The 60,948-nt window shown below is 48.0% G+C and overlaps 1 protein-coding gene across 2 annotated transcripts; it reads right to left on the bottom strand.

The window, feature by feature from the left end:
• Window positions 1-9,371: 9,371 nt before the first annotated feature.
• On the bottom strand, window positions 9,372-45,986 carry LOC140428383 (V-set and immunoglobulin domain-containing protein 1-like). 2 transcript variants are annotated; one of them, XM_072514796.1, is made up of 8 exons: window positions 45,644-45,986; window positions 39,922-40,266; window positions 30,649-30,799; window positions 26,519-26,562; window positions 24,820-24,872; window positions 14,551-14,592; window positions 14,300-14,342; window positions 9,372-12,761 (listed from the first exon to the last, which is right to left on the bottom strand). In XM_072514796.1, exons 1-8 carry the CDS (start codon window positions 45,906-45,908, stop codon window positions 12,736-12,738), a joined length of 969 nt encoding a protein of 322 aa, XP_072370897.1. In that variant the 5' UTR covers window positions 45,909-45,986; the 3' UTR covers window positions 9,372-12,735. The 2 variants fall into 2 exon arrangements, with proteins under 2 accessions (XP_072370897.1, XP_072370889.1); XM_072514788.1 differs by lacking the exons at window positions 9,372-12,761; window positions 14,300-14,342; window positions 14,551-14,592 and adding an exon at window positions 20,885-21,500.
• Between the last annotated feature and the right edge of the window lie 14,962 nt (window positions 45,987-60,948).

The following is a 60,948-nucleotide window of genomic DNA, read 5'->3' as shown; positions in this document are numbered from 1 at the left end:
CTGCTGAACACACTGCTCATTACTGAGACTGTATTTCAGGGGGAAATACAACAGGACAGACTGATGTTACTGCTGAACACACTGCTCATTACTGAGACTGTATTTCAGGGGGAAATACAACAGGACAGACTGGTGTTGCTGCTGAACAGACTGCTCATTACTGAGACTGTATTTCAGGGGGAAATACAACAGGACAGACTGATGTTACTGCAGAACGCACTGCTCATTACTGAGACTGTATATCAGGGGGAAATACAACAGGACAGACTGATGTTACTGCAGAACACACTGCTCATTACTGAGACTGTATTTCAGGGGGAAATACAACAGGACAGACTGATGTTACTGCAGAACGCACTGCTCATTACTGAGACTGTATTTCAGGGGGGGATATACAACAGGACAGACTGATGTTACTGCTGAACACACTGCTCATTACTGAGACTGTATTTCAGGGGGAAATACAACAGGACAGACTGATGTTACTGCTGAACACACTGCTCATTACTGAGACTGTATTTCAGGGGGAAATACAACAGGACAGACTGATGTTACTGCAGAACTTCCTGCTCATTACTGAGACTGTATTTCAGGGGGAAATACAACAGGACAGACTGATGTTACTTCTGAACACACTGCTCATTACTGAGACTGTATTTCAGGGGGAAATACAACAGGACAGACTGATGTTACTGCTGAACACACTGCTCATCACTGAGACTGTATTTCAGGGGGGGATATACAACAGGACAGACTGATGTTACTGCAGAACGCACTGCTCATTACTGAGACTGTATTTCAGGGGGGGATATACAACAGGACAGACTGATGTTACTGCAGAACGCACTGCTCATTACTGAGACTGTATTTCAGGGGGGGATATACAACAGGACAGACTGATGTTACTGCAGAACGCACTGCTCATTACTGAGACTGTATTTCAGGGGGAAATACAACAGGACAGACTGATGTTACTGCTGAACACACTGCTCATTACTGAGACTGTATTTCAGGGGGGGATATACAACAGGACAGACTGATGTTACTGCAGAACGCACTGCTCATTACTGAGACTGTATTTCAGGGGGAAATACAACAGGACAGACTGATGTTACTGCTGAACACACTGCTCATTACTGAGACTGTATATCAGGGGGAAATACAACAGGACAGACTGATGTTACTGCAGAACACACTGCTCATTACTGAGACTGTATTTCAGGGGGAAATACAACAGGACAGACTGATGTTGCTGCTGAACACACTGCTCATTACTGAGACTGTATATCAGGGGGAAATACAACAGGACAGACTGATGTTACTGCAGAACACACTGCTCATTACTGAGACTGTATTTCAGGGGGAAATACAACAGGACAGACTGATGTTACTGCTGAACACACTGCTCATCACTGAGACTGTATTTCAGGGGGAAATACAACAGGACAGACTGATGTTACTGCTGAACACACTGCTCATTACTGAGACTGTATATCAGGGGGAAATACAACAGGACACACTGATGTTACTGCAGAACGCACTGCTCATTACTGAGACTGTATTTCAGGGAGGGGAAATACAACAGGACAGACTGATGTTACTGCTGAACACACTGCTCATTACTGAGACTGTATTTCACGGGGAAATACAACAGGACAGACTGATTTTACTGCAGAACACACTGCTCATTACTGAGACTGTATTTCAGGGAGAAATACAACAGGACAGACTGATGTTACTGCTGAACACACTGCTCATTACTGAGACTGTATTTCAGGGGCAAATACAACAGGACAGACTGATGTTACTGCAGAACACACTGCTCATTAATGAGACTGTATTTCAGGGGGGGAAATACAACAGGACAGACTGATGTTGCTGCTGAACACACTGCTCATCACTGAGACTGTATTTCAGGGGCAAATACAACAGGACAGACTGATGTTACTGCAGAACACACTGCTCATTACTGAGACTGTATATCAGGGGGAAATACAACAGGACAGACTGATGTTGCTGCTGAACACACTGCTCATTACTGAGACTGTATTTCAGGGGCAAATACAACAGGACAGACTGATGTTACTGCAGAACACACTGCTCATTACTGAGACTGTATTTCAGGGGGGGAAAGACAACAGGACAGACTGATGTTGCTGCAGAACACACTGCTCATTACTGAGACTGTATTTCAGGGGCAAATACAACAGGACAGACTGATGTTACTGCAGAACACACTGCTCATTACTGAGACTGCATATCAGGGGGAAATACAACAGGACAGACTGATGTTACTGCTGAACACACTGCTCATTACTGAGACTGTATTTCAGGGGGAAATACAACAGAACAGACTGATGTTACTGCTGAACACACTGCTCATTACTGAGACTGTATTTCACGGGGAAATACAACAGGACAGACTGATGTTACTGCAGAACACACTGCTCATTACTGAGACTGTATTTCAGGGAGAAATACAACAGGACAGACTGATGTTACTGCTGAACACACTGCTCATTACTGAGACTGTATTTCAGGGGGAAATACAACAGGACAGACTGATGTTACTGCAGAACGCACTGCTCATTACTGAGACTGTATTTCACGGGTAAATACAACAGGACAGACTGATGTTACTGCAGAACACACTGCTCATTACTGAGACTGTATTTCAGGGGGAAATACAACAGGACAGACTGATGTTACTGCTGAACACACTGCTCATTACTGAGACTGTATTTCACGGGGAAATACAACAGGACAGACTGATGTTACTGCACAACACACTGCTCATTACTGAGACTGTATTTCAGGGGGAAATACAACAGGACAGACTGATGTTACTGCACAACACACTGCTCATTACTGAGACTGTATTTCAGGGGGAAATACAACAGGACAGACTGATGTTACTGCAGAACACACTGCTCATTACTGAGACTGTATTTCAGGGGGGGAAATACAACAGGACAGACTGATGTTGCTGCTGAACACACTGCTCATTACTGAGACTGTATTTCAGGGGGAAATACAACAGACAAAAGTTCAACTGGTTTCCATATTTTCTTCACTGAAACTAATCTAACCTTCGGTATCCCTGATCTCCCCGTCTGATTGTTTCAAACTGGATTCGGCAATCCAGGATTTCAAGATGAACGGGGTATAATTTCCATCTGATATTTCTCCTGAGAATATGCAAAATATTTGTACTAAATCCCTCGTGTGCTTTTCTCACACAAAACTGACCTTGTTAAATCAGGCAGAAAAGAACTCCCAATAAGATGAAGATATATTTTTCCCACCCCCATCTCTACAGGACACTGTGGAGGGTCCACACTCTGCAATCACCCTTGGATCATCACAATATCACAAGGACAGTGAGGCTCCACTTTGATGCAGAAAATGGTGCTTCCCCTTTCTGGCCCGGTTTGCACTTCTTGTTCTGAGAAGGCAGGACTGAACTCTGGAAGATTAACCAATCCCATTCCCGGCAGAGAGCCTGTCCCTTTGATCGGCAGGTTGGGAGATGATGAGGATGTTCCTGACTGTATTCTGTCTGTGAAACAGATCTGGTGAGAGCGCAGGCTGACATTCTACAGCAGCAGTGAAGCTAAGCCCAGAATCACAGATTCACACAGTGCAGAAGAGGCCCTTCGGCCCATCAAGTCTGCACCCACACATGGAAAACACCTGACCTGCCGACCTAATCCCATTGGCCAGCACTTGGCCCATTACCTTGAATGTTAAGACGGCTAAGTCCCCATCCAGGTACTTTTTAAAGGATGTGAGGCAACCCGCCTCTCCCACCCTCCCAGGCCGTGCGTTCCAGACCCTCACCACCCTCCCAGGCAGTGCGTTCCAGACCCTCACCACCCTCCCAGGCAGTGCGTTCCAGACCCTCACCACCCTCCCAGGCAGTGCGTTCCAGACCCTCACCACCCTCCCAGGCAGTGCGTTCCAGACCCTCACCACCCTCCCAGGCAGCGCGTTCCAGACCCTCACCACCCTCCCAGGCAGCGCATTCCAGACCCTCACCACCCTCCCAGGCAGCGCGTTCCAGACTCTCACCACCCTCCCAGGCAGTGCGCTCCAGACCCTCACCACCCTCCCAGGCCGTGCGTTCCAGACCCTCACAACCCTCCCAGGCAGTGCGTTCCAGACCCTCACCACCCTCCCAGGCAGCGCGTTCCAGACCCTCTACCACCCTCCCAGGCAGTGCGTTCCAGACCCTCACCACCCTCTGGGTAAACAGGTTTTTCCTCAAACCCCCCCTAAACCTCCTGCCCCTCACCTTGAACTTATCTCTCCTCATAACTCACCCTTCAACGAAGGGGTACAGCAGCTCCCTGTCCACACTGTCCATGCCCCTCATAGTCCTGTGCACCTCGATCAGGTCACCCTCAGTCTTATCTGCTTTAGCGAAAACAACCCAATCCTATCCAACCTCTCTCCATAACTTAAACGTTCCACCCCAGGCGATATCCTGGTGAATCTCCTCTGCAGCCCCTCCAGTTCAATCATCATTCCTACGATGTGGCGATCAGAATTACACACAGTACTCCAGCTGTGGCCTCACCAAAGTTCGATACAACTCCAACACGACCTCCCTGCCTTTGTAATCTATGCCTCGATTGATAAAGGCAAGTGTCCCATATGCATTTTTTACCACCCGATTAGCCTGCGCGTCTGCCTTCAGAGATCTATGGACAAACACGGCCAGGTCCCTTTGTTCCTCGGAACGTCCCAGTGTCAGGCCATTCATTTAATACTTCTTTGTCACATTACTCCTTCCAAAGTGGATCACCTCACACTTTTCAGGGTGAATTCCATCTGCTGCTTTTTTGCCCATTTGACCATCCCGTATATATCTTCCTGTAACCCAAGTAGCTCAAACTCACTGTTAAACACCCGACCAATCTTTGTGTCATCCACTTAATGTGAAGGTTAATTCAACCACCCCAAATACATCCACTTAATGTGAAGGTTAATTCAACCACCCCAAATACACCCACTTAATGTGAAGGTTAATTCAACCACCCCAAATACATCCACTTAATGTGAAAGTTAATTCAACCACCCCAAATACACCCACTTAATGTGAAGGTTAATTCAATCCTTCCTAAATACACCCACTTAATGTGCAGATTAATTCAATCCTTCCTAAATACACCCACTTAATGTGCAGATTAATTCAATCCTTCCTAAATACACCCACTTAATGTGCAGATTAATTCAATCCTTCCTAAATACACCCACTTAATGTGAAGGTTAATTCAACCACCCCAAATACATCCACTTAATGTGCACATTAATTCAATCCTTCCTAAATACACCCACTCAATGTGCAGACTGTCACTCAAACCCATTGTCACATTAAATGAGTAACAGAATGGGAAACCGAGTTTTCTGACCCGTGTTCCCAGTCTGTGTAACTCTGTGTCAGGTGCACTGAACATTCTCAATGTGGTGATAAATTCTGCTGAAACTCTCATGTCCAGTTTGAATGTTCTAACTCTAGAATTCACACAAGTTACAGGTGCAGAGACACCGCAGCACAAACCAGGGAGAGTTCTTTTAGAACAAGTTAAACTTCTCCAAACCAAACTAAAACTTGTACTTACCCCCAGAAACACAGAGTGACAGAGTCACAGCAAAAAGAGATTTACTGATCATCTCAACAGAATAACAATCCTCTTTATCCACACCGTTTATTGCAGGTCCAGTAAATACATTGAAACACAAAGTGTCCCAGCCGACAGAAGCTGCTTTAATCTCCTTTTTCACAGGAGGTAACGAAGTTAAAGAGGAAGCAGCGACAATGAGCCAATAGCTGCTCCCCTTCTGGGTGGATTTTGATAAGTGACGTTTCTGATTCACTGAGTGCAAGTTGCCCACATTAAGTTGGTTTAACATGAAGAGTTCACACAGCGAGGGACACATTTGCTGCAAAAATGTAAATGGTGGAAACATTTATTGAAAATCATTGAAACCAAATTCTCCTCCCTTTGGGAACAACAAGAGCTAGAATGGACCGCCGCGATGCTGCGGAACTGAGTTATAGAGACCCTGAGCCACTCTGCACACCCTGTCCAGATCCGAGAGGTACCAACTCCTCCCCCGGCGAGGAGTGTGGATGTCAGGGTCTCTGAGGCCACCAAGGCCGCCGAGGCTGCCGGCAGCGTGATGGACAATGCCCTGCCCGCCCGGGATGAGTTAGGTGCAGCCCCGTATTGAAGAAGCTGGAGACAAGTTGGAAGTGTAGCTGAAGTGTGTGGCTGCACCAAGGGTGGCACCGATTCACATCCCTGTGCCGATCAATGGACATTGAATCCAAATGGAGTTGGATACAGGTGCTGCTGTCTCAGTGGTGCCGCGTGTTTTCGGGCTGGGCCTTGGGAAAACGAAGGGGGACGTGGTGAAAATCCAAGTGGATCCGCAGGCCCAGCCCTGTTTTTTCAGGGTTTGGCCAGTCCCTCATGCTATTGTTGGGAAGGTCGAGGGTGAACTGCAGCGATTGGAGAGCCTACGTATAATTCAGCCACTTTGTTTTAGCAACTATGCGGGGCTGGTGGTTCCGGTGATGAAACCGGATCGGATGTCAGGGTCGCTGAGGCCTACAAGGCTGCCAAGACTTGTCCATTCTAGTTGTTGAAGGATGGAGCTCTCTCACACAGATCCTCTTCTTACATCTTATATAACCACTTATCTCTTAAAACATCATTCTCCCACTACATTGTGTACCTTGTGTTGACCTGTTACGTATTCTCTTTTCATGGACTAAATGATATAGAGGCTTTGAAGAAGGTGCAAAGAGGATTTACAAGGTTCACACCAGGACTGGAAACTATTCCAATTGGGAAAAGATAATTAGGCTGGGGCCCTTTCTCTTCAAAAGAGAAGACAAATGAGTGATCAACATCTTTAAAATGATGGCAGGTGTTGAAAGAGTAAACAGAGAATGTGTCCATTTGTGGTGAAGAGTGAAAATAGAGGCCATCGATATCAGGCTGTCACTAATAAATCCAATGGGTAATTCAGAGGGCAGCCTTTACCCAGAGAGTGATGGGAATGTGGAACTCGCTCCCACGTTGAGTGGTTCCAATGTTACGATGCCAGCTGATGTTAGTGCATCTAATCAGACGCTAGAGTGGAACCCAGCTTGAGAGATACTGGGCGGGATTCTCCGTTTCAGAGACTAAGTGCTGACGCCGGGATAGAACCGATGGAATTCTACGACAGCAAGACTGGCACCGCTCCCGGAGAAATTAATCAACCGTTAATCTGAGAATCGTAGAATTTCAAGTGCAGAAGGAGACCATTCGGCCCATCGAGTCTGCACAGCCCCTTTGCCAGAGGACCCTACCTAAGCCCGCACCTCCACCCTATCCCCGTAACCCAGAAACCACACTTATTATTTTTGGACACTAAGGGCAATTTACCACGAGCAACCACCTAACCTGCACATCTTTGGGTTGTGGGAGGAAACCGGAGCACCCGGAGGAAACCCACGCACACACGGGGAGGATGTGCAGACTCCGCACAGACAGTGACCCAAGCCGGAATCGAACCTGGGACCCTGGAGCTGTGAAGCAAGTGTGCTAACCACTGTGCTACCGTGCTGGTATCAGAGTGGTTACCTTCTTTCACCTGAACTGACTGTGCTCCGGGGCTAGCGCGGCACCCTGTGGAACACGAGCGATTCCAATGGGAAACGGTGTTGGATATGCCGGAGTCGGGATTGACACTCGAGAGGCTGACAAGCTGTAGCTGCATATTCGCACTCCACTCCCCACACACACTCATCCCAGCCAATAGGATGGCACCGGTTGTGCTGGAGCGCGCCCATCCCGCTGCTGGGTCAGCTGCGGCCAGAGGATACTTGGGGGGGGGGGGGGGGGAGGTGGCCTGGTGAGTCCTGTGGCACTAAGTTCACAGTGAGCAGTCGGCAGCGTGCACAGCCGCGTGGCTGCCTTGCCGGCTGCGGCAATGGTGTTCCGTGCCCGTCCAGCCCGGCCCCACCTCTTGGCTGCCCCCCGGTACTCCCCCGAGACCCTGGCAGAAGTTCCCCGGCCGGCGGCACAACTATCAGCACACTATAGCGATATTGGACACTTTTCGTGCCCCCTCTCCCTCCCTCAGCAGCCACGGAGCCTGTTTCCCGATTGTTGAAACCACAAGTGAAACACGCCGTCGGTAATTCCTCCCGGTGGAGGCGGAGCATCGCGGAAGCCCCGGTGAATACCGGCTCAGGCCGCTAATGATATGTGAACGGCGTTTACTGTACGTGCAGAGTAGAACGCATTGACACCGCGGTTGAGGCACCGGAGCACGGCATTCTGTCGGGCAGCCAGCAACGGCCACCATTTTGGCCTCACGACCGTTTCTCCGCCCAATCGCCTTTCCTGATTCCAGCGTCGGCCGACAGAGAATCCCGCTATTTCTGTTTCGATACTTAATTGGCAGATTACAGAACAGAGTCACAGGACTGCCCATGAACTTTTAACTAAAGAATAAAACATTGATTAATCTCTGCCAACTCCACCAACCCACCGATATAATTTTGGTGCTGACAGCTATCCGCTACACCATCGACTGCACTGACAATTTGTGTGTTGTCTGCAAATTTCCCAATCTTGCCCCCATCACCCCATGTTCAAGTCCAAATTGTTAATATATAAAACGAACAGCAGGGGTGCCAACACCAAGCCCTGCGGAACAACAATTGAAACAGCTTCCCATTCGCAAGGGCAGCCATTGGCCATTCCCCTTTGTTTCCTGTTACTGAGCCAACTTTGGATCTGTGTTCTCACCAAGGATTCACCTCCAGGGTTCCAAACTCTCCTTCAGGTATTCCCCTGCCCTGGATTGTCATGTGCCTTCAAGCTTTCACACAATTCCCCAGGTTCCCAGCTGTGCCAACAGAATGCCACTTTTTCACAGGCTGTATAAGTTGTTACCATCTCGCAAGCCGCCATGCCCCAGGTCTGTACCTTAACTGGGAGCCTTTCTCTCTGCTCCTGACTTCACTGAACAGAACCTTTTTCCAGATTCCTCTTCATCTTTCCTTTGCCTTCACAGTTTTCCTGGAACTCTGTTCTTTCCCAATCCCTGGTTTCTAGGACTTGCTGTTCTTTATCTTGGGAGTGTCTTTCTGTCCCTGTGTATGGTGCTGTCTGTTCCAGCAGTTTCTGTGAAATCTGCTTACTCCCCGTTTACCTTCTTTCTCCTGAACTAACTGCTCTCACTGTCTTTGTCTGGGCTTCTGGTTACTAAGCAACAGCCTAGTTTTTGTTCACTGTTTTGTAAAACCATCATTACAATGCAGGCATCGAAACCAACCGACAGATTTTCAGGCAACTTTTAAGAAATGAGATTAAAATTGAAGTTTTATTTCATTTTTAGCACACAAATACAGAAACACAAAATTCAGCTTATTTGAAACTATAACTTACTTTGTATCCCCACAAATACAAATAACTTGGAACCCTCTCTATTTCCGAATTGAAGTAAGTGGCAGAGAAACAGTTTTGGGGAAGTGAAGTAAACAAATAAGGATGAGGCAGGATATGTTGATGGTTTGATGGGAAAGGATTGCAGGAGGTTCAAATCGAGCATAAATACCGGCATGGACTGTTATTTAAATACTTTCACACCATGTGGGTGTTGCTGACTAGGCCAGCATTTATTGCCCATCCCTAACTGCCCCTTGTGAAGGTGGGGGTGAGCTGCCTTCTCAAACGCTGCAGTCCATGTGAAGTAGGTACACCCACCGTGCTGTTAGGGAGGGAGTTCCAGGATTTTGACCCAGCGACAGTGAAGGAACAGCGATATATTTCCAAGTCAGGATGGTGAGTGACTTGGAGGGGAATTTGCAGATGGTGGTGATCCCAGGTATCTGCTGCTCTTGTCCTTCTAGATTGTAGAGGTCACAGGTTTGGAACATGCTGTCAAAGGAGCCTTGGTGAGTTGCTGCTGTGCATCTTGTGGATGGTACAGACGGCTGCGACTGTGTGTCCGTGCTGGGGAAAGACAATGTTGAGGCTGGTGGCTGGGGTGTAAATCAAGCGTGCTGCTTTGTCTTGGAAGGTCTTCGGTTTGCTCAGTGCTGTTGGAGCTGCTCTCATCCAGGAAAGTGTAAAGTATTCCATCACACTCCTGACTTGTACCTTGTGGATGAAAGACAAGGTTTGGGGAGACAGGAGGTGGGTTTCTCGCTGCTGAATTCAGTCTCTGACCTGCTCTGGTAGCCACAGTATTTATATGGCTGATCCAGTTCAGTTTCTGGTCAATGGTAACCCCCAGGATGTTGATAGTGGGGATGAGTGATGGTGATGCCATTGACTGTAAAGGGGCGATGGTTAGATTCTCTCTTGTTGGAGATGTTGATTGACTGGCACTTGTGTGGTATAAATGTAACTTGCCACTTGTCAGTCCAAGCCTGGATATTGTCCAGGTCTTGCTGCATTTGGACATGGACTGCATGGGCTCATTGTGCTGAATGATCTGTTTCTGGGCCTTATATTCGACACAACATGATGTAATCAGACGTACACTGCACACTTGGATCTTCCACTCAAAATCTGGTACAAACTGACTGAAAAATCTAAAATAAACTGAAAAACTATGGGCTGAGAATGAGGAGGCCTAAACACTGAACTTTACTGTAATAAACAGCACCTAGAATTTCTTAAATTTCCACACAAACCTCCGCTATCCTATTGACCATCTGACCACACTTCTGGTGTCAGTAATTCCACACCCTTCCGATCTCTTCCCACTCAATGAATCATTTGGATGTAGTCATGCCAGGTCACTCAGTTACTCTGAGCCACAACTGGCAGTGCTCAAGGAGTCAGAATTAGGAGCAGGAAAGGATCGCCTGGCAGATTATTTTTGAGCTAAACCAGAATAGAAAGTGGAATGAAGTGTAGAGAGTGTGGGGGACAGGCACGAGCTGGGGTTAATGTGCAGAAATCATTGAAAGTGGCAGGACAGGTGGAGAGAGCAGTTACTGAAGCACAGGAGAAAGCTTTTCACACAGCGAGTGGTTAGGATCCGGAATGTTCTGTCTGAGAGTGTGGTGGAGACAGATTCACACAGCGAGTGGTTAGGATCCGGAATGTTCTGTCTGAGAGTGTGGTGGAGACAGATTCACACAGCGAGTGGTTAGGATCCGGAATGTTCCATCTGAGAGTGTGGTGGAGGCAGATTCACACAGCGAGTGGTTAGGATCCGGAATGTTCTGTCTGAGAGTGTGGTGGAGACAGATCCACACAGCGAGTAGTTAGTATCTGGAATGTTCTGTCTGAGAGTGTGGTGGAGACAGATTCACACAGCGAGTGGTTAGGATCTGGAATGTTCTGACTGAGAGTGTGGTGGAGACAGATACACACAGCGAGTGGTTAGGATCCGGAATGTTCTGTCTGAGAGTGTGGTGGTGGCAGATTCACACAGCGAGTGGTTAGGATCCGGAATGTTCTGACTGAGAGTGTGGTGGAGACAGATTCACACAGCGAGTGGTTAGGATCCGGAATGTTCTGACTGAGAGTGTGGTGGAGACAGATTCATACAGCGAGTGGTTAGGATCCGGAATGTTCAGTCTGAGAGTGTGGTGGAGATAGATTCATACAGCGAGTGGTTAGGATCCGGAATGTTCAGTCTGAGAGTGTGGTGGAGACAGATTCACACAGCGAGTGGTTAGGATCCGGAATGTACTGTCTGAGAGTGTGGTGGAGGCAGATTCACACAGCGAGTGGTTAGGATCTGGAATGTTCTGTCTGAGAGTGTGGTGGAGACAGATTCACACAGCGAGTGGTTAGGATCCGGAATGTTCTATCTGAGAGTGTGGTGGAGACAGATTCACATAGCGAGTGGTTAGGATCCGGAATGTTCTGCCTGAGAGTGTGGTGGTGGCAGATTCACACAGCGAGTGGTTAGGATTCGGAATGTTCTATCTGAGTGTGTGGTGGAGGCAGATTCACACAGCGAGTGGTTAGGATCCGGAATGTTCTGTCTGAGAGTGTGGTGGAGGCAGAGCCACACAGCGAGTGGTTAGGGTCTGGAATGTTCTGTCTAATTTTATGGGCCAGGGCTTAGAAACTCCAAAGTATATTATGAAGTCCACCTGACCTACAATCGTTCTGTTGAATTTGGCAAGGTTGAGCACAAGAGCCTTTGGGTGTGATTCATCAGTCTTCCCAGACACTTTAATCAAAACAAGCTTTGTTCCAAGAACTTAGTTAACATTTATATATAAACACACAGCAAGAATTTTTATCAATTACAAACATAAAGACACCACACAGCGACAGTAATCTATGTATAACCCTGAATGAATTCCCCCTTAACTGTTCCAATTCAAAAACACAATCCAATAACCCAAAAAACCCTTTTCAAGAGCGTGGCCCAGCACTCTGCATTCTCACTTGAATAAGACTGGGTTTTCCTGAGATTCTGACCCCATCTCTCCTGCAGTTTTCAACTCCTTGCGGAAAGCTGGCTATATCTTTTAAATTACCAAAGGGACAGGGATAAAGGGAGATAGATTGGGGAGAAGCTGATCGTGCAGCCTGGGGAAATGGAAAAAGGTGGTGGGTAGAATTGGGGATGTGGGAAGAATGTGAGTGTAAGGAGTTGATCTCTGATATAAGGACACTGTTTTGATCATGTTCCTAATCGTCCTTATGCTCCTGGCCTCGGAATGGTGCCATATCGAAGGATATTTTCTGTAGTTCAGGAGCCGGGAGCTTGTCTGTTGCCTGTTCAAACAAAATTAAAAATAGATTAGTTTCCAAAACTCAAGCTGCAGCCAACGTGAGAATAAAGGATAATTTCAGCTCCTCTGAGGAGTTTGTCCAGATTGTAACTCTGTTCTTAATGACGGGAAACTCCCAGACTCCATCTCCAGCCTGCACAGAGTGAGCTGATCCCAGATGGAATGACAGTCGGGGCTACAGTTGGTCTGAACACTGAGTGGATATGAAAGGAAAATAGTTCAGTATTCCCACTCCATACACTGGGAATCATGGCTGGAAATGTGTGTGTACACGTTATTGAATATCTGTGTGTAAGTATATGTGAACGTGTACACGTGTCTGTATGTCTGTGTGTCGATGTACATTTGGGAATGTGTGTCTGTTTGTAGACATTTAGGTCTATCTTTGTACCTGTGAATATGTGTGTATCGATTGGTGAGATATGACGGATAAATGTGAGGTAATGCATTTTGGAAGGTCTGATCCAGGTGGGAATAACACAGTAAATGGCAGAGCCCTTCAGAGCATTGCCAGGCAGAGGGATCTGGGCGTACAGGTCCACAGGTCACTGAAAGTGGCAACACAGGGGGATAGGGTAGTCAAGAAGGCACACGGCATGCTTGCCTTTATCCATCGGGGCATTGAGTATAAGAAATGGCAAGTCATGCTGCAGCTGTACAGAACCTCAGTTAGGCCGCATTTGGAATATTGTGTACAATTCTGGTCACCACACTACCAGAAGGATGTGGATGCTTTGGAGAGAGGACAGAAGAGGTTTACCAGGTTGTTGCCTGGTCTGGAGGGTATTGAACTTGATGATCAGCAATGATCAGAATGAATGAGGGAGCAGGCTCGAAGGGCCGAATGGCCTCCTCCTGCTTCTATTTTCTCTGTTTCTATGTATTCGTTATGAGGGGAGGTTGGATAAACTCGGATTGTTTTCATTGGAATGACGGAGGCGGAGGGGCGACCTGACAGAGATTTATAAAATTATGAGGAGCATGGAGAGAGTGAAACGTCAGACGCTTTTGCCCAGGGTGGGAAAGTCACTTACCCAGGGTCACAGGTGCGAGGGGCAAAGTTCAGAGGAGATGTGCGAGGCAGGTTTTGGACACAGAAGGTGGTGAGTGTCTGGAACGCGCTGCGGGAGGAGGTGGTGGAAGCAGATACGATAGCGATGTTTAAGAGGCATCTTGACAAATACATGAATAGGATGGGAATAGAGGGATATGGACCCCGGAATTGCAGAAGGTTTTAGTTCAGACAGGCATCACGATCGGTGCAGGCTCGGAGGGTCGAAGGGCCTGTCCCTGTGCTGTACTGTCCTTTGTTCTTTGTACACACAACATTACATATATTACCACACGGGGCTAATCATGGTCCATTCCACGCTGGACTCGCTGCTCTCTATCCATTCTCTGCAGTGTTGCTGATATGGGTCCATTTTGAGTCAGGCTTTCCCACAGTTTCACCATTTATACAGAAAGTGACAGAATCCACCTGCTTTTCCTGAACCTCTGTTCAGTGCGATAGAAACATACCTTTAATCTCACTGTATACAGATGAAGTTGGTTGCTGTAATGCCTGAGGGAAAATAGAGACATGTTAGAAATTGTGATTGTGTAACACGTGCACAATGAGAGGCTTATTTGAAAATGTTCTACATTCTAATCATAGCGGCTTCTGGGAAAAAGGGATTTATTTTACTCTATGTCGAAAGAGGAAACTTTGATCCTGTGGTGAATGTTGATCACCAGACATATCCCAGTTTGTTGTAGTGAGAGATATTTACCATGTACGTTGGGTCAGAATCTGCTGGGGAATCTTTCAAATTCTGTAACAAAATGTAAACAGTGAAGATTGGGTTTAGTAGCTGTTGTGAAAATGAGAATTTACTAAAACCTGATTCTAAAGTGTCAGGAATTATAGTCTGGGAAGGTTTATATTTCCATGACGGTGCCCGATTTCTGAAACAGTTTAATTCAGCAGGAGGTAAAGTACATTCCACTCAGAATCTTTCACACAATCTTCCCAGTGCAGAAAGAGGCCCCTCGGCCCATCAGGTCTGCACTGGCCCTCTGGAAGAACATTAGACCGAGACCCACACCCCTGCCTTATCCCCGGAACCTTGCACAGTCTCACTTTCCAGAGAACAATCCAATCCCCTTTTGAATACCTCGATTTCACCTCCCTCCACCACCCTCACAGGAAGTTCATTCAACCTCTGGCTCACTTCTCCTTTTGCTCATTATTGTGAATGTGTGCCCTCTAGTTCTTGATGTACGTTTGAGTGGGAATAGTTTCTCCTGTACCTCCATATTTACAGACAATACAAAGTTGGGTGGGAGGCTGAGCTGTGAGGAGGATGCAGAGATGTTTCAGCAGGATTTGGACAGGCTGAGTGCGTGGGCACATGCATGGCAGATGCAGTATAACGTGGATAAATGTGAGGTTATCCACTTCAGCAGCAAAAATAGGAAGGGAATTATTATTTGAGTGGGTGTAAATTGAGAGAGGTGAATACTCAGTGAGACCTTGGTGTCCTCGTGCGTCAGTCGCTGAAAGTAAGCGCGCAGGAACAACAGGCAGGAAAGACGGCAAATGGTAGGTTGGCCTTCATAGCGAGAGGATTTGAATATAGGAATAGAGATGTTTCACTACAATTGTATGGGGAATTGGTGAGGCCACACCTGGAGTATTGTGTGCAGTTTTGATGTCCTTATCTGAGGAATGATGTTCTTGTGGGTGTAGAAATCAGGGAGAAGGACTGTAATAAAATTTAAGAGATTAACACAGACAGAGAGGAGGTTCGGAGTGGTCTGGCAGGCTTAAAGGTAGATAAATCTCCAGGGAGAAGGACTTTGATAAATATAGAAGGACTTACAAGAGAGGGTTCTTGGTAAACGGCAGAACCCTGGGAAGCACCGAGTTTCCGAGGAATTTTGGTGTGCATGTACACCCATCCCTTAATGTAGCAGAGCAGGTGGATACAGTGGTTAAGAAGGCCTCTGGTATACTTGCCTTTATTAACTGAGGCATAGAGTTTAGAGCAGGAAGGTTCACTGCTCTAGTGGAACTGTGTAAAACAGTTCGAGCAGGAAGGTTCACTGCTCTAGTGGAACTGTGTAAAACATTTGTTTGGCCACAGCTTTACGAGGGATGTGATAGCTCTGGAAAGGGTGCAGAGGAGGTTTACCAGGATGTTGCCTGGGCTGGAGAGTTTTAGTTATGAAGAGAGATGGAATCGACTGGGATTGTTTTCCTTTGAGTAGAGGAGACTGAGGGGCACACAGGAAGAAACTTTTCCCCTTGGTGGAGGGATCAATGACCAGGGGGCATAGGTTCAATTTTAAAAAAAAATATTTATTAGTGTCACAAGTAGGCTTCCATTAACACTGCAATGAAGTTACTGTGAAAAGCCCCAGTCGCCACATTCCGGCACCTGTTCAGGTACAGAGACCGAGAATTCAGAATGTCCAATTTACCGAAGAAGGATGTCTTTCGGGACTTGTGGGAGGAAACCGGAGCACCCGGAGGAAACCCACGCAGACACGGGGAGAATATGTGGACTCCACACAGTGACCCAAGCCGGGAATCGAATCCGGGACCCTGGCGCTGTGAAGCAACAGTGCGAACCACTGTGCTACCGTGCTGCCCAGGTTAGGGGCAGGAGGTTCAGAGGGGATGTGAGGAAAACCCTTTTCACCCAGAGGGGAATGGGAGTCTGGAACTCACTGCCTGAAAGGGAGGTGGAGGCAGAGACCCTCAGAATATTTAAGAAGTATTTAGATGTGCCTTCCCGATCCCAGGGCAGACAAGGCTCTGGGCCAAATGCTGGGGAATGGGATTGGAATAGTCCAGTGGTTGTTTTTGACTAGCAGAGATGCGATGGACCGAAGGGCATTTTCTCTGCTGTATGAGCCTATGACTCTAACAGCACTGTGGGTGTACCTACACCTCATTAACTGCAGCGGTTCAAGAATGCAGTTCACCACCACCTTACCAAAGGCAATTAGGGATGGGCAACAATTCCTGATGGAGCCAGCGACACACACATCCCAAGAAAGATTTGAATAAATCTGGGGCTGGATTCTCCGCTTCCCCAGCCGTGTGTTTCCCGGCGGAGCGCCGTTCGCTGGCAGCCGGATTCTCTACTCTCGCCAATTGTTAATGGGAATTTCCATCGAAGCCCCCCCACACCACCGGGAAACCGTGGCGATGGCACACAGCCAGCGGGAACTGAGAATCCCGTCAGCCGGAGAATTCCCACCCTCATTTCCCTTTCACACATTCCAAATTCCCGCTGGGATACAATGGGAGGGAGAGAGCCTTCCCTACACTGAGGAGGCATTGTGGGTGGCAGTAGAGTTCCCTGAGAGACAGAAATGGTTGTAGCAACATTCACAAAGCAAATAATGTCTTATTCGACAAATTACAGACTTCATTCCATGAACAATGTTCTGAGCACAGTGTCACATTTGGGCAATTTCAGTCTCTCCAGTAATATCAGGGTGTGAGTGTCCAGTAATATCAGGGTGTGAGTGTCCAGTAATATCAGGGTGTGAGTGTCCAGTAATATCAGGGTGTGAGTGTCCAGTGATATCAGGGTCTGAGTGTCCAGTAATATCAGGGTGTGAGTGTCCAGTAATATCAGGGTGTGAGTGTCCAGTAATATCAGGGTGTGAGTGTCCAGTAATATCAGGGTGTGAGTGTCCAGTAATATCAGGGTGTGAGTGTCCAGTAATATCAGGGTGTGAGTGTCCAGTAATATCAGGGTCTGAGTGTCCAGTAATATCAGGGTGTGAGTGTCCAGTAATATCAGGGTGTGAGTGTCCAGTAATATCAGGGTGTGAGTGTCCAGTAATATCAGGGTGTGAGTGTCCAGTAATATCAGGGTCTGAGTGTCCAGTAATACCAGGGTCTGGGAGGGTCTGAGTGTCCAGTAAAACCAGGGTCTGGGAGGGTCTGAGTGTCCAGTAATATCAGGGTGTGAGTGTCCAGTAATATCAGGGTGTGAGTGTCCAGTAATATCAGGCTGTGAGTGTCCAGTAATACCAGGGTCTGAGTGCCCAGTAATATCAGGGTCTGAGTGTCCAGTAATATCAGGGTGTGAGTGTCCAGTAATATCAGGGTGTGAGTGTCCAGTAATATCAGGGTCTGAGTGTCCAGTAATATCAGGGTCTGAGTGTCCAGTAATGTCAGGGTCTGGGAGGGCCTGAGTGTCCAGTAATATCAGGGTCTGAGTGTCCAGTAATATCAGGGTCTGAGTGTCCAGTAACATCTGGGTCTGAGTGTCCAGTAATATCAGGGTCTGAGTGTCCAGTAATATCAGGGTCTTGGAGGGTCTGAGTGTCCAGTAATATCAGGGTGTGAGTGTCCAGTAATATCAGGGTGTGAGTGTCCAGTAATATCAGGGTCTGAGTGTCCAGTAATATCAGGGTCTGAGTGTCCAGTAATATCAGTGTCTGGGAGGGCCTGAGTGTCCAGTAATATCAGGGTCTGAGTGTCCAGTAATATCAGGGTCTGAGTGTCCAGTAATATCAGGGTCTGAGTGTCCAGTAATATCAGGGTCTGAGTGTCCAGTAATATCAGTGTCTGAGTGTCCAGTAATATCAGGGTGTGAGTGTCCAGTAATATCAGGGTCTTGGAGGCTCTGAGTGTCCAGTAATATCAGGGTCTGAGTGTCCAGTAATATCAGCATCTGGGAGGGTCTGAGTGTCCAGTAATATCAGGGTCTGAGTGTCCAGTAATATCAGGGTCTGAGTGTCCAGTAATATCAGGGTCTGAGTGTCCAGTAATATCAGGGTCTGGGAGGGTCTGAGTGTCCAGTAATATCAGGGTCTGAGTGTCCAGTAATATCAGGGTCTGAGTGTCCAGTAATATCAGGATCTGAGTGTCCAGTAATATCAGGGTCTGAGTGTCCAGAAATATCAGTGTCTGAGTGTCCAGTAATATCAGGGTCTGAGTGACCAGTAATATCAGGGTCTGAGAGTCCAGAAATATCAGGGTCTGGGAGGGTCTGAGTGTCCAGTAATATCAGGGTCTGAGTGTCCAGTAATATCAGGGTCTGAGTGTCCAGTAATATCAGGGTCTGAGTGTCCAGTAATATCAGGGTCTGGGAGGGTCTGAGTGTCCAGTATTATCAGGGTCTGAGTGTCCAGTAATATCAGGGTCTGAGTGTCCAGTAATATCAGGGTCTGGGAGGGTCTGAGTGTCCAGTAATATCAGGGTCTGAGTGTCCAGTAATATCAGGGTCTGAGTGTCCAGTAATATCAGGGTCTGGGAGGGTCTGAGTGTCCAGTATTATCAGGGTCTGAGTGTCCAGTAATATCAAGGTGTGAGTGTCCAGTAATATCAGGGTGTGAGTGTCCAGTAATATCAGGGTGTGAGTGTCCAGTAATATCAGGGTGTGAGTGTCCAGTAATATCAGGGTCTGAGTGTCCAGTAATACCAGGGTCTGGGAGGGTCTGAGTGTCCAGTAAAACCAGGGTCTGGGAGGGTCTGAGTGTCCAGTAATATCAGGGTGTGAGTGTCCAGTAATATCAGGGTGTGAGTGTCCAGTAATATCAGGGTGTGAGTGTCCAGTAATACCAGGGTCTGAGTGCCCAGTAATATCAGGGTCTGAGTGTCCAGTAATATCAGGGTGTGAGTGTCCATTAATATCAGGGTGTGAGTGTCCAGTAATATCAGGGTCTGAGCGTCCAGTAATATCAGGGTCTGAGTGTCCAGTAATATCAGGGTCTGGGAGGGCCTGAGTGTCCAGTAATATCAGGGTCTGAGTGTCCAGTAATATCAGGGTCTGAGTGTCCAGTAACATCAGGGTCTGAGTGTCCAGTAATATCAGGGTCTGAGTGTCCAGTAATATCAGGGTCTTGGAGGGTCTGAGTGTCCAGTAATATCAGGGTGTGAGTGTCCCGTAATATCAGGGTGTGAGTGTCCAGTAATATCAGGGTCTGAGTGTCCAGTAATATCAGGGTCTGAGTGTCCAGTAATATCAGGGTCTGAGTGTCCAGTAATATCAGTGTCTGTGAGGGCCTGAGTGTCCAGTAATATCAGGGTCTGAGTGTCCAGTAATATCAGGGTCTGAGTGTCCAGTAATATCAGTGTCTGAGTGTCCAGTAATATCAGGGTGTGAGTGTCCAGTAATATCAGGGTCTTGGAGGCTCTGAGTGTCCAGTAATATCAGGGTGTGAGTGTCCAGTAATATCAGCATCTGGGAGGGTCTGAGTGTCCAGTAATATCAGGGTCTGAGTGTCCAGTAATATCAGGGTCTGGGAGGGTCTGAGTGTCCAGTTATATCAGGGTCTGAGTGTCCAGTAATATCAGTGTCTGAGTGTCCAGTAATATCAGGGTGTGAGTGTCCAGTAATATCAGGGTCTTGGAGGCTCTGAGTGTCCAGTAATATCAGGGTGTGAGTGTCCAGTAATATCAGCATCTGGGAGGGTCTGAGTGTCCAGTAATATCAGGGTCTGAGTGTCCAGTAATATCAGGGTCTGGGAGGGTCTGAGTGTCCAGTTATATCAGGGTCTGAGTGTCCAGTAATATCAGGGTCTGAGTGTCCAGTAATATCAGGGTCTGAGTGTCCAGTAATATCAGGGTCTGGGAGGGTCTGAGTGTCCAGTAATATCAGGGTCTGAGTGTCCAGTAATATCAGGGTCTGTGTGTCCAGTAATATCAGGGTCTGACTGTCCAGCAATATCAGGGTCTGAGTGTCCAGTAATATCAGGGTCGAGTGTCCAGTAATATCAGGGTCTGAGTGTCCAGTAATATCAGGGTCTGGGAGGGTCTGAGTGTCCAGTAATATCAGGGTCTGAGTGTCCAGAAATATCAATGTCTGAGTGTCCAGAAATATCAGTGTCTGAGTGTCCAGTAATATCAGGGTCTGAGTGACCAGTAATATCAGGGTCTGAGAGTCCAGAAATATCAGTGTCTGAGTGTCCAGTAATATCAGGGTCTGGGAGGGTCTGAGTGTCCAGTAATATCAGGGTCTGAGTGTCCAGTAATATCAGGGTCTGAGTGTCCCGAAATATCAGTGTCTGAGTGTCCAGTAATATCAGGGTCTGAGTGACCAGTAATATCAGGGTCTGAGAGTCCAGAAATATCAGTGTCTGAGTGTCCAGTAATATCAGGGTCTGGGAGTGTCTGAGTGTCCAGTAATATCAGGGTCTGAGTGTCCAGTAATATCAGAGTCTGAGTGTCCAGTAATATCAGGGTCTGGGAGGGTCTGAGTGTCCAGTATTATCAGGGTCTGAGTGTCCAGTAATATCAGGGTCTGAGTGTCCAGTAATATCAGGGTCTGGGAGGGTCTGAGTGTCCAGTAATATCAGGGTCTGAGTGTCCAGTAATATCAGGGTCTGAGTGTCCAGTAATATCAGGGTCTGGGAGGGTCTGAGTGTCCAGTATTATCAGGGTCTGAGTGTCCAGTAATATCAGGGTCTGAGTGTCCAGTAATATCAGGGTCTGAGTGTCCAGTAATATCAGGGTCTGGGATTTACAATCTCGCTCTGATATTGTTGAGAGATTGAAGCCGTTGAAATGTGCAGGAAAGGCAGAGGTGATTGTGATTGGGTGAGGTTTTGGTGACTGCTGCTTGTCCCACTGGTTAATTGTTGCTGGTTTTGAGGTTTAAGAACGATGAACAACAGCATACTCCGCTGTGCTTTCAGTCAGTGATACTCCCGGCTGCCTGGTGCCTGGGCAATGGAATCGAAGCTCAGCATATTTGCATTCCCCTTCACCTGACTGTAATCCAATAGAAATATTGATCAGTATTTATTTCCACACAGAATGAAAGAATGTCTGTCAACAGATCAAATGGTGTTATTATTAATAACTGAATGGTTTCTTCTTCTTTGCCTTTCTCACTGGAAGATGCTGACAGGCCGCTGGGATGTGCTTTTTATTGACTCTGGTCGCTCTGCTACAGCTGTGAATTTGTACACAGCAAGATCCCAGAAATAACAATGTGACAATGACCAATCAGTTCTCATTTTTTTAGGGGGATAAATATAACCCGGGACATTAAAGGATGATTCCTTTGCCCATCTTCCAAATAGTCCCAGGGAATATTTTACATTTCATTTCCTCATACCTCAGGGACTGCAGCGGTTCAAGAAGGCAGCTCACCCCCACCTCGTCAATGATAGAATCCCGCTGCCAGCGAACAGCGCGCGGCCGAGGAACACGTGTCTGGGGGGCCCGAGAATCCAGTCCCCAGTGTTGGAATGTCAGTTATTGTTTTTAATGGCATGGTCTGTCTTAATGGCTGCCAAAGAACCCCCCTGGAATTGACAATTAACCGACATGTCTCATTCATTCAGCTTTTCATTATTGTTGGAGATTTGGAAAAAATTATTTTCAGAAATTTCTTTTTCACTTTTTCTCTCAGTCTCTTTGTCCCTCCTCTCTCTCTTTCTTTTCTCCTTCACTTTATTTGGAATCCTGCACCTGACTTGTTGTGGAATTAAATATTCTTCACAGGCTCTTCTAGATTCCGAGCCTCCAATGTGGTCAGTCTCAACGGGAAAAACGGTGTGAATCCTCATGGAATCTTGTGCCTCTCAGAAATAAAAGTGATTGGTGTAGTTACCGGCGTCACTCTGGTGAGGTGGAGACTCTGAGACTGCCTCACGCCCGGCCAGCCTTGGTGTAAATGATGCTGGCGGGACGTCACGCTGAGTCAAGATTCCGTGAGGGAGGGGGTAAGGTCTGGAGAGAGTGCTGGGTAATGGTGTGCTGATGTATTACAGTGAGGTTCCTGATCGCACACCGTGTGATTCTCACTCCTCCCCCGGCGCGGGGGGTGGGGGGGGTGGGGGGGAGATTCCAAACAACAATCACGCCGGAGAGAATCACATTTTTCACTTCACTCCAGAGTTTGGGTCCACGGTGACTTTCTCACGGACGGAGAGGCTCAAAAAATCACCCCTCAAAAAATCACAACTCAAAAGATGACAGCTCAAGTTTCAGGTTGGAAACCCACAGAAACTCTGTCCCCAACTTTAACCTGGTCACATAGAAGGTGCTAGAAACTTTTCAAAAAATGTCTGAAAATATAAATAAGCAGTGATGATGCAAGTCAGTGTTTGAGAGAGAGAGAGAGAGAGAGAGAGGAAGAAAGAGAAATAAAGAGCTTGCGACAGAATGAAGGAGAGAGGGTGGTGGCACGCGTGAGGGAGAGAGCAGTGATGCAAGAGTGTGTGTGTGTGAGAGGGTTTGTGAGGGTTTGTGTGTGTGAGGGTGTGTGAGGGTGTATGCGTGTGAGTGTGTGTGAGGGTGTGTGTGTGTGTGAGGCGGTGTGTGTGTGTGTGGGATAGAGGGTGTGTGTGTGAGAGTTGGTGTGTGTGTGAGATAGAGGGTGTGTGTGTGTGGGATAGAGGGTGTATGTGTGAGACGGTGTGTGTGTGAGATAGAGTGTGTGTGTGGGATAGAGGGTGTGTGTGTGAGATAGAGGGTGTGTGTGAGAGACGGTGTGTGTGTGAGATAGAGGGTGTGTGTGTGAGATAGAGGGTGTGTGTGTGAGATAGAGGGTGTGTGTGAGTGTGTGTGTGTGTGAGATAGAGGGTGTGTGTGTGAGATAGAGGGTGTGTGTGTGAGATAGAGGGTGTGTGTGTGGGATAGAGGGTGTGTGTGTGGGATAGAGGGTGTGTGTGTGAGATAGAGGGTGTGTGTGTGAGATAGAGGGTGTGTGTGAGTGTGTGTGTGTGTGAGATAGAGGGTGTGTGTGTGAGATAGAGGGTGTGTGTGTGAGATAGAGGGTGTGTGTGTGAGATAGAGGGTGTGTGTGTGAGATAGAGGGTGTGTGTGTGAGATAGAGGGTGTGTGTGAGTGTGTGTGTGTGTGAGATAGAGGGTGTGTGTGTGGGATAGAGGGTGTGTGTGTGAGATAGAGGGTGTGTGTGTGGGATAGAGGGTGTGTGTGTGAGATAGAGGGTGTGTGTGTGAGATAGAGGGTGTGTGTGTGGGATAGAGGGTGTGTGTGTGAGATAGAGGGTGTGTGTGTGTAGGGATTGGATTGGATTTGTTTATTGTCACGTGGACCGAGGAACAGTGAAAAGTATTTTTCTGCGAGCAGCACAAACAGATCATTTAGTACAAGAAACAAAAATACATAATAGGGCAACACAAGGCCCACAATGTGAATACATAGACACCGGCATCGAGTGAAGCATACAGCAGTATTAATCAGATCAGTACATAAGAGGGTCGTTAGGCGTCTGATAACAGTGGAGAAGAAGCTGTTTGTGTTCTCAGACTTTTGTATCTTCTGCCCGATGCCCGATGTGTGTGTGTGTGTGTATGACAGAGAGAAAGTGTGTATGGATTTGGATTTTGTTTATTGTCACGTGTACTGAGGCAGGGTGAAAAGTATTTTTCTGCGAGCAGCTCAGCAGATCATTAAGTACATGAAAATAAAATAAAAGAAAATACGTATTGGGCAACACAAGGTACGCAATGTAACGACATAAACACCGGCATTGGGTGAAGCATACAGGGATGTAGTGTTAATCAGGTCAGTGTGTGCGTGCGCATGCACGTGTGCATGTGCGTGTGTTTGGAGTGGGAAGTTGTGAAACTTCCTCCCCAGGTTTAAACTAACCTTCTGAGTTATTGTTAACTCCAGATTTCTGCAGTTTATTAGTGTGCGGCTGTTTGAGGGTGCATGAGGGTGTATGAGAGGGTTGTGCATGAGGGTGTGTGCGATGTAGTGGGAAGTTATGAAACTGCCTCCCCAGATTTGAACTAACCTTCTGAGTTACTGTTAATTCCAGTTTTCTGCAGTTTATCAGTAAATTGGTTCACAGAACCCATGGATTTGAAAAATATGCCACCACCAACTTTAAAAATAATTGAAAACACGTTGTGCAGACAGACAGGTGGAGCGGGGAAATCAGAGCAGGTTGTCTATCACTCTCCTGTCTGGAACAGAAGGATTGATTTGTAAACTTACAGTAACATTCAAACTCCTCCTTTTTAATTGATGTGGTGCCTATTTTGGGAAACGGCAGCAAATCGAAAATGCAGCAAAGAACAGCAGCTAAGCCCCATTTCCATTTCCTTACCAAAGGAGCAGAAGGAGCTTCTTCAACCTCTTGATTGCTGCTCCGTGTTTTATCTGAAAGAAAAGACAAAGATGTTTCTTCAGAATAAATCCATGTAAAGGTCGAGCTCTGGAAACTTGGAATGACAGCAAATGAAAATTCCGGAGCGACTTGGGCAGTTTTCCCGGGAGACATGAGGCCTCCTCTCCATTATAAAGTTCATCAGAGAAATCAGCAACTCACAGAACAGGAGGAGGCCATTCGGCCCATTGAACCTGTGCTGGTTCTTTAAAGGGCCATTGTGCCCAATCCCACATTCCTGCTTTTCATCCGGAATCCTGTAAATTTCTGAGACATACACAGAAACATGGAAAATAGAAGCAGGAGGAGGCCATTCGGCCCTTCGAGCCTGCTCCCCCATTCATTATGATCATGGCTGATCATCAAGTTCAATACCCTGATCCCACCTTCCCCCCATATCCCTGGATTCCTTTAGCCCCAAGAGCAAAATCTAATTCCTTCTTTAAATTACACAATGTTTTGACCTCAACTATGTTAGCCGGTTAGCTGCTGTTGTATAAAGAGTCAAAAGTTCTGCTCCTTTTCCACAAACACCTTTAATTTACTTCAACAGACTCTGCTCAAAACTCTAACATCACATCACCTGACACAAAGGCCACCTGAAGCCTCTTTACATATCAGTGTCAATTATTGGATACTTAACATAAGACAACTAATAGGAATGTCTCTTAACCCATTACTTAACAAACGACTTTCTGTGGTAGCGAATTCCACAGATTCACCACTCTCTGGGTGAAGAAATTTCTCCTCACCTCAGTCCTAAAAGGTTTACTCCTTATCCTCAAACTATGACCCCTAGTTCTGGACTCCCCCACCATCGGGAACATTCTTTCTGAATCTACCCTGTCTAATCCTGTTAGAATTTTGTAAGTTTCTATGAGATTCCCTCTCACTCTTCTAAACTCCAATGAATATAATCCTAACCCACTTAGTCTCTCCTCATAGGACAGTCCCACCATCCAGGATACAGCCTGGTAAACCTTCGCTGCTCTCCCTCCATAGCAAGTACCTGCCCAACTCTCTTTTAAGATGATTTCTGGAATCAGCTTCCTCCACATTTTCAGGGCGAGCGTTTCAGATCCCGACAATTCTCTGAGTGAAAAACATTTCTCTCCATCTCCCCTCTCGATCTTTACCCAACGATTTTAAATCTCTGATCTCTAGTTGTTAACCCACTCGCCAGAGCAAATAGTTTTTCTCTCTCGATTCAATCAAAAACTCTCATATCAAACTAATCGGTCAACTCTTAACCATCTCTATTGCCAGGAATTGCTCTGAGAACTGACAATGTGATCACTCTACAAGGAGATTCCAGACGCTGGTGAAATATAGGAGGCCGTTCCGTGGACTTTCTATGTCTGAAAGTTTATCTTTTTGGGGTCACTCTCTGTAACATTGCCACCCTGAGGGTATGTCTCACACTCTGCAGCTACAGGGCTGGGGACAGCCTCCAACCATCTTCATTCTGTCCGATGTAGCTTTACAGTATTTAATAGTAAACTTTGCAAATCAGACAAATAAATTGGTCAAATTATTAGCATGTTAATTACATCCCAAAACTAACAGCATCAAAGGGGTATCTGGGATCGAGAGTAATTCCCGGTGAGCGTTGCAACAATGGTTGAATTAGTTTACTCACCGTCCACTGTTGCATACACAGGGTTCTGGTCTTCATCAGGGATCCTAAAGAAATGCCACACATTAGCTTCATTGCAGCGTTACTGCAGAACAACAGGTCACATTCTTGGCGGAGACGGATTTTAGGTTTTCCAACATGCGCCTTTGATTCCAGTTTTTAAGGACAATGACACGGATGAGCCGGATATCCGGAATCATTTCCTAAATAAGCAGAATTGGCTCCACAATGTGACCCAAATCAGAAGGCATGCTGGGAAGTTTGATCAAGCTCATGCATCTTATTCTAATTTCAGACTTTGGAAGTGAAAGAGTTGTTTGAGAAACTTCTCATTTTGCAATGATTTCACATCCGGGACAAGAAGCAGCCGTAACATCAGAGAAATGAACGATTAACCTTTGGTCTCCCGGAGGGAGCGAAGACCCTTGTTTCCAATTTCCACGCCTGGATAAGTTTAGAAACATCTTGGGTGGGATTCTCCGAGCCTCCACGCTTAAATCGCGATTGGCGCGGGGGCGAAGAACGCCCGCGATCGGGTCTGACGCCGAGACGTGATTCTCCGCCGGCTGGAGAATCGGCACCCGTAGCGCGCGCAGTCGCTGCGGCGCCGGCCGGGGCCGTTGAAAGAGGCCCCACGGCGATTCTCTGCGGTCGAGCGGCCGAGTTCCGTCGACATGGTTCCCGTATGGTTTCACCCGGCGGGCGCTCGGTGTCGCGGCTGCAGTAGCCGTCCTGTTTGTGGGGGGGGGGGGGTTGTGGGGGATCAGACTCCGGGGGGGCATTTCTTCTTCAGCGCCGGGCCACTAAAGGGCTCCGCCATGTTGTGCAGGGGCCGGCGTGAATACGGCAGCCGCGCGCGTGCTGCCGCCGTATGCATGCGCGGATCCGCAGTCGGATGTGCTGGGGCCCGTATCGGAAGCCGGAGCTGCGTTAAGCACTCCAGCGCCGTGCTGGGCCCCTGTGGGGTGCAGAATCGCTGGGCCAAGAGGCCCATTGACGCCAGCGTGAAACACTCTGGTGTTTACTCCGGCGGCAACACTTTGCCGCGATTTGGGGGAATCCCTGCCCTTGTGTCTTAATATCAATAAACCGATCATTTAGAAAATATTTCAGCCCTGATTGATTTATTTTGCCTCCCGTATCCCAGAGAGTGAGAGAGAAAGTCCAGAGCGAGGAGCAGTGGACACAGGGAGTTTGAGATGGGGACAAGGTGACAGCACCTGTCTCAGTCTCTTCCCTTTCTCCTGGGAGCTCAGGATTGGTGACGTTAATCTTTATATCACCGAATCACACAGATTCTGCAGAAGAGGCCCTTCGGCCCATCGAGTCTGCACCGATGCATGACAAACACCTGACCCGCCGACCTAATCCCATTGACCAGCACTTGGTCCATAACCTTGAATATTATGACGGCTAAGTGCTCATCCAGGTACGTTTTAAAGGATGTGAGGCAACCCGCCTCTACCACCCTCCCAGGCCGTGCGTTCCAGACCCTCACCACCCTCCCAGGCAGTGCGTTCCAGACCCTCACCACCCTCCCAGGCAGTGCGTTCCAGACCCTCACCACCCTCCCAGGCAGCGCGTTCCAGACCGTCACCACCCTCCCACGCAGTGCGTTCCAGACCCTCACCCCCCTCCCAGGCAGTGCGCTCCAGACCCTCACCACCCTCCCAGGCAGCGCGTTCCAGACCCTCACCATCCTCCCAGGTAGTGGGTTTCAGACCCTCACCGCCGAATCTCCGGTGCCAGAGATTTTCCTCTAATCCCCTCGAAACTGCCTGCCCCTCACCTTGAACTTGTGTCCCCTTGTAACCGACCTTTCATCTCAGGGGTACAGCTGCTCCCTATCCACCCAGTCCATGCCCCTCATAATCTTGTCCACCTCGATCAGGTCACCCCTCAGTCTTCTCTGCTCCAGAGTAAACAACCCAAATCCATTCAACCTTTCTCCATAACTTCAACGTTCCATCCCAGGCAACATCCTGGTGAATCTCCTCTGCACCCCCTCCAGTGCGATCACACCCTTCCTATAATGTGGTTACCAGGGGCAAATTTCTCCAGAAACGGCGCAATGTCCGCTGACTGGCGCCCAAAACGGCACAAATCAGACGGGCATCGCGCCGCCCCAAAGGTGCGGAATGCTCCGCATCTTTGGGGGCCGAGCCCCAACATTGAGGGGCTAGGCCGGCGCCGGAGGAATTTCCGCCCCGCCAGCTGGCGGAAAAGGCCTTTGGTGCCCCGCCAGCTGGCGCGGAATGCCATCTCCGGGCGGCGCATGCGCGGGAGCGTCAGCGGCCGCTGACAGCATTCCCGCGCATGCGCAGTGGAGTGAGTCACTTCCGCTTCCGCCATGGTGGAGACCCTGGCGGAGGCGGAAGGGAAAGAGTGCCCCCACGGCACAGGCCGCCCTGCGGATCGGTGGGCGCCGATCGCGAGCCAAGCCACCGTGGGGGCACCCCTGGGGCCAGATCGCCCAGCGCCCCCCCCAGGACCCCGGAGCCCGCCCGCGCCACCTTGTCCCGCCGGTAAGGTAGGTGAATTAATTTACGCGGTGGGACAGGCATTTTAGCGGCGGGACTTCAGCCCATCCGGGCCGGAAAATCGAACGGGGGGTCCCGCCAACCGTCGCGTCGCGATTCCCGCCCCCGCCGAATCTCCGGTGCCAGAGACTTCGGCAACCAGCGGGGGCGGGATTCACGCCAGCCCCCGGCGATTCTCCGACCCGGCGGGGGGTCGGAGAATTTCGCCCCAGAACTGCACACAGTGCTCCAGCTGTGGCCTCACCAAAGTTCTATAAAACTCCAACATGACCTCCCTGCTTTTGTAATCGATGCCCCGATTGATAAAGGCAAGTGTCCCATCTGCCTTTTTCACCCCCCTATTAACCTCCCAACTCAATAAACACAAAGCATGTCACACTTTGAGAAAGGGCTGGAAACAGTGCGGACTTCTCCTGGGAAATCTGATCCATCTCATTTCTATCAAAGCAATGCAAACTGTGCAGATGTCCATGGTCACACCACCCAAACCAGACTGGTCAGGATTCCCCTGGGCTCCCAGTGAATCCACAATGAATACTGGGATTTTCCGCTATCTGGGCCATGCACTCACTGCTGTCTCGTTACAACCTGGAAATGTCAACACCCATTTTGCAAAATATTCCCTGGAACATTTTAATGTTTTGAATGTTAGTTACGAAACACCGAGAGTGTCTGTCGTTCACTGACAGTGAAAGTTATCTCAGTTTTTGAAGACATGCTCAAGAGCTCTCCACTCCAAGCTGATTAAGCTGTCAGGCGTTAGTGAGGAAACAGGAGAGATTCACTGGGATTGGGTCTGGTGTCAGCAAAACAAATACAAAGAAAGACGGGAGACATTTTTTATCATTAGCAGAACCCAGATTGCAGAGCAATATGATCAAAGGTCTTCAAAATTCTTTAAACTTGGGATAGAAGAGATGGAAGCAGACTTTTACAGGGAGGGTGAAGATTGAGGAGCTCTGGATACAAGCTTATGGAAGAGACTAGAATAGGGCAGATAAATATCTTGACACAGAGTCGGGAGGATGTGGGATTCACCCAGACTAGTGGGTGAGGCAGAAATAATGTCATCATTTGAGATTAGATTGGAGAGGGAGGTGATGAAAAAGACAGCTGAAGAGATATTGGAATATGGTGTGAATATGATTAGAACTATTTCCTTGTGGGGAGGATAAAGGCCGACATGGGCTGTTTGGACAGAGAGCATGAACACTTGTTTGTTCTAACCACCATGAGGGACTGTGCAGCCAGCGAGACACGGGCACTGAACCAGCACACAGGGCGAGGGGGGCAATTATCCAGCACTAATGTCCGAAGGGCGAGGTTTAGTGCTTCAACTGTGAAAACCATCCTGGCTCTCAGCAGCAGCAGTTAGGTGCCTGTTGGTCAATACTGGGGTGGTTGTGATGCCAGGACAGTTGGAGATGACTGGCACCAGTCAAGCACTGGCACATGTGTTGGTCTCAACAGTAGCAGCTCACACACTTGAACGATAGGCTGCAAGGGGAATGTGGCTCCTCACTAAAAGCAGCAAGTTATAAAATAATCACCCTGTGCAGTAACAGTATCAGACACAAGATGATTCATATTTACCCTTGTGTGGAGTTCTTTGCAGAGTGCAACCTCTTTTTTACAAGATAACGTGTGAGCAGAGCGAAGCAGAACAAGACAACAAAGGCCAGGATTATACCCGTGCTTAAAACAATCGCATCTGCTGTCCCGGGATTCTGGTCGGATGATTGTTCTGTAAAGTATCAGAATGTTACACACACGGCAGCTTCAGTATATTCAGCTTCAGATATTAGTTCAGCCTCAATCAGAATATTACAGCCAGTTCTGGGTATCGCACATTCGGAAGGATGTGAAGGTATCGGAGAGAGAGCAGCAAAGATTCAAGACAATGGATCCAGGGATGAGGGACTTCAGTTCCGGGGATATATTGGAGAAGTTGGACCATTCTCCTTGGAGAGAAGAAGGATCAGAGGAGATTTGATAGAGATGTTCAAAATCACTGGAGTTCTGACCAGAGCAGACTGGGAGAAACTGTTCCCCTTTCTGAAAAGATTAAGACAGAGGGCAAAAAAATAATTTGCAAAAAAGGCAAATGCAAAATGAAGAAAAAACTTCTTCCACACAGCGAGTGGTTAGGATCTGGAATGTTCTGTCTGAGAGTGTGGTGGAGACAGATTCACACAGCGAGTGGTTAGGATCTGGAATGTTCTGTCTGAGAGTGTGGTGGAGACAGATTCACACAGCGAGTGGTTAGGATCTGGAATGTTCTGTCTGAGAGTGTGGTGGAGGTAGATTCACGCAGCGAGTGGTTAGGATCCGGAATTTTCTGTCTGAGAGTGTGGTGGAGACAGATTCACACAGCGAGTGGTTAGGATCCGGAATGTTCTGTCTGAGAGTGCGGTGGAGGTAGATTCACACAACGAGTGGTTAGGATCCGGAATGTACTGTCTGTGAGTGTGGTGGAGACAGATTCACACAGGGAGTGGTTAGGATCAGGAATGTACTGTCTGAGAGTGCGGTGGAGGTAGATTCACACAACGAGTGGTTAGGATCCGGAATGTACTGTCTGTGAGTGTGGTGGAGACAGATTCACACAGCGAGTGGTTAGGATCAGGAATGTACTGTCTGCGAGTGCGGTGGAGATAGATTCACACAACGAGTGGTTAGGATCCGGAATGTACTGTCTGAGAGTGTGGTGGAGACAGATTCACACAGCGAGTGGTTAGGATCCGGAATGTTCTGTCTGTGAGTGTGGTGGAGACAGATTCACACAACGAGTGGTTAGGATCTGGAATGTACTGTCTGAGAGTGTGGTGGAGACAGATTCACACAGCGAGTGGTGAGGATCTGGAATGTACTGTCTGAGAGTGTGGTGGAGGCAGATTCACACAGCGAGTGGTTAGGATCTGGAATGTTCTGTCTGAGAGTGTGGTGGAGACAGATTCACACAGCGAGTGGTTAGGATCTGGAATTATTTCTCTGAGAGTGTGCTGGAGACAGATTCACACAGCGAGTGGCGAGGGACAGACAGAGTCAGGTATAGAGAAGGTGCCAAGGAGTGTCGACCAAGTTGGAGGGAAGTACCAGGGACAGTCTGTTAACCACCCATGGTGGGGACTTCAAACCTGTTCAACCACCAAAACCACCTGCTTCTGAACTAAACCCTCAGATTCTGTCTCAGTTAGAGACTGGGGGACAATGCATGTTGGCCATGTTACAGAAACACGCAAAACTGTTGTGATCCACGGAATGCCAAGGAGAGTGTGGGCGGAGAAGTCTCCGGCCGTGTTGGAGGATGAATCGGTGCCGGCCGAACCAGATTTTTCCAAACTGCTGAGCTGAGCAGAATCCTTTTCAATCTCTCCCCCAGAAGAAGGGGATTCTCTCTCAAATCTCAGCTTGAACCCCCTTCAGGTACACAGAGCAGTTAGTGAGTACTCAAAACCTGAATACAGAGCTGGGGAGGGGGATCTTTCCGGTTCCTCTTCCATTAAAAGTACCAGGCCTCTCAAAGGCCTCAGGAAAATGCTGCTCTAATATTCTGTGTAACTGAGACAAGTTGTTGGTGAGTCTGCTGAAGCTGACCACATATCAGAAACTCAGCAGGTTTGAAGTGCATCTTCCGTGGGTAACGCTCAGCTCAACACAAGTTGTAACCTGTCCCCAGAGGGTATCCCACAGCCTGAGAATCCGGCCTGAATGGCCCAGCTTGAGGGTCCAAACCAACCGATGGTTCAACACCTCGCATTCTGAAGAGTTCACTGCCTACAAAGACCTCAACCTCAGCAGCAAAGATCCTCAAATATCTCACACCCAGTTTAATGCCCATCATTTTGATCCTTTCCCTTCCCCCCTGTGCGTCTGTCTTGTGTGCATGTGGGTGGCGGGTGGGACGGTGTTTGGGGAATAGTTAAACAAGTAGATCAGTGTTACATTATTTCCATAATTTGTTCATATTTTACTCTCTTTATAAATAAACAGTTCTAATGTTTTACTTTCAAATCTTGTGCATGTAACTCATTGGAGAAGTCAAGGGTCAAAGATCTCAGGAAAATACACAAATTACTGGTTAATTCACTTATGTAGGGACTCTGGGATCTGTGTGGCTGGAACTGAGCGTGCGCTGACCAGGGTGTCGTAACAAAATGTATCGTCGTCCCTTCACTGTCGCTGGGTCACAATCCTGGAACTCCCTCCCTAACAGCAGTACCTACACCACATGGAGTGCAGCGGTTCAAGAAGGCAGCTCACCACCACCTTCTCCAGGGCAGTTAGGGATGGCATCTTGCCAATAAAGTATGAATATAAAACAAAACAGCTCGAGGCACCACATTGGCAAAAACCCGAGTAAACAAAGGAGTCAAAGAATTTAAGTTCTGGACGATAAGTTCAAGAAGATTCTATCTGTGAGTAAAACCACATGAGAATCATGGAAACTGTACTTACTGGTTACAGTCAGCTGTGATCCATTCCCACTGATATCTCCCCACACGGAGCAGTAATAGACGGCAGTGTCACTGGGCTGCACGTTGCTGATTGTCAGGATGAAGGTTTTATTGGACGTGTCTCGGGAAGGATGGAAACGCTCAGTGAAACCTGGACTCCATCGTGTGTTGTTCTTTATATCATGTGTTAAAACCCTCTCCATATCTTTCCCTGGCAGCTCCCGGTTCCAGTGAACATCGGTGTGTGTCACTGCGGCGTTCCGCATGGTGCACTGTAACCGTGCAGTCTGACCCTCTGGGACACGTTCCAGACTCGGAGACTGGATAAGGACTGGAGCATTCGCACCTTTAAGGGAAAAATATCAACAAGTTAAACACCAGTCTGAAGGTTCCAAAGTGTTTAAAGGGAATGTTCGGTGTTAAAAAGCGAGAACCAGATTCTAAGACTGAAACGATGGGCTGATTCATTCAAATAAAGCAAAATATATTTGTGTGAGTAAATTAAAAATCAGTTACTTGTTTGTTTAGGATTGAATCTTGTCAAAAAGAGACACATTGTTGAAGTTTTTCATTTTGTACTCATCAAGAAAAACACAGGAATGTTTAATTTCAAAGATTCATAATTTATTCTACAGGGGAAATGGTGCCAATGGGCGGCACTGTAGCACAGTGGTTGGCACTGTTGCTTCACTGCTCTCGGGTCCCAGGTTCGATTCCCGGCTTGGGTCACTGTCTGTCGGAGCCTGCACATTCTCCCCGTGTCTGCGTGGATTTCCTCCGGGCGCTCCGGTTTCCTCCCACAAGTCCCGAAAGACGTGTTGTTAGGTAATTTGAACATTCTGAATTCTCCCTCTGTGTACCCGAACAGGCGCCGGAATGTGGCGACGAGGGGCTTTTTACAGTAACTTCATTAGTGTTAATGTAAGCCTATTTGTGACAATAACGATTATTAAACAGAAAGTCAAATCTGATTGGCTGAAAGTTTGCCATGAGAATTACCCTGAATTAGAGGCTCCCAAAGCTCCTGTTGAATTGAAAGAAAGGAGCACGGCTTGAACATATTCCTTTTGTTTGCAGACAGCCGGTCTCTGTCTCGCTTTGAGCAAGTGTAAATGAGTCACACATCAGCTCATGGTTAAAAGTATCTGAGTTAAATGTCAATTAGTTGAAACATATTGTTACAACACCCTGGGCCAGTGCGCGGTCAATTCCAGCCCCACTTGACCCGAAGTCACAACATGGTTGATGTTAACTTTTATTTTACAATACCCGAGGTCTTCAGCTGCCCAATAATTACAGACACCAGGTTTGTAAATGTAAAGATAATTAACTTCTTATTAAAAATAACTATAATTAAATAAGCAACAAATACAACTGGTTAACTATTATGGAATATCTATGTAATATCTAGCACCCCACCCTTGTGTTCCTTACTTCTGCTCAAATTAAATGTCATGGACAAAAAAAAATAGAGACCAAATAATAGAAATAGGAACTGAGGGAACAACAGGAATGCCGCTGGGAATGTGAAGAGGAATAGCAACATCAGTGAGCAGAGTGATGTGCGTCTGGATGGACGGTAGCTCCTGATTACACCTCCCAGTCTCAGGCTCTCCCAACACACTGTCCCCACTCATGGAGCCACACATCTCCCAATCCCTCCTCTCACATTCCAGCTCCTCTGCTTCTCTGCTCTGTGCTCCGGTGCACCAGAAATGTTGCCGGAAAATCCCTAATCCCCTCCCCATCCTGCTCACTGCTTCCCTCGGAATGATCACTTTCCCTGACAGTGAATCCTCATAATCATTCTGCTGCTGTGTACAGTCAGCCTCCCCCCACCCCCAACTCACCCCCAACCTCACCCCTCATGCACCCACCCCTCCCAACCTCACCCCCAAACTGAGTGTATCCCATTCTCCAATCACGGCCCCACGGCTGCCTCAGCTGTACGGCGCGGGGGGGCGGGGGGGGGGGCATCGCTGGGCGCCCCAGATCCAGGGGGTAATAGATCGCACACATGTTCACTTGCACACACCGGGGTACCACGGAGTTCCCTTCACCAACAAAAAGGGATTCCACTCTCTGAACCTCCAACTTGTGAGCGACCACCACATGGAGATCGTGCTCGTGTGTGCACACTTCCCCAGGAGTGTGCACGACAGCTGCATCCTGGGGCAGTCAAACATCCCCGACATCTTTGAGGGACACCCCAGGGTGAAGGGGTACCTGCTGAGGACCTTTGCTGTTTGGAGGACAGTGTTAATAAGTTTGCAGATGACATAAAGGTTGGTGGAATTGTGGATAGCGATGAGGACTGTCAGAGGATACGGCAGGATATAGATCGTTTGGAGACTTGCGCAGAGAGATGGCAGATTGACTATAATCCGGCTAAATGTGAGGTTATGCATTTTGGAAGGTCTAAAATATTTGGGAAATGTACAGTAAATGCCAGAACCCTTGAGAATATTGACAGGCAGAGGGATCTGGGTATACAGGTACACAGGTCAGTGGAAGTGGCAAAACAGGTGGAGAAGGTTGTCAAGAAGACATACGGAATGCTTGCCTTCATCGGTCCGGCAATTGAGCATAAAAATTGGCACGTCATGCTCTAGTTGTATAGAACCTTAGTTAGGCCACTTGGAATACAGTGTTTAATTCTGGTCACCACACTACCAGAAGGATGTGGAGGGTTTGGAGATGGTATAGCAGAGGTTTACCAGGATGTTGCCTGGTATGGAGGGCATTAACTATGAGGAGAGGTTGGAGAAACATGGTTTGTTCTCACTAGAGCGGCGGAGGTTGAGGGACATCCTGATAAAAGTCTCCAAAATTATGAGGGGCATGGACAGCGTAGACAGGCAAAAACTTTGTCCCAGGGTGGGAGAGTCAATTACTGGGGGACACAAGTTTAAGGTGCAAGGGGCAAAGTTTAGAGGCGATGTGCAAGGGACGTTTTATTACACAGAGGGTAGCGGGTGCCTGGAACTCGCTGTCGGAGGAGATGGTGAACGCAGCTTCGAAAGTGACGTTTATGGGGCACCTTGACAAATCCATAAATAGGATGGGAATAGAGGGATAAGTACCCCAGAAGTATAGAAGGTTTTCAGTTAGGTGGGCAATATGGACGGCGCAGGCTTGGAGCTGAAGGAGCCAGTCCTGTGCTGTACTTTTCTTTGTTCTTAAAGCTGCCATTCAGGAGTAGTCAATGTGAGGTCATCGTTGAATTTAACCATTTATTTGTTTTAAGAGAGATGGCCAATGGGATATAGTTTCTGTTTTGGAAGGTCACTGGAGTGTAGATAATTGGTGAATGATGGTGTTTAGTCCTCGCTGGGCAGGTCATGGGATATCACATTGGGATGTTTGAATTAAGGTTTGTTTTACCATAAAAGATGCCTATTGGTCAGACTCACCACTCCTGGGGTGAAATATCCTTTCCTCACAGTTTTATGAATTGTAAATTGTTTGGGGTTTCCTGTCCGGGATCCTAACAAAAGTTGGGGTCTCGTCCGGGACCGTCACAGCTCCCCACCATCATTCATGACTGGATGTGAAAAGACAGCTGTGCTTAGATCTGTCCGTCTGTCCACTCCTCCCACACAATCCATGCTCATTTCACACACACATTCTCAGCAACGGAGCCATTTCTTTGTCTCCACAATCAAACCATCCATTCGACTGACTCTTGCTGCTTGCAATTGGGAGCCACCTCCTGCCCACTCCCAGCTCCTGATCCGGCAATCAGTCCTCACTCTCACCCACAACACTGGCACTCCACTGATCAACATCATAACTGATATCTGTGTGAATGTGATGGCCACTGTCTATCCCTCCTCAGAATCTTTCACCGCTCCACTCTGTTTAACACCACTGAGCACAGGTTCCTGTTTAAAAGTCTCGGATCCACATTCCAGCCCCTGGCACTGCTCTCTCACGGTCCCACTCCTGCTGCTCACATCATCCACATTATATCAGCACCAAAGGATTTCTCCTCCAGTGTCTGAATGATCGCCTCTGCTGTGTCCCCAGGGCACCATCCCTGGCTCCCTCCTCATCCTCATTTCACCCTCAGAAACCTGGTCAACATTCCCATCTACACCATCACTCAGATCAGTCTCTCCACCTCCTCCATTGATCCCAATGTTCTTTCCACTCTCTCCAAATGTCTGTCCAACATACGGACTCGGCTCAAAGTTTCTCTGCAGCTCAGTAAACAGCCACACGGCACTAACCTCCCCAGACACCCCCTCAGGATAAAGCCAGAGATGTGGAACTTTGGGGAATTGCTGAAGCTGAGCTCAGCTTCTTCCCCACAGTGAACCCATCAGTAAGATCACTTTACATCACCTCCTAGCTCTTCATCATCACAAACTCATCTCCAATTCACTCATCTGGAAGAGGTTATTGCTGTGGGTAATTGGAATGAAATTCTACTTACTGGTTACATTCAGCCGGCTTCCATTCCCATAGACGCTTCCCCACATTGAGCAGTAATTAGGTCCAGTGGTTAGGATCTGGAATGTACTGTCTGAGAGTGTGGTGGAGACAGATTCACACAGCGAGTGGTTAGGATCTGGAATGTTCTGTCTGAGAGAGTGGTGGAGGCAGATTCACACAGCGAGTGGTTAGGATCTGGAATATACTGTCTGAGAGTGTGGTGGAGACAGATTCACTCAGCGAGTGGTTAGCATCTGGAATGTTCTGTCTGTGAGTGTGGTGGAGACAGATTCACTCAGCGAGTGGTTAGGATGTGGAATGTACTGTCTGAGAGTGTGGTGGAGACAGATTCACACAGCGAGTGGTTAGGATCTGGAATGTACTGTCTGAGAGTGTGGTGGAGACAGATTCACACAGCGAGTGGTTAGGATCTAGAATGTTCTGCCTGAGAGTGTGGTGGAGACAGATTCACACAGCGAGTGGTTAGGATCTGGAATTATTTGTCTCAGAGTGTGATGTAGACAGGTTCACATGGCGAGTGGTGAGGGACAGACAGAGTCAGGTATAGAGAAGGTGTCAAGGAGTGTCGACCAAGTTGGAGGGAAGTACCAGGGACAGTCTGTTAACCACCCATGGTGGGGACTTCAAACCTGTTCAACCACCAAAACCACCTCCTTCTCAACTAAACCCTCAGATTCTGTCTCAGTTAGAGACTGGGGGACAATGCATGTTGGCCATGTTACAGAAACACGTAAAACTGTTGTGGCCCACGGAATGCCAAGGAGAGTGTGGGCGGAGAAGTCTCCGGCCGTGTTGGAGGACGAATTGGTGCCGGCCAACCCAGATTTTTCCAAACTGCAGAGCTGAGCAGAATCCTTTTGAATCTCTCCCCCAGAAGAGGGGGATTCTCTCTCAAATTTCAGTTTGAACCCCCTTCAGGAACACAGAGCAGTTAGTGAGTACTCAAAACCTGAATACAGAGCTGGGGAGGTGGACCTTTCCGGTTCCTCTTCCATTAAAAGTACCAGACCTCTCAAAGGCCTCAGGAAAATGCTGCTCTAATATTCTGTGTAACTGAGACAAGTTGTTGGTGAGTCTGCTGAAGCTGACCACATATCAGAAACTCAGCAGGTTTGAAGTGCATCTTCCGTGGGTAATGCTCAGCTCAACACAAGTTGAAGCCTGTCCCCAGAGGGGATCCTACGGCCTGAGAATCCGGCCTGAATGGCCCAGTTTGAGGTTCCAAACCCTCCGATGGTTCAACACCTCGTATTCTGAAGAGATCACGGCCTACAAGGACCTCAAACTCAGCAGCAAATATCCTCAAATATCTCACACCCATTTTAATCCCCATCATTTTGATCCTTTCCCTTCTCCCCTGTGTGTCTGTCTTGTGTGCATGTGGGTGGCGGGTGGGACGGTGTTTGGGGAATAGTTAGACTAGTAGATCAGTGTTACATTATTTCCATTATCTGTTCATCTTTTACTCCTTTTATAAATAAACAGTTCGAATGTTTTAATTTCAAATCTGGTGCCTGTAACTCATTGGAGAAGTCAAGGGTCAAAGATCTGAGGAAAATACACAAATTACTGGTTAATTCACTTATGTTGGGACTCTGGGATCTGTGGGGCTGGAACTGACCGTGCGCTGGCCCAGGGTGTCGTAACAAAATGTATCGCCGTCCCTTCACTGTCGCTGGGTCACAATCCTGGAACTCCCTCCCTAACAGCAGTACCTACACCACATGGAGTGCAGCGGTTCAAGAAGGCAGCTCACCACCACCTTCTCCAGGGCAGTTAGGGATGGCATCTTGTCAATAAAGTATGAATATAAAACAAAACAGCTCGAGGCACCACATTGGCAAAAACCCGAGTAAACAAAGGAGTCAAAGAATTAAGGTTCTCGAAGATAAGTTCAAGAAGATTCTATCTGTGAGTAAAACCACATGAGACTCATGGAAACTGTACTTACTGGTTACATTCAGCTGTGATCCATTCCCACTGATATCTCCCCACACGGAGCAGTAATAGACGGCAGTGTCACTGGGCTGCATGTTGCTGATTGTCAGGATGAAGGTTTTATTGGACGTGTCTCGGGAAGGATAGAAACGCTCAGTGAAACCTGGACTCCATCGTGTGTTGTTCTTTATATCATGTGTTAAAACCCTCTCCGTATCTTTCCCTGGCAGCTCCCGGTACCAGTGAACATCGGTGTGTGTCACTGCGGCGTTCCGCATGGTGCACTGTAACCGTGCAGTCTGACCCTCTGGGACACGTTCCAGACTCGGAGACTGGATAAGGACTGGAGCATTCGCACCTTTAAGGGAAAAATATCAACAAGTTAAACACCAGTCTGAAGGTTCCAAAGTGTTTAAAGGGAATGTTCGGTGTTAAAAAGCGAGAACCAGATTCTAAGACTGAAACGATGGGCTGATTCATTCAAATAAAGCAAAATATATTTGTGTGAGTAAATTAAAAATCAGTTGCTTGGTTGTTGAGGATTGAATCTTGTCAAAAAGAGACACATTGTTGAACGTTTTCATTTTGTCCTCATCGAGAAAAACACAGGAATGTTAAATTTCAAAGATCACAATTTATTCTACAGGGGAAATGGTGCCAATGGGCGGCACTGTAGCGCAGTGGTTGGCACTGTTGCTTCACTGCTCTCGGGTCCCAGGTTCGATTCCCGGTTTGGGTCACTGTCTGTCGGAGTCTGCTCATTCTCCCCGTGTCTGCGTGGATTTCCTCCGGGCGCTCCGGTTTCCTCCCACAAGTCTCGAAAGACGAGTTGTTAGGTAATTTGAACATTCTGAATTCTCCCTCTGTGTACCCGAACAGGCGCCGGAATGTGGCGACTAGGGGCTTTTTACAGTAACTTCATGACAGTGTTAATGTAAGCCTATTTGTGACAATAAAGATTATTAAAAAAGAAAGTCAACTCTGATTGACTGAAACGTTGCCATGGAGAATTACCTCGAATTAGAGGCTCCCAAAGCTCCTGTTGAATTGAAAGAAAGGAGCACGGCTTGAACATATTCCTTTTGTTTGCAGACAGCCGGTATCTGTCTCGCTTTGAGCAAGTCACACATCAGCTCATGTTTAAAAGTATCTGAGTTAAATGTCAATTAGTTGAAACATATTGTTACAACACCCTGGGCCAGTGCGCGGTCAATTCCAGCCCCACTTGACCCGGAGTCTCAACATGGTTGATGTTAACTTTTATTTTACAATACCCGAGGTCTTCAGCTGCCCAATAATTACAGTCACCAGGTTTGTACGTTTAAACATAATTAACTTCTTATTAAAAATAACTAATTAAACAAGCAACAAATACAACTGGTTAACTATTATGGAATATCTATGTAATATCTAGCACCCCCACCCTTGTGTTCCTCACTTCTGCTCAAATTAAAGGTCATGGACAAAAAGAGATAGAGACCAAATAATAGAAATAGGAACTGAGGGAACAACAGGAATGCCGCTGGGAATGTGAAGAGGAATAGCAACGTCAGTGAGCAGAGTGATGTGCGTCTGGATGGACGGCAGCTCCTGATTACACCTCCCAGTCTCAGGCTCTCCCCACACCCTGTCCCCACTCATGGAGCCACACATCTCTCAATCCCTCCTCTCACATTCCAGCTCCTCTGCTTCTCTGCTCTGTGCTCCGGTGCTGCAGAAATGTTGCCGGAAAATCCCTAATCCCCTCCCCATCCTGCTCACTGCTTCCCTCGGAATGATCACTTTCCCTGACAGTGAATCCTCACAATCATTCTGCTGCTGTGTACAGTCAACCTCCCCCCCACCCGCACCTCACCCCTCCACCCTCACGTCACCCCCCACCCCCACCTCACCCCCCCAGCCGAGTGCATCCTGTTCTCCAATCACGGCCCCATTGCTGCCTCAGCTGTACGGGGCGGGGGGGGGGGGGCATCACTGGGATGCCCCAGATCCAGGGGGGAATAGATCGCACACATGTTCACTTGCACACACCGGGGTACCACGGTGTTCCCTTCACCAACAAAAAGGGATTCCACTCTCTGAACCTCCAACTTGTGAGCGACCACCACATGGAGATCGTGCTCGTGTGTGCACACTTCCCCGGGAGTGTGCACGACAGCTGCATCCTGGGGCAGTCAGACATCCCCGACATGCTCTGTCAGGGAGGTGGTGGCATAGTGGTATTGCCCACTGGACAAGTAATCCAGTAGACCCAGGGTAATGCTCTGGGGACCTGGGTTCGAATCCCACCATGGTAGGTGGGGAAATTAGAATTTAAGGGTAGCACGGTAGCATTGTGGATAGCACAATTGTTTCACAGCTCCACGGTCCCAGGTTCGATTCCGGCTTGGGTAACTGTCTGTGCGGAGTCTGCACATCCTCCCCGTGTGTGCGTGGGTTTCCTCCGGGTGCTCCGGTTTCCTCCCACAGTCCAAAGATGTGCAGGTTAGGTGGATTGGCCATGATAAATTGCCCTTAGTGTCCAGAATTGCACATAGTGTTGGGTGTGGTTGCTGGGTTATGGCGATAGGGTGGAGGTGTGGACCTTGGGTAGGTTGCTCTTTCCAAGAGCCGGTGCAGACTCGATGGGCCGAATGGCCTCCTTCTGCACTGTAAATTCTATGAATCTATGACATCTTCGAGGGACACCCCAGGGTGAAGGGGTACCTGCTGAGGACCTTTGCTGTTTGGTGGACAGTGTTAATAAGTTTGCAGATGACATGAAGGTTGGTGGAATTGTGGATAGCGATGAGGACTGTCAGAGGATACGGCAGGATATAGATCGTTTGGAGACTTGCGCAGAGAGATGGCAGATTGACTATAATCCGGCTAAATGTGAGGTTATGCTTTTTGGAAGGTCTAAAATCTTTGGGAAATATACAGTAAATGCCAGAACCCTTGAGAATATTGACAGGCAGAGGGATCTGGGTGTACAGGTACACAGGTCAGTGGAAGTGTCAAAACAGGTGGAGAATGTTATCCAGAAGACATACGGAATGCTTGCCTTCGTCGGTCCGGCAATTGAGCATAAAAATTGGCAAGTCATGCTCTAGTTGTATAGAACCTTAGTTAGGCTACTTGGAATACAATGTTTAATTCTGGTCGCCACACTACCAAAAGGATGTGGAGGGTTTGGATAGGGTTTAGCAGAGGTTTACCAGCATGTTGCCTGGTATGGAGGGCATTAACTATGAGGAGAGGTTGGAGAAACATGGTTTGTTCTCACTAGAGCGGCGGAGGCTGAGGGGCATCCTGATAAAAGTCTCCAAAATTATGAGGGGCATGGACAGAGTAGACAGGCAAAAGCTTTGTCCCAGGATGGGAGAGTCAATTACTGAGGGACACAGGTTTAAGATGCAAGGGGCAAAGTTTAGAGGACATGGGCAAGGGAAGTTTTATTACACAGAGGTAGCGGGTGCCTGGAACTCGCTGTCGGAGGAGATGGTGAACTCAGCTACGAAAGTGACGTTTGTGGGGCACCTTGACAAATCCATAAATAGGATGGGAATAGAGGGATAAGTACCCCGGAAGTATAGAAGGTTTTCAGTTAGATGGGCAATATGGACGGCGCAGGCTTGGAGCTGAAGGAGCCGGTCCTGTGCTGTACTTTTCTTTGTTCTTAAAGCTGCGATTCAGGAGTCATCAATGTGAGGTCATCGTTGAATTTAACCATTTATTTGTTTACAGAGAGATGGCTAATGGAACTAGTTTCTGTTTTGGAAGGTCACTGGAGTGTAGATAATTGGTGAGTGATGGTGTTTAGTCTTCGCTGGGCAGGTCATGGGACATCACATTGGGATACAGATTATGTTATTAATGAGAGGAGCCAGGTCTGCCAGTGGTTTTCACAGGTTTGTCAGAGGATTTGAGTCTGACAAGACAGAAGGATTTTCAGGTTGTTCTTGAAAGGGCCTCTCTCGCCAAAGGTCTGCACAGAGAACATGGAGTAACCCTGATTGTCAACTTTATTTATGATTTTGAACTGTAGCGGTTTGATTATTTGGAATATATATATTGGTAGGAGTAGAGCACGAGGAAAGTTTTTTTCCTTTTATTTATGAACTGTTTCACTGATAAATGTAAAGTTATTTCTTTGCTGTCAATGTGGTTAAAGGGGCCGGGTTAGCTCAATGGGCCAGACAGCTAGCTTGTGATGCAGAACGAGGCCAGCAGCGTGGGTTCAATTCCCGTACAGTCTGCGGTTATTCATTAAGGCCCCGCCTTCTCAACCTGGTCTCTCGCCTGAGGTGTGGTGACCCTCAGGTTAAATCACCACCAGTCAGCTCTCCCCCTCAAAGGAAAAGCAGCCTGTGGTCATCTGGGACTATGGTAACTTTACAATTACTCACTGATGCACGATCAATGACCACTAAAGCGAGGTTGTAGTCCAACTGAAGGCTTTAATAAGCGAGATGTTTCCCCCAGCAGCTCAGGTACAGAGTGAAGGCTGCTGGGGCGGCACGGGCTCTTATACCCCGCCTAGCAGGGCGGAGCTACCATACAGCTCGACCAATAGGAAACATACAATATCTACCAATGGTGTTCCAGCATTACCAGGTACCGTAATACCGCTACACAGACTACCACACTTACAATGTGGTTAATTTTGTGTTTAAATTAAAGTTTGCTTTACTATAAAAGATGCCTATTGGTCAGACTCACCACTCCTGGGGTGAAATATCCTTTCCTCACAGTTTTATGAATTGTAAATTGTTTGGGGTTTCCTGTCCGGGATCCTAACAAAAGTTGGGGTCTGGTCTGGGACCGTCACAGCTCCCCACCATCATTCATGACAGGATGTGAAAAGACAGCTGTGCTTAGATCTGACTGTCTGTCCACTCCTCCCCACACAATCCATGCTCATTTCACACACACATTCTCAGCAACGGAGCCATTTCTTTGTCTCCACAATCAAACCATCCATTCGACTGACTCTTGCTGTTTGCAATTGGGAGCCACCTCCTGCCCACTCCCAGCTCCTGATCCTGCAATCAGTCTTCACTCTCACCCACAACACTGGCACTCCACTGATCAACATCATAACTGATATCTGTGTGAATGTGATGGGCACTGTCTATCCCTCCTCAGAATCTTTCACCTCTCCACTCTGTTTAACATCACTGAGCACAGGTTCCTGTTTAAAAGTCTCGGTGAATCCACATTCCAGCCCCTCGCACTGCTCTCTCACGGTCCCACTCCTGCTGCTCACATCATCCACATTATATGAGCACCAAAGGATTTCTCCTCCAGTGTCTGAATGATCGCCTCTGCTGTGTCCCCAGGGCACCATCCCTGGCTCCCTCCTCATCCTCATTTCACCCTCAGAAACCTGGTCAACATTCCCAACTTCACCATCACTCAGATCAGTCTCTCCACCTCCTCCATTGATCCCAATGTTCTTTCCACACTCTCCAAATGTCTGTCCAACATTCGGACTCGGCTCAGACAAAGTTTCTCTGCAGCTCAGTAAACAGCCACACGGCACTAACCTCCCCAGACACCCCCTCAGGATAAAGCCAGAGATGTGGAACTTTGGGGAATTGCTGAAGCTGAGCTCAGCTTCTTCCCCACAGTGAACCCATCAGTAAGATCACTTTACATCACCTCCTAGCTCTTCATCATCACAAACTCATCTCCAATTCACTCATCTGGAAGAGGCTATTGCTGTGGGTAATTGGAATGAAAACTCTACTCACTGGTTACATTCAGCCGGCTTCCACTCCCATCGATCCTGCTCCACACTGAGCAGTAATAGACGGCAGTGTCACTGGGCTGCACGTTGCTGATTGTCAGGATGTATCTGTTGGAGTCGATGTGTCTGGAAGGCAGGAAACGCTCAGAGAAACCTGGAGACCGGTATATGTAATTATATGCATAATGTGTTAAAATGCTCTCCCACTGTTTCCCTGGCCGCTCCCGGTACCAATAAACCACGTTGTCTCTCACTGCGGCGTTCCGCATGGTGCACTGTAACCGTGCAGTCTGATCCTCTGGGACACGTTCCAGACTCGGAGACTGGATGAGGACTGGATCAGTCGCACCTTTAAGAGAAAAACAAAATCAGTGAGTTAAATCCTGAGCTGAAAGTTTCCTGAGAGTATTTAAAGGGACAGTCCAGGCAGTAGAAGTTCTGTGTTAAAGAGAGGAAACAGCTTCTGAGACTGATCTAGTTGTGTTAGTTTGTTAATGATTTCTATCCTGGGGGTTACTCTGTGCTGATCTCAGCAGTACAGATGTGTTGATATAATTGTGAAATGCAATATTGTTCTCACACTGTGGAACAGCTCTCTCAAACACACTGACCTCTCCCAGTTAGTGTCTAAATGAATTCCTGGCATGTGGGTGTCGCTGGCTAGGCCAGCTTTTATTACCCATCCCTAATTGCCCTGAAGGAGGCGGTGGTGAGCTGCCTTCTTGAACTGCTGCAGTCCATGGAGATTGGAGTTATCTTTACTGAACCAATAGTGGGAGACTGTTTCTCACAATAGGAAGCAGGTTTGGGAATTAGAATGGGAAGTGTCTGCAACATTCGAAGGGGCAGTCAGACATTTAAAGGGACAGGACCGCCCCACGGATCAACAGAGCCACAGCCTATTGGGTTTGTGAAAACTGAGGCCTCTCCCCAGGTTAGGGTCCGGAGGGTCAGATTGGGAGAATGGTGTCTCTATCCCTCCATTCCTCAGGTACAGGATCTTTACCAGCTGCTACTGCCATCTTCAACACGGAGGGCATGGGAGTGGGGGTAACTGAGAGAGACTGGATATAAACCTGAGGGAGCCAAACCCTGTCCCTCCAACTGACATTTTTAATATTGGTAAAGGGCACGGAGCCAGTGGTGGTCCCAGGAGAGGCAAATTGTGGGAAATACAGCTCAGGTAGTGAGTGAACCAGTGGATCGCTCTGGAAGGTGTTGGGTGGTACAGTGGTTAGCACTGCTGCTTCACAGCTCCAGGGACACGGGATCAATTCTGGCCTCAGGTGGCTGTCAGTAAGGAGTTTGTACATTGTCCCCGTGTCTGCGTGGGTTTCCTCTGGGAGCTCCGAGTTACTCCCACAGTCCAGAGATGTGCAGGTTAGGTGGCTTGGCCATGTGCGGGGATACCGGGATAGGACAGGGATAGGGTGGGGGAGTGAGCCTGGCTGCAGTGCTCTGTCATTGCAGACTCCGATGGGCCGAATGGCCTCCTTCTGCACTGTAGGGATTCTATGATCCCTCTCCCATCCCAACCGGGGAGAGTTTGGTGACGGGAGGGAGCAGAGAATCCAGCAGGAGAGGAAAAGCCGGAAACCCCCGGGTATAAAAAAGTTTGTAATTCCCCTGAAGGCGAATTATTCGTGGCTCAGTTATCCTGCTGCCTGGTGGTGTGATTGCAATTTGCAACCATTTGCATCTCATGAATATTCAATTTAACAGCAGCTCGTCAATATCCCATCAGACCTTCCTATCGTGCATCACACCAGCGGGAAATCATGTCGGACTCGAACCCGATTGAAAAAGAGAAGCATGAACGAGATGGACCTCAGTCATCGTGTTTTCAGGATCCTTAAGTGGGAGGGGGAGCAGCCCCAAGTCGTGGTCCATATAGGTACAACGACAGAGGTAGGAAAAGGGATAGGGATGTAAGGCAGGAATTCAGGGAGCTAGGGTGGAAACTTAGATCTAGGACAAACAAAGTTATTATCTCTGGGTTGTTACCCGTGCCAAGTGCTAGCGAGACGAGGAATACGGAGAGAGAGGAGTTGAACACGTGGCTACAGGGTTGGTGCAGGAGGGAGGGTTTCAGATTTCTGGATAATTGGGGCTCATTCTGGGGTCGGTGCGACCTCTACAAACGGGATGGTCTACACCTGGACCAGAGGGGTACCAATCTCCTGGGGGGGAAATTTGCTAATGCTCTTCGGGAGGGTTTAAACTAGTTCAGCTGGGGCTTGAGAACCTGAATTGTAGCTCCAGTATACAGGAGGTTGAGAGTAGTGAGGTCATGAGTAAGGTTTCAAAGTTGCAGGAGTGTACCGGCAGGCAGGAAGGTGGTTTAAAGTGTGCCTTCTTCAATGCCAGGAGCATCCGGAATAAGGTGGGTGAACTTGCGGCATGGGTTGGTACCTGGGACTTTGATGTTGTGGCCATTTCGGAGACATGGATAGAGCAGGGACAGGAATGGTTGTTGCAGGTGCCGGGGTTTAGATATTTCAGTAAGCTCAGGGAAGGTGGTAAAAGAGGGGAGAGGGGACATTGTTAGTCAAGAACAGTATTACGGTGGCAGAAAGGACGTTTGATGAGGACTCGTCTACTGAGGTAGTATGGGCTGAGGTAAGAAACCGGAAAGGAGAGGTCACCCTGTTATGGGTTTTCTATAGGCCTCCGAAAAGTTCCAGAGATATAGAGGAAAGGATTGCAAAGATGATTCTGGACAGGAGCGAAAGCAACAGGGTTGTAGTTCTGGGGGACTTTAACTTTCCAAATATTGACTGGAAACGCTATAGTTTGAATACCTTAGATGGGTCCGTTTTTGTCCAATGTGTGCAGGAGGGTTTCCTGACGCAGTATGTAGATAGGCCAATGAGAGGCGAGGACATATTTGGTACTGGGTAATGAACCAGGACAGGTGTTAGATTTGGAGGTAGTGAGCACTTTGTGATAGGGACCAAAATTTGATTATGTTTACTTTAAAGATGGAAAGGAATAGGTATATACCGCAGGGCAAGAGTTATATCTGGGGGAAAGGCAATTACGATGAGATGAGGCAAGACTTAGGATGCATCGGATGGAGAGGAAAACTTCAGGGGATGGTCGCAATGGAAATGTGGAGCTTGTTCAAGGAACAGCTACTGCGTGTCCTTGCTAAGTATGTACCTGTCAGGCAGGGAGGAAATGGTTGAGCGAGGGAACTGTGGTTTACTAAAGCAGTCGAATCACTTGTCAAGAGGAAGAAGGATGTTTATGTAAAGATGAGACATGAAGGTTCAGTTAGGGCGCTCGAGAGTTACAAGTTAGCTAGGAAGGATCTAAAGAGAGAGCTAAGAAGAGCCAGGAGGGGACATGAGAAGTCTTTGGCAGGTAGGATCAAGGATAACCCTGAAGCTTTCTATAGATATGTCAGGAATAAAAGAATGACTAGGGTAAGAGTAGGGCCAGTCAAGGACAGTTGTGGGAAGTTGCGCGTGGAGTCTGAGGAGATAGGAGAGGTGCTAAATGAATATTTTTCGTCAGTATTTACACAGGAAAAAGACAATGTTGTCGCGAAGAATACTGAGATTCAGGCTACTTGACTAGAAGGGCTTGAGGTTCATAAGGACGAGGTGTTAGCAATTCTGGAAAGTGTGAAAATAGATAAGTCCCCTGGGTCGGATGTGATTTATCCTAGGATTCTCTGGGAAGCTAGGGAGGAGATTGCTGAGCCTTTGGCTTTGATCTTTAAGTCATCTTTGTCTGCAGGTAGAGTGCCAGAAGACTGGAAGATAGCAAATGTTATCCCCTTGTTCAAGAAGGGGAGTAGCGACAACCCCGGTAATTATAGACCAGTGAACCTTACTTCTGTTGTGGGCAAAGTCTTGGAAAGATTTATAAGAGATAGGATGTATAATCATCTGGAAAGGAATAATTTGATTAGAGATAGTCAACGCGGTTTTGTGAAGGGTAGGTCGTGCCTCACAAACCTTATTGAGTTCTTTGAGAAGGTGACCAAACAGGTGGATGAGGGTAAAGCAGTTGATGTGGTGTATGTGGATTTCAGTAAAGCGTTTGATAAGGTTCCCCACGGTAGGTTACTGCAGAAAATACAGAGGCATGGGATTCAGGGTGATTTAGCAGTTTGGATCAGAAATTGGCTAGCTGGAAGAAGGCAAAGGGTGGTGGTTGATGGAAAATGTTCAGACTGGAGTCCAGTTACTAGTGGTGTACCCCAAGGGTCTGTTTTGGGGCCACTGCTGTTTGTCATTTTTATAAATGACCTGGAGGAGTGCGTAGACGGATGGGTGAGTAAATTTGCAGATGACATTAAAGTCGGTGGAGTTGTGGACAGTGCGGAAGGATGTTATAAGTTCGAGAGGGACATAGATAAGCTACAGCGTTGGGCTGAGAGGTGGCAAATGGAGTTTAATGAAGAAAAGTGTGAGGTGATTCATTTTGGAAGGAATAACAGGAAGACTGTGCTAATGGTAAGATTCTTGGCAATGTGGATGAGCAGAGAGATCTTGGTGTCCATGTACATAGATCCCTGAAAGTTGCCACCCAGGTTGAGAGGGTTGTTAAGAAGGCGTACGGTGTGTTAGCTTTTATTGGTAGAGGGATTGAGTTTCGGAGCCACGAGGTCATGTTGCAGCTGTACAAAACTCTGGTGCGGCCGCATTTGGAGTATTGCGTGCAATTCTGGCCGCCGCATTATAGGAAGGATGTGGAAGCATTGGAAAGGGTGCAGAGGAGATTTACCAGGATGTTCCCTGGTATGGAGGGAAGATCTTATGAGGAAAGGCTGAGGGACTTGACGCTGTTTTCGTTAGAGAGAAGAAGGTTAAGAGGTGACTTTATTGAGGCATACATGAGGATCAGAGGATTAGATAGGGTGGACAGTGAGAGCCTTTTTCCTCGGATGGTGACGTCTAGCACGAGGGGAGATAGAAGTAGGACAGATGTCAGAGGTAGGTCCTTTACTCAGAGAGTAGTAAGGGCGTGGAATGCCCTGCCTGCAACAGTAGTGGACTCACCAACACTAAGGGCATTCAAATGGTCATTGGATAGACATATGGATGATAAGGGAAAAGTGTAGATGGGCTTCAGAGTGGTTTCAGAGGTCGGTGCAACATCGAGGGCCAAAGGGCCTGTACTGCGCTGTAATGTTCTATGTTCCATGTTCACTCGAGATGTTGAGGTGAGTAACACACAGATCCTGCCCACCATCGCGCTGCATCACTCCTGTTACACTCAGCACCTCTCTGCTGGGGCCACTAGTTTGTGCCCTTCAGCTCCAAGCAGAGCTGGTCTTTTTGGACAGAATGTGCTGCGGGACCCATGGACCATCCACTCCAATGGTCCTACGTTTCCCCAGAGGTGTGGTGCGTGGTGAACGGGTTGCTGAGGAAGACAAGTGGGACAATGAGGAAGGAGGTTTGTGCAAGTGCGGGTGGGGAGGAGGGGATGGGGCAGGGTGGGAATGTCCATCACCATAGCAACTGGATCCACAACATCTGCTGCGATGGTTGCTGGGGGTTCAGGGCTGCCCACTTTAACATTGGCTGATGACTCTGGTGCATCACCCTCAGACTCGAGCTGAGGAGAGGTACAACGCTGCTCACACCTCCACACCCTCCCTCATAGAGCAGACCATCGTACCTCTGAAGATGCGACAGGAAGGAAAATAAGAAAAGTGATAGGCAGAGAAATCAAGGCCCTTTGTCTGATAATGAAGTTGTAAAAAAGTGTAGGGATGGAACAAGGAACGTTAAAAGGACTAACCTTAAGGTTTTATACCTGAACGTGCAGATCATTTGAAATAATGGATGAATTAGTTGTGCAGATAGATGTAAAGGGATTGGACCACTGAAAAATGAGGCTGAAGAAGTAATAATAGGAAACAAAGAAATGGCCGAGGAACTGAATAGTTACTTTGCATCAGAATTCATGGTGGAAGACACCAGTGGGATGCCAGAGCTCCAGGAGAATCAGGGGGCAGAGGTGAGTGTCATGGCCATCGCTAAGGAGAAGGTTCTGGGGAAACTGGAAGGTCTGAAGGTGGATAAATCCCCTGGACCGGATGGACTATACCCCAGGATTCTGAAAGAGAAGCTGAGGAGATTGCAGAGGCATTGCTGATGATCTTTCAGGAATCATTGGAGGCAGGGAGGGCCCCAGTGAACTGGAAAGTGGCTAATGTAATACGGCTGTTTCAGAAGGGAAGGAAGCAGAAGACGGGAATTTATAGGCCGATAGCTTGACTTCGGTCATTGGTAAGCTTTTCGAGTGCATTATTAAAGATGAGATCGCGGAGTACTTGGAAGTGCATCGTGAAATTGGACTGAGTCACACGGCGTCGTCAAGGGGAGGTCATGTCTGACAAATCTGTTAGAGTTCTTTGAGGAGGTAACAAGGAAGTTAGACAAAGGAGAACCAGTGGATATGATTTATTTAGATTTCCAGAAGGCGTTTGACAAGGTGCCACATGGGGGACTGTTAAATAAGTTAAGGTGTTAAGGGTAAGATCCTGGTGTGGATAGAGGATTGGCTGACTGGCAGAAGGCAGAGAGTGGGGGTAAAGGGATCTTTTTCAGGATGGCAGCCGGTGACTAGTGGTGTGCCTCAGGGGTCGGTGCTGGGACCACAGCTTTTCACAATATACATTAATGATCTGGAAGAAGGAACTGAAGGCACTGTTACTAAGTTTGCAGATGAAACAAAGATGTGTCGAGGGACGGGTACTATTGAGGAAGCGGGGGGCTGCAGAAGGACTTGGACAGGCTGGGAGAGTGGGCAAAGAAGTGGGATACAATGTGGAAAAGTGTGAGGTTATGTACTTTGGAAGGAGGAATGGAGGCATGGACTATTTTCTAAATGGGAAAATGCTTAGGAAATCAGAAGCAGAAAGGGACTTGGAAGTCCTTGTTCACGATTCTCTTAAGGTTAACTTGCAGGTTCAGTCGGCAGTTAGGAAGGCAGGAATGTTTTTTGAAAATATTTTTTATTCTCCTCCGTTTTCACATTTTCTCCCAAATTTACAGCCACAATAAACAATAATCAGTAACGAATGTATTGCAATCCCCATATCAATAACAACGATCCCACCCTCCCACCAAACCCCAGACATTGGCCCACATGTTAACATAAAAAAATGACAAAAAGGAATCAGGAATCACCCATAGTCAGCATTAACACGCACAGTCGCCCTCGCCCCCACCCTCCCAGCCCCCAACCCCACTAATGTTCGATGTAATTCAATTCTCGAAAGTGCATAATGCATGCAGCACGGTAACATAGTGGTTAGCACAATTGCTTCACAGATCCAGGGTCCCAGGTTCGATTCCCCGCTGGGTCACTGTCTGTGCGGAGTCTACACCTTCTCCCAGTGTGTGCGTGGGTTTCCTCCGGGTGCTCCGATTTCCTACCACAGTCCAAAGACGTGCAGTTTAGGTGGATTGGCCATGCTAAATTGCCCTTAATGTCCAAAATTGCCCTGAGTGTTGGGTGGGGTTACTGTATTATGGGGATAGGGTGGAGATGTGGGCTTCGGTAGGGTGCTCTTTCCAAGAGCCGGTGCAGACTCGATGGGCCGAATGGCCTCCTTCTGTACTGTAACTTCTATGAATAACGCCCATGAATTGTAGAACCACTCCATCCTTCCCTTCAGTTCAAATTTGACCTTTTCAAGCGTTACGAATTCCAGCAGGTCCCCCCGCCACTCCAGGGCACAGGGTGGAGAGGTTGATCTGCACCCTAACAGGATCAACAAGACGAAGGCTACAACATCTGCCTCAGCGCCCGTTTCCATCCCCGGTTGGTCCGACATCCGGAATATGGCCTCCCGAGGGCCCGGGTCCAGTTTCACGTGCACCACTTTAGAGATTACCCGAAACACCTCCTTCCAGTAATCCTCCAGCTTTGGACAGGACCAAAACATATGAACGTGGTTTGCGGGGCCTCCCCCGCAATGTTCACACACATCTTCTACCCCCTCAAAGAGCTGGCTCATCCTCGCCCTTGTACGGTGCGCTCTATACACCACCTTCAGCTGTATCAGCCCCAACCTCGCACATGAGGTGGAGGCGTTCACCCTCCGGAGCACCTCACACCAGAACCCCTCCTCCATACCCTCTCCCAACTCTTCCTCCCACTTTGCCTTGATCCCTTCTAGTGGCGCCTTCTCCTCCTCCAAAATAGCCCCGTAAACCGCCGACACTACCCCCTTCTCCAGTCTCCGTGTCGTTAGCACCTCCTCCAGCAATGTGGAGGCCGGCTCCACTGGGAAGTTCTGTATTTCCTTTCTGGAAAAGTGTCAAACCTGCATGTATCGAAATATTTCCCCCTGCTGCAGCCCATACTTCGCTCCCAGCTCCTTCAATCCTGCAAAACAATCCCCAAGAAATAAATCTTTTAGTGTTCTAATTCCTTTCTCCTCCCATCTCCGAAAATGTCCATCCTACTTCCCTGGCTCAAATCTATGGTTCCCCCGATTTGGCATTTCACTTGCCCCTGCCCCCAACCCGAAGCGCTGTCGAAACTGCCTCCAAATTCTCAACAAAGCTATTACTACCGGACTCCCTGAGAATCCCCCTCGAGGCCGTCGGGAGCGACGCTGTCGCCCGCACCTTCAATCCCGAACCCCTATACAAACTCTCCTCCATTCTGACCCATTCTGATTCAAGCCCTCTGACCCAGCTCCGTACCTTCTCCACATTCGCCGCCCAGTAATAATCCATCAGGTTCGGAAGACCCAAACCCCCTGCCTGCCTTCCTCTCTGTAGTAGCACCTTTCTAATTCTGGCCACCTTCCCTCCCCATATGAACGAGGTAATCATCCCTTCAAACCCTTCTAGCCTGTCAAAGGCTTTCTCGGCGTCCAATGCCACAACCACCTGTTTCCTTCCCCTCTGCCGGTACCATAACCACATTCAATATCCTCCTAATGTTCGAAAAGAGCTTCCTCACACTCACAAACCCGGTCTGATCTTCACCTATCACCTTTGGGAGGCACTCCTCCAGCCGACCTGCCAGTACATTCGCCAATACCTTTGCGTCCACGTTAAAACGTGATCTGGGCCTATACGACCCACATTCTGTCGGATCCTTATCTTTCTTAAGTAACAGAGGAATCGATGCCTGCCCCAAGGTTTGTGGTAACACCCCCTTCCCTATCGCCTCCTCAAACATCCCCACCATCAGCGGTACCAGCTTATTTTTGAATTTTTTATAATATTCCACCGGAAACCCATCCGGCCCTGCCACCTTCCCCGACTGCATCCTCCCAATCGCACCTTTTATCTCCTGCTCCATTATCGCCCCCTCTAATGTAGCCCTGTCCCCCTCCCCTAACCTCGGGTACTCCAGCCCATCTAGAAATTCCTGCATCTCCCGGCCTCCCCCAGGTGGCTCTGACCTGTACAATCTCTCATAGAATTCCTTAAAGACCGTGTTAATCTGATCTGGAGCTACCACCAACTTCCCTGCCCTGCCCCGCACCTGCACAATTTCCCTTGCTACAGCCTCCCTACGGAGCTGACCCGCCATCATATGGCCCGCCTTCTCTCCATGCTCGGAAACTGCCTCCATTGGCGTACCGCCTTCCTGGTAGATAGTCGGTCAAAGCTCGCCTGGAGTTCCTTCCTCTTTTCCAACTGTGCTGGGTCCCTATCTTCTGCATACCTCCTGTCTACCTCCAGCATCTCATCTATTACCCTCTGACGTTCCAACCTCTCCTCTTTGTCTAGCCTCGCCTTGAACGAGATCACCTCACCCCTCACCACCGCCTTTAAAGCCTCCCAGACAACCGCCTTTGACACCTCACCCGTGCAGTTAAAACGTAGATGTTCCTCCAATACTTTTTCAATTTTGTCACAGAACCCTCTGTCCCCAACAGTCCCACATCTAACTTCCACCCTGGTCTCTGTACCATCCCCTTCTCCGGTACCATATCCACCCAATGCGGAGCATGGTCTGATATTGCAATTGCCGAATACTCCGACCCTTTAACCCCAGCCAGCAGCGCATTCCCCACCATGAAAAGGTCAATCCGCGAGGACACCTTATGGACCGCTGAGAAAAACGAGTACCCCGCTCCCTCGGGTGCAGTAACCTCCAAGGGTCCACCCCTCCCATTTCCATCATTAGCCCAGCCAGCGCCTTCGCCCCCCCTGATGGGGTCAGCGAGCACGGCTGTGACCTGTCCAATTCTGGCTCCTGCACCAAGTCCCAGTCCCGACCCACTATCAGTTTGTGTCCAAGTCAGGGATGGCCCCACACACCTTCGCGAATCCCACACCGTCCCAATTGGGACCATATACACTTACCAGCGCCACTAGCCTCCCCTCCAGCGCCCACGTCACAATCACATACCTACCCCCTGATCTGCCACCACCTTCTCCATCTGGAACCGTACCCTTTTGCTGACCATTACCGCTACCCCTCGAGCTCTTCCGTCAAATCCAGAATGAAACACCTGACCAACCCAGACCCTTTTTGGTCTCACTTGGTCCTTCACCCTCAGGTGAGTCTCCTGCAGCATTGCTACAACGGCCTTCAAATTTTCGAGATGCGCAAGCACCCTTGACCTCTTGACTGGGCCTCCGAACCCCCTCACGTTCCACGTGACTATCCTAACTGGAGGTCTCTCACGCCCTTCTTATCCACCATTATCTTCCCACCGGGTCCTGCCCCGTGAGCCTGATCCGTCCCTTTCCATTATTAACATCGAACCCCCTCCCAGAATCCCCCCCTGCATTTCCCCTCGAGAAAATCTCCCCCAGTATCGATCCTCCCCCAGCCTGCTCGCCTCATAGGCCCATTGAAACCTGTTAACCAGGCTCCGCAGCCCTCCTCTCAACTCACCTCCATTCACTAGCCAACTTTATTTAGCTAGTGCGGGTAGTCCCCCTCTCCGCCAAAAAGGGGTACTGTCCCCTCCCACCCAGTCCCAGAAGAAAAAGAAAAACAATCTAACCCATACAATTCAATGAAATAACAAACAGGTGGGGGAGGAGAGTCAGCTCAGGCCAATTTAAGAAGAGCAACTTGTAACTCACTCCAGGTGAGTTCTCCCAGTGAGCCAGAGAAGACACAGCCAGAGTGAGACAGCAAAGAGTGAGTTTAGGAATTTGAATCTAGGTGAGAATTCAAAGCTGGGTGGGGAGGATGTGCTTTTTATCCCTGGGAAGTGACTGGTAAGTAGTTTTTCTTTTCATTGTCTAATTTATTTATTTTTTCTTTCATTTTTTGCAATTGTAGTTGTATAAGTTTACCTACGGTTTAAGACATGGCAGGAGACCTCAGACCTGTGTCATGCTCCTCGTGTGCGATGTGGGAGCTCAGGGACACGTCCACTGTCCCTGGCTCCTTCACGTGCAAGAAGTGTGTCCAGTTGCAGCTCCTGTTAGACCGCTTGATGGCTCTGGAGCTGCGGATGGACTCACTTTGGAGCATCCGTGATGCTGAGGATAGCACGTTTAGCGAGTTGGTCACACCGCAGGTGAAAAGTACTGAGGGAGATAGAAAATGGGTGACCAAAAGACAGAGCAAGAGTAGGAAGGTGCGCCCTGTGGTCATCTCCCTGCAAAACAGATATACCGCTTTGGATACTGTTGAGGGAGATGGCTCACCAGGGGAAGGCAGCAGCAGCCAGGTTCATGGCACCGTGGCTGGCTCTGCTGCGCAGCTGGGCAGGAAGAAGAATGGCAGGGCTATAGTAATAGGGGACTCAATCGTAAGTTCTGCGGATGCAATCGAGACTCCAGGATGGTATGTTGCCTCCCTGGTGCAAGGGTCAAGGATGTAGCGGTGCGGCTGCAGGACAATCTGGGGGGAGGGGTGGGGGGAGGGGGGGGGGCGGGTGGGGGTGAACAGCCAGCTGTCGTGGTGCACATAGGCACCAACGATATAGGTAAAAAATAGGACGAGGTCATACAAGCTGAATTCAGGGAGTTTGGAGTTAAACTAAAAAGTAGGACCTCAAATGTAGTAATCTCAGGATTGCGACCAGTGCCACGAGCTAGTCAGAGTAGGAATGTCCGGATAGATAGGATGAATGCGTGGATCGAGAGATGGTGCAAGAGGGAGGGATTCAAATTCCTGGGGCATTGGAACCAGTTCTGAGGGAGGTGGGACCAGTACAAACTGGACATTCTGCACCTGGGCAGGACTGGAACCGATGTCCTAGAGCTTTTGCTAGTGTTTGCTCGAGTTGTTGGGGAGGGTTTAAACTAATGTGGCAGGTGGATGGGAACTGATGCAGGAAGTTGGAAGGTCGTAAAACAGGGACAGAAACAAAAGGCAGTAAGGGGGAAAGTGTAAGGCAGAGAAGCCATAGTCAAAAATCAAAAAGGGCGACAGTACAAGGTACAGTGACTGAGGGGAGCTCAGTGAATAGGACCAGGAATACTAAAAGGAAAAAAATGGGAAGTAAAAACATTAATGGTAAGCGACACGGCAGGTTGTTACAGGAAGATATGGGTTCAACGACAAGGAAAATTAGGAGAAACGTTAAGAGGAAATATAACTTAGGAGAGGTTACTGATCGAGATGTTAAGATTCAGAACAGAGGTAAAAAAGCCTACATAAGTGTACTTTGCCTGGATGCTCGTAGTATTCGGAATAAGGTAAATGAGTTGATGGCGCAAATCATCGTGAATGACTATGATTTAGTGGCCATTACTGAAACATGGTTAAAGGATGGTCACGACTGGGAGTTAAATATCCAAAGGTATCAAACTATTCGGAAGGACAGAGTGGATCGTAAGGGTGTAGCTCTGTTATTTAAGGATGACATCTGGGCAATAGTAAGAGATGACATTGGTGCTATGGAGGATAAGGTTGAATTCATTTAGGTAGAAATCAGGAATAGTAAGGCAAAAAAGTCACTGATAGGAGTAGTCTATAGGCCACCAAATAGTAACATTATGGTGGGGCATGCAATAAACAAAGAAATAACAGATGCATGTAGAAATGGTACAGCAGTTATCATGGGGGATTTTAATCTACATGTCGATTGGTTTAACCAGGTTGGTCAAGGCAGCCTTGAGGAGGAGTTTATAGAATGTATCCGCAATAGTTCCCTAGAACAGTATGTAATGGAACCTACGAGTGAACAAGTGGTCCTCGATCAGGTGCTGTGTAATGAGACAGGATTGATTCATGATCTCATAGTTAGGGATCCTCTCGGATGGAGCGATCACAATATGGTGGAATTTAAAATACAGATGGAGGGTGAGAAGGTAAAATCAAACACTAGTGTTTTGTACATAAACAAAGGAGATTACAATGGCATGAGAGAAGAACTAGCTAAGTAGACTAGGAGAAAAGGCTTTATGGTGAAACAGTTGAGGAACAGTGGAGAGCCTTCCAAGCGATTTTTCACAGTGCTCAGCAAAGGTTTATACCAACAAAAAGGAAGGACGTAGAAAGAGGGAAAATCAACCGTGGATATCGAAGGAAATAAGGGAGAGTATCAAATTGAAGGAAAAAGCATACAAAGTAGCAAAGATTAGTGGGAGACTAGAGGACTGGGAAATCTTTAGGGTGCAACAGAAAGCTACTAAAAAAGCTATAAAGAAGAGTAAGATAGATTATGAGAGTAAACTTGCTCAGAATATAAAAACAGATAGTAAAAGTTTCTACAAATTTATAAAACAAAAAAGAGTGGCTAAGGTAAATATTGGTCCTTTAGAGAATGAGAAGGGAGATTTAATAATGGGAGATGAGGAAATGGACGAGGAACTGAACAGATTTTTTGGGTCGGTCTTCACAGTGGAAGACACAAATAACATGCCAGTGACTGATATAAATGAAGTTATGACAGATGAGGACCTTGAGAGGATTATTATCTCTAAGAAGGTAGTGATGGGATTGGCATTGGGAACCTGAATTGTCGCTCCAGTATACAGGAGGTTGAGAGTAGTGAGGTCATGAGTAAGGTTTCAAAGTTGCAGCAGTGTACCGGCAGGCAGGAAGGTGGTTTAAAGTGTGTCTACTTCAATGCCAGGAGCATCCGGAATAAGGTGGGTGAACCTGCGGCATGGGTTGGTACCTGGGACTTCAATGTTGTGGCCATTTCAGAGACATGGATAGAGCAGGGACAGGAATGGTTGTTGCAGGTTCCGGGGTTTAGATATTTCAGCAAGCTCAGGGAAGGTGGTAAAAGAGGGGGGGGGTGCATTGTTAGTCAAGGACAGTATAATGGTGGCAGAAACCACGTTTGATGAGGACTCGTCTACTGAGGTCGTATGGGCTGAGGTTAGAATCCGGAAAGGAGAGGTCACCCAGTTAGGGGTTTTCTATAGGCCTCCGAAAAGTTCCAGAGATGTAGAGGAAAGGATTGCAAAGATGATTCTGGATCGGAGCGAAAGCAACAGGGTAGTTGTTATGGGGGACTTTAACTTTCCAAATATTGACTGGAAACGCTAAAGTCCGAGTACTTTAGATGGGTCTGTTTTTGTCCAATGTGTGCAGGAGGGTTTCCTGACACAGTATGTAGATAGGCCAACGAGAGGCGAGGCCATATTGGACAGGTGATAGATTTGGAGGTAGGTGAGCACTTTGGTGATAGTGACCACAATTCGATTACGTTTACTTTAGTGATGGAAAGGGATAGGTATATACCGCAGGGCAAGAGTTATATCTGGGGGAAAGGCAGCATTGTGGATAGCACAATTGCTTCACAGCTCCAGGGTCCCAGGTTCAATTCCGGCTTGGGTCACTGTCTGTGCGCAGTCTACACATCCTCCCCGTGTGTGCGTGGGTTTCCTCCGGGTGCTCCGGTTTCCTCGCACAGTCCAAAGATGCGCAGTTTAGGTGGATTGGCCACGATAAATTGCCCTTAGTGTCCAAAATTGCCCTTAGTGTTGGGTGGGGTTACTGGGTTATGGGGATAGAGTGGAGGTGTTGACCTTGGGTAGGGTGCTCTTTCCAAGAGCCGGGGCAGACTCGATGGGCCGAATGGCCTCCTTCTGCACTGTAAATTCTATGATAATTATGATGCGACGAGGTAAGACTTTGGATGCATCGGATGGAGAGGAAAACTGCAGGGGATGGGCACAATGGAAATGTGGAGCTTGTTCAAGGAACAGCTACTGCGCGTCCCTGATAAGTATGTACCTGTTAGGCAGGGAGAAAGTGGTCGAGCGAGGGAACCGTGGTTTACTAAAGCAGTTGAAACACTTGTCTAGAGGAAGGAGGAGGCTTATGTAAAGATGAGACATGAAGGTTCAGTCAGGGCGCTCGAGAGTTACACCCAAGGGCTAGGGTCTGGCAGACGGAATACAATGTTGACAAATGTGAGATAATCCATTTTGGTATGAATAACAGCAA

This window comes from Scyliorhinus torazame, chromosome 1, assembly GCF_047496885.1.
Source record: "Scyliorhinus torazame isolate Kashiwa2021f chromosome 1, sScyTor2.1, whole genome shotgun sequence".
Taxonomy (NCBI): Eukaryota; Metazoa; Chordata; class Chondrichthyes; order Carcharhiniformes; family Scyliorhinidae; genus Scyliorhinus; species Scyliorhinus torazame.
This window is presented reverse-complemented; position numbering and strand designations above follow the sequence as displayed.

What these genes read in the sequence shown, in the direction of transcription:
- LOC140428383 (XM_072514788.1), bottom strand. Translation starts at nt 45,908, where the DNA reads ATGCGGAACGCCGCAGTGAGAGACAACGTGGTTTATTGGTACCGGGAG. An exon ending in AAGCCGGCTGAATGTAACCA is followed by an intron (nt 40,267 to 45,643) that starts GTGAGTAGAGTT and finishes TTTCCCTTAAAG; the next exon opens with GTGCGAATGCTCCAGTCCTT. An exon ending in AAGCTCCTTCTGCTCCTTTG is followed by an intron (nt 21,501 to 24,819) that starts GTAAGGAAATGG and finishes ATTGGATTACAG; the next exon opens with TCAGGTGAAGGGGAATGCAA.